The 72,089-nt window shown below is 44.5% G+C and overlaps 1 protein-coding gene across 2 annotated transcripts; it reads right to left on the reverse strand.

Annotated features, from left to right (window-relative positions):
- Positions 1-20,737: 20,737 nt before the first annotated feature.
- On the reverse strand, positions 20,738-56,614 carry LOC106638643 (sialin-like). 2 transcript variants are annotated; one of them, XM_089598440.1, is made up of 7 exons: positions 56,559-56,614; positions 23,580-23,948; positions 22,615-22,897; positions 21,526-22,111; positions 21,321-21,453; positions 20,999-21,240; positions 20,738-20,922 (listed from the first exon to the last, which is right to left on the reverse strand). In XM_089598440.1, the coding sequence occupies exons 2-7, from the start codon at positions 23,581-23,583 to the stop codon at positions 20,782-20,784; spliced, it is 1,389 nt and encodes a 462-aa protein (XP_089454566.1). In that variant the 5' UTR covers positions 23,584-23,948; positions 56,559-56,614; the 3' UTR covers positions 20,738-20,781. The 2 variants fall into 2 exon arrangements, with proteins under 2 accessions (XP_089454566.1, XP_014207399.2); XM_014351913.2 differs by lacking the exon at positions 56,559-56,614 and adding an exon at positions 28,134-28,181.
- Positions 56,615-72,089: the final 15,475 nt, after the last annotated feature.

Raw genomic sequence — 72,089 nt, forward strand, 5'->3', positions numbered from 1 at the left:
TATTTGTTCGGAAAAAAAGTTTTGTACAGGTTTGTTGGGCAGATTCGAAATGAGTAATATAGAAAAAACTTCACGTTATTGTTTTTAAACTGTAGAACACACATTTTTAGCACACCTTCAAGAAAAATTTTGGATGTACTCGTATTCCATCTGTCACGTGTGAAAAGAGGTTGTATGACTAAAACTGTTGAAGGATTTCTTGAAGGAAAAATGTTAAATTTAAAAAAATTTGAATTGTTTTACGAGTGAAAACAAATCAGAGCACCTATGAAGAAGTTTTTGTGTTATATTCATGCAAGTATTTTAAAAAAAGTCAAACCGCACACTTCGAAGTACCTTTTTCGAATAAAACGTACAGTTTTCATTTTAGGTCGAGTAAATCTGCGAAAGTGCAGGGATATATTACAGCAAGTTGGATATAAGGTTCAGCTACGAGAATTATGTCATTTTTTTCCTCGTGTCCTTTGTGTGAGAAAATGTAGGCCACACCCAAGGAAGCATATAGTATTTGTTATTGAAAATTTCCGCGAGAGTCTCGAAAATCGGCTGGTAATTTTTTCCCTCCCCCTCTCTCTCTTTCTATTTTCATGCAAATGCGGCTTTGCAAAAATACATCCTCGACGTTTTCACTACAGTAGTTGGCACACCAGGTCCTTTTTGCAAACGCGCACAAAGAATGTGCAATACGAGTTTCAAACAATGGCGTCAGGGGCTATAGGAAGGAATAAAGAATTCCTTTTCCTGTCGGTGCTCATAAGCTCGCACTTATACACCGGCAGCTTGGCACGAAAAGAAGGAATGGGTAACCTATATATACAGAGGAATGGATGGAGAAAGGGTCAAAAGAAAAGCCGAATCAATTTTGTAGATCTCGTATTCTCCATGGAGAGCTTGATTAAAAAAAAAAAAAAAAAAAAAGCTACAAATACTGCGCGAAGAAAGAACTTACAGAAAAGTAGGTCAAGATTGCATGAAAATTAGAGTGAAAAGTGTTACAGCTGCTCCTTTTTCACTTAAAACGAGAACTCGGGCATTAGCCCTTAATGTAAATTTAATGCGATTAAAGAGGATTTCCAGATTTCATACCTTGTGAATAAATAATTTACGGACTCTGTGTACCTACCTATATACTCTGTGTCCTTCTTTCCCCCTTACTTTTAGGGAAGAAAAATTGACGCGTCACCGGGTGCTTTTTTTTCCCTCGACTAGACAGGCACCAAGAAAACTCTTTGTTCCGAGTCGTTTATTTTTCTCTCTCTTTTCCACTGAAGGTCATGGCTCGACCAGTATCGATTTTTTAAATGAAACTGTTGCCATAGGCTGAGCATAGCACAAGGTAAAGTGCAAGGTAATTCAAAGAGTGGGGATTATTTTGTTTATTCATAGGGTATTATCATCATCAGATTAATTGTAAAAAGGGCCAAAATAAAAGTTCAAATACCTTTTTACGTCTCTCTTTGCTACTGATGTTTTTTTAGAAGGTTACTCTCTGAGTGGAAACAGGTATTTGCGTGACTTACTGCAAAACTTAGAGGTAACAGTATTAAACACATAGTTTTAATTTATTAAACTACAACGTAAGAGATAAAAGAAACTGTTTACTTAAGTAACAACAGTAAATTTATAACCACGTAAGTATTTCATGTGTGCACAGTTAGATATTTAAATGTAATCGATGAAAAAGAAAAATGGTCATTAAAATTTGTTATTAGGAAAGTATATGCGTGTGTGTGTGTTAGTTATAGATCTGTCACTATTCCTTTGCATGCACAGGGTATTTTATTAATGTACTTTTCAACATCTAATTTCACTTGGTAGTTTTCTTCTTTCTTGGACATAATAGGAAGTAAAACCTCGTTGCTTTTTTTTATGGAGTTGCATATAATTTGTTATTTTCACTTCGGCAACTAATATTATAAACAACATATTGATAATTTAAGTTTAATTGGGTATTTGATGCAAGTATCAAATGCGACTCTTATCGCGTTTGATGCAAAGGCCATGATTAATACCTACTTGGCGTGTTCAAGTAAAATTAAGCCATTTGTATTTAGAAGAGCTGGTGGTTTGAACAGCAATAACGTTTGAGCAACTCGAGAAATACAAGGTCACGCAATAGCTATATTTCCGTTTTTAATGCCAGTTTTTCCCGATCATCGATCAGGGCTTCATTCATCAAAATATATGAGCTGCTCGACGTTCAAATAACAATTAGACTTAAAATTTTCATTGAAACATTTAATTATCACTTTCACCCAACGCAGTCGTAGTCCTGAAAACTGAGACGTCCATCGAGACGAAAACTTTGGGTCGAAATGGACGTGCTGCCGCTGAATTTTTACTCTTTGCGACTTTCTGGTCTATGGTACGAGGAAAACGAAAGCTTCGGATTCGCGAGAAAAGTGTACCGTTTCATTGTAATAGCAGCTATTTTTTACATAACGTTTGCAATATGTGCTAAAGTTGTTATCAGGGACAGTGACATAGAGGGTCCCACCGAGTCTCTCTTTTTGGCTCTAAAGCTCATATCGTTGTGCTTGAAGATCATCAATTTCTTATGTCAGCGGTACAACGTGATTGAAATCATCAGGAAAATGAAGATTCCACACTGCAAAGCCGACAATGCCGTGGAGGCAAAGATACTGGCGAAATACGCTAAAACTTCAAAGTGGCTTTTCGTTTTTCTTATGTCGTTCTCTGTATGCACCATCTTACTCTTTTTCAACGCTGTGGGATCTAAAAAAATAATCGACCAACCCTCAGCTCATAAAACTTACCAATTTTACAACATTTCAAGCCCACCAGTTTTCTATACTACAATGTGTTTTTATTTAATAGCATCTCTCTATTCTGTTATAATCCACGTTTCTCTTGACACAATGTCTGTTGGACTATTTATGGTCATAAGTGGACAGCTGGAATTAAATGCCTACAGATTGAAGAAATTAAAACGTGGCGATGTGCGTTGCCTGAAGGGCTGCGTCGTCCATAACGTCTTGATTCGAGTAGTAACAAAAAAAGTTGAGTCCCTCGTCATCGGAGTTGTCATACTATTTTTTTTGTTTGGCATGGGAATTATTTGCACGAGCATGTTTCAAGCTTCAAAGGTAACAAAATCTGATTTTGCCAAACAAAAAAAATTGTGTTTCTTTGCAATTATTCAACTATCTGTTTTGCAGTACAACCTTTTTAGCTCTGATTTCGCTTGGATTTGGGGTTTCTTCTTAAGCAGTTTGCAGCAAGTTTTTATCTATTGTTGGTTTGGCAATCAACTGACGTTGATGGTACGTTTGTGTTATTTTTTTATACATTAATAGAAAAAACATATCATGTGTTGTTGTTGTTGTTGTTGATGTTGTATATGTTGTATGGTTGTCTTACAACAGAGCCAGGAAGTTTCTAACAGGATCTACGAAAGTGATTGGATGTCAGTGGATCCACGTGAAAGGAAATCTTTGTTAATTTTAATGATTTGCAATCAAAAAGGTCGGAGTGTTTCTTGTCATGGACTGTGTGCTCTCAAATTGGACACATTTTTATGGGTAGATGATACAACTAATAATTTTAATGCAACTATAGAGTGCATTATTTTTGCTTGTAAGTGTCTAACACGACATCGTTATAGATGAAGCTTAAATTGTGTTTTTGGTACGGCGATTGTAATGCCAAAAAAAATGATTACACTCTCGTTGCATAAAAAGTTATTTCAAAAGCTTATAATTCCTTAATCCATCATCTAACTGTGTACAACTTTATTTTTTAGATTCTAAAAATGTCGTATTCCACGGTCAGTTTACTGCATCAAGTGTATAAAAGAGCTTAGAAATCACGCAATGCTCTTTTGGTTACTGTTGCATTTAAATTTAGAGAAAAGAATTATATGTTTGTGGTAGTCGAAAATCTTGGCTAATTTGAAAATAACTTTTTATTAATGCCGAACAATGCGTCACTCAAAATCCTTTTTCTAGTGTGTACTAGTAGTCCTCACAAACAATTGTTGATTGAGTTGCTGACAATGACGTACATACAATAAGACTAGTTGTTACTAATAGTAAGTTGAATGATATGTTAAACAAAATTTTTTTTTTTACCATTATCTTAATAAGGTATATTTATACAGAAATATCAAAAACGTTGGTGTTAAACGGTAAAGAATAATGTAATTAAGAGTATAGTTGATTGTGAACAGAAAAAACTTTGATTGCGTATAATTTTTGCTGATATATTTGTAGCTTATGATTGTACCTTATTATACTTAATGTTATAATTGTTAAAGTAAATAAATTGAAATCGCTACAAAAACCTTCACATAAATAGTATAAGTAATTTATATATTTTTATTTCTATGTAAATTAATATTCTTACTCTCCAAATGAACCTACAAAGTCAGTCGGAAAGCTGCAGTCGCAATCTTCAATAAGTTCTTTTTTTTTTTTTTTTTTTTTTTTTTTTTTTTAAACCCCTCTGCCCTTTGGGAAGTGTTGAACTAATGTAAAAAAAAAAAAAAAAAAAATAATTATATAAGATAGAAACAAATGCATCGTGATTCAGTCCAGTGCGCGATACGTAATTGTTGTGCTTCGTTTTTCGACCTACACCTTCCAGAGCAGGGCTTGCTATTGTCCCAATTTTTTTTGCAACCCCCTGCATCGATCCTCATTACCTCGTGCCAATTGTTACTCTTCTCCGTCTCGTTTCGTTCCTGCCATCGAGCGTTTCCTCCGTCTTTTCCAAAACAAATCCCGCGCGCACGTGCCCCTGCATTAGCCAGCGATTCTTTTGTACTTGGCGCGCTCGGCTTCCAATTCGTTTGGGAAATGAATTGCAGATGAGAGAGAAAGTCAAGGGAAACAACGAGCTTGTATATTAGCAGACAGGCCCGGATGCACTTTCCGAATTCGAAACGAGGCTCATCCTTTCCCGGCTTACTCCGTTTTCCTCGGTACGAAAATTAATTCCCCTGCTCCCCTTTTCGGCAAAGCCAACCCCTACACCCGTCGAAATAAAGAAAATCGAGCCCCAAGGCTTGGAACTTTCGATCGCGTTTCGACGGAAGGGTCCCTCCTCCTCGTGGCTCTCCTGAAGTTTTCTCGAGCAGCAAAAGTCGCAGACGCGGACTCTAGCGCCAGATGCGGGAGATCCAAAGATAAGACAGAGAACCGGAAGGGGACCCACAACGGAAGGAAGTTTGCCTACGGCAGCAACATCCGATTCTCAAAATTTGGAGTATACCAACGTACGCATTATCGCACGCTTATGGTCTGCTTGCAAGCTGACGGCGTGGGACAGTGGATTATTGGTAGAAAGGAAGGAAGGATGCGCGATACTTGGAAGTAAAAGTTGATCGATGAGCTCTGATGGAGACTGGATAAAAATGGACCTCGGAGGGTTGTGTATATTTGAGGACCGGAAGTTTTATTGGATTGCACGTGGTACACTTTCAAAGCCCATCGAGATCACTGAGGACATTGGTACTGGATTTGTGTCTTTGGCTAACCTAATTGGTCTGGATTGCCGATATAAATGCCATTTGATTGCGAAAGAGCCGCATTTAGTGCAAAGAGAGAGAAAAGATGTGTATACGATCACCGCAAAAGTTGATATATTTACACGGATTCATCGAGAAGAGAATGCACTTTTCCATCGATCGGAGAACAACTAGAGGCGAGAACAACCGGGGCGAGGGGAAAATGAAGTTTAGATAGGGAAAACACGGCTATGGACAAGAATAAAGAGGAAGGCTCTGTAAATTGACTACCCCGGGCGGGCGAGGCCAGATAAAACTAGTCTCTTACAAGTAACAAAAGGCATATCCATCCCTCTCTCTCTCTTTCCTTTACCTTCTCCGTGTACACGTGCTCGATAGAGGAGGAGAAAAACGAAGAAAGGCAAACATAGGGAGTGGATGTTGGTTTCTCTTCGCGCCTCCTTGTACTCACCTCTTTCTTATCCGACTCTCATGGACTCTCCTCTACAGTTTCTCGGATTGTTTCTACCGCGGCTCCTCCTCGAGGAAAAGCCCCCCCCCCCTGGGTGCAGCAAAGGTACACATACACGGAGCGCGTTTTCTTCGTCTCCGCAGTTCTCGGGCGATTTACGCGAGCCAGGGAATTTCAATTGGACGTGCGCGCGCGCAAATGTCCGTCGAGGCTTTCTTGCGTCTTATGCAGAGCAGCGAATGAAAGGGCAGTTAAAACCCGCGAGCTCGTTATAAAAGTAAATTAAACGCCGCTGAAGAGTGGGTTAATGGCCACGCGAACCCCACCCCCTCTCGAGGCCTAAGTTTGCTCGTTATATTTCCGGGTGTATAAGGAGTTATTCCCCCCTTTTTAACTTTCTTCCTTTTTTTTCTTCGCTTTTTATGCTCCTCTTGAGCTTTTTGAACGGCGAGTGCAAATATTATTTTTTGATGAAACGGTGATGCGTAATCGACGCGACGCGATGCAGCCTTCGTGTGCACAACAACGGGAGGTCGATAAAAAAGGAGAGAGCGTCTAGCCGATATTTCGTTCTGAGAAAGCTCGTGCTTGCGAGGGCGAAAAAAGCTTACCGTACCGGACCGCGTAGCGAAAGGGTGAGCAAAAACGTGACAGTGCTCGAATGATTGTGTAAATCCACGGCTATCACCTCCGGCCCTGTGGTTGGTGTGGCTACTCTACAGCGATTTGTGCTCGCTTGCGGTGTGTGCGTGTATACAATTGTATCCAATAATGTGAAAATGTAACCAATAACGTAACATGTAACAATTACTTGTCATATGTAACAAATATAATGTAACAATGTGCTTTACTGTACCAAGGCTATATATGTACTCGTTTCAAGGGAAATTTGCTAAATGGATCGAAAATCACGAAACTTCGCCCAAGCGATTGGGTACCATGGATATGCGGAACTCCTGGACGAGGGTCGATGAAATACACACTGACCCGTACCGCTTGACAAAAATGACAAGTGCTTGGAGGCCCACGTCCCAAGATCGGCACTCACCGGCTCGCCCGCGTTTGCGTGTATATATACAGATACAGTCCAATTAGACCGTTCCGCTGGAGCGCGCTCCTCCTCGTCTTCCGTGTCTGGTGTACATACGCGCTTGCTGCAAAGGAGCGGCGACGTCAAGTGCAGCCGTGGCGTAAACGGCCGGAAACGAGAGGAGCAGCTCGTCGTTGTAGTCGTCCTTTTGGAGACGTTTAATCATAATCTCTTAAACAACGAGTGTGTGCGCGAGCGCGCGTGTGTTTGGATGGGCGAAAGGGTGGAGGGCTGCTTTTGATCTGCGCTCTTTGACGACGAGCGCTGGTATATACGAGGGGCTTTCCTTTTTTTTTTTTCCTCCCCTCTTCCTCTCGTATACTTTTCTCGCGCACCTATACGTCAAGCATCCATTCGTTATTTCTGCATCGAGTTAGTTCATTGTAACACTACACGTACTCACTTACGTTGACCTTATGAATTAATTATATGACTGAAGCCGAGAACCGCGGAGTAACGATTGATATTGCCCTGTGAAATAACTCTCGAGTGGATCTCCCCTATCTTGTCTCTCTCCCTCCATCATCTGCACTTGTTGACCGTATATAGTGTACGATATCACTCAGCCGCTTTTGCATCGCATAGGCTCCTCATCGCGAGCAAAGGTCGCGTGCACACACACCCGCCAAAGTTCTGAGTGTGATTTGCGAGAGCCCCCGGCATCGGTTGGGCATGGCATATCTCTCTCTGTCGACATCGCCCCATAAATCTCGGGCACACTCGCGTTTACGTACACATAGGTGCTTGTAACCAGCACTCATGTCTCATCGTGTGTACACGCGAGGAGAAGAGTCGTCGTATATAGCTGGGGCGTGCTGTGGATGTAAACCACGTCGCACGATGTATGTGCACTAGCGTTTTATTGGCTGATCATTTGCAAATATGTAATTTGTACTTCCATCGGGGAAAATCAAGCGAATATGTGTGGAAGCTAGTTTCGCTCGTTATATAAGAATTTCGATATAGGTTCACGCTGACCCGGACTCAGGAGACAGTTTTCCAGCCGAGGGGACGAAAGCTCTATCGCCACCTTCTTCTTGGCCTCATCTCTTTTTCCTCGACTAGCAATCTAGGGGCGATTCGTCACTTTTGGGCGCACACCAACTAAAAGCTAGAGTTTCGTTACTTCTATCGGCATCTGGCAGCCACAAGCGACGCGGAGACACACGTACCACGGGAGAGTGTGTTTGTACACGCCGCGAGCTTCGCTAATTGCTCATTAGCTCGGGATCAGAGGCGTCTGGCATTCGACTCTCGGGGCGTTTAGCGAACCGATTTCCTGAGGGGGAGCTTTTTTTTGCTCTTTTTTTTCTTCAACTCTCTCGTTCTTTTTAGGGTGTGAGGGAGCTTTTTTCCAACTTGGAGAACACGTGTGACTCGTCCCCCTTTGCAGTTCTTAACGAAGGCTCGTGGCGTGAAAAATTTACAACCTTCCGGAACCCGCAGTTTTTGCTACCACGTGTTGTACCACTCATGGCTGCTGAATGCCGTATGGTTCGGTTGAAAGATCGGTTTGTGGCAATTTTAGCGAACGTTCCACTCCAAATGAGAGTTGAAGTTCATAGTTGGACAAAAGTAGGTTGACTCGTTCTTTCGGCTATAGTTAGTTGAATAAGACATGCAAGTGTCTATACCTACAATTTGACGTTATCAAAAGATATGAGAATTTCTTCGAATCGATGAATCGAATTCGAATATAATGAACAGTAAATATTGTTGAAAGTCGGGGCTAGGGATTTTGTGGCAAGATTACTCCTTTATCATCGTTCGTGTAAAACTTTTGCTTTCTGAACGCGTTTCAAACAGCTCATTATTCCGTTTACAGAATTTGCATAAAAGTCCCTCCCCGAAAATCTGTGCAATTAATCGTCGTGAATGTACACAAACGTCACTCCCGTTCAAACCCCTCGGTCTCGGCGAACAAAGGAGATCACCCAAAATTACTTGATACTGCAAAAGGTCGGGTACAGGGGCAGATCAGGGCAATTTGTGTTTCCTGGGGTGCCACAGCGGAAACACCAAGCTATCCTTTCTCTAAAAAATCTTATGACTCGTGCACCCTATACCCCCATCTATCAAAACTATAACGTGATTGATGGTTAATTTATTTCGTAGTAAAAAAACAATTTGGTTGGGCCATTGTTGGTGAAACTTTTATTGGTCGTATGGTAAATTATTATCAAGAGTTGGAGCACCAAGACACACCCCGATGTGCAGGAGACAAAAAAAAACCTCACCAAAACGCGATGACATCATTAAGCACAAAGGCAGCGATAAAGAACGAAACTAAAACCCTCCCTCTTCCTAAAATATATTACACCCGCAAGCTCGAAGGGGGTGTGGAGGAAAAGTAGGAGTGGGGAGCCTTGAAAAAGTGAAGCCTGCAAACTTAGCCTCAGACCATTAATTATCTAATCCCCGTTTCTCATAACAATATATTATTTTCTCGAGGCGCCAGCCTAACCCCACACCCCGTGACAGTAGCAGCCCCTTCGTCGTGTGTCATTTCGCGCGGTAGACGCTAGGAAGGCAGAGGGTGAAACGACGACTTCCCCCTTCTCTCTCGTATCTCTCCTTCATCTAAACGCGAAGCACTTTAAGTTTGCCCGCAGAACTGTATCGCTTCGACCCCGCAGTTGGCATTTTTCAGTACCGCGTGCAATAAAAAGTAAAAAAAAAAGGCCCTACTCGAGCAGGAGATTTGGGGGAAGCGTCGATAACGACCTTGAGGGAAGGACCCGGAAAATTAATAATTCAATCAATCGGAGAAAGGGAGCTCAGCGCCACTCGGAAAAGAGTCCCGAAGACGCGCAAAGCGGACCATTTGCAATTGGCACTACATACCGTTTGTCCAAGTGAATTCGAGACTCGGGCATTAGCGCCCGTGAATTATTCATCGACCGCTACGTCGATTGCGATTCTATAAATATTGATGCATGACTGTCTCGCTACCGATTGTTTAGGAAACGCATTCGTGAGTTTACTGTGATTGTCCAACAGAGCGATTTTAGAAAGCTTCATCGTCGGATGGGTGTTGAGCGCGTTTCCATAAAAAATGGCAACTTTTCTTCACACACGTTCGGTGTGCGAGGATCAAAGGATAGTAGATGTATATATTTAACGATTCTGAGAGGGGGTGAGGAATCATTTGCGTCTTTGAAATGAGATGAAAAGAGAGTCGCACACGCATCCACCCGCCAAAAAGCTGCGAAATATCGGATTTCAAGGGAGCGACGTCCCATTTAAAGCTCCTCGGCCGCAATTCAAAGGAAAAACTCTTCTGTACGTGGAATTTTCCTCTTTGCGCACAGCTGCGCACGTGCACATCAAACGTGGATATATATACACCAGCAGCCGTGCGACTATGATCTGTCTCGAAAGAGAAGTGCACGTACAGTCGGAAAAGTAGGTCAAGCGAGAGTGGCACAGCACGAGGAGAAAGCCCCTCCGATGAGAGATGGAGAGGAAGAGTTAATGGGTAGCATCCCTTAATTAATTAGCTCCGAAAGTTCTGCCTCCCAAAAGGGTGTGCGCAAACTTTGCGCGTTTATAATAACAGTAGCGGAACGGAAGGACAGCGCGAACGGACGCGCTTCGTGGACCCTCCGCTCTGCGCTTGGGGAATCTCCTTTTCACGCCTAAGACCTGTGCGTCGTTCCAACCTACATTGTAATGCAACCTGTGAATTCTCCCCTGCAATGCACTTGTGTCTTGTGGGGATATTATTTTTTCTGCTTATTCAACGAAATTTTGAAGTATGCGATGAATCAGTGGTATCAACAATGTGATTTATCAAAGTCGCATTCGTACTTGGATCTATGATCGTTGTCTCAGGATCAGATGTTGAAATAAATCAGTGCAGTGACCAGTACAATTATTTACATCAGTGCTCGTAACTTGAGGTCTCAGTCGGTGAGAGTAGTTCAGTCGGAAGAGATGTGGGTCTCGATCGATGCTCTCGAGAATATGTATGGAATAATGGAAAAAAACATCAGTCAAATTTGATGACCGCCAAAATAATTATACAACAAACCTAACATAGTCTTTAAGATTTTTTTTTTTTGCACCAGTACAGGATGTATAATTTAATGCGTTTACCTTGTAAATGATCGATTGTGAAATGTAGAAATGGGTGTGAAATGTGCGATCGCAATGAGATAAGTTCCGATGAATGTATCATCGTGACAGTAGTCTCATTGTGAATGCTTTAAAAAAGCTCTCAAGCTTATATGTGTCGTTATTAATGTTAATTTTTAAAAAACTAATTATCTCATCTTGCAAAGAAGAACCGTCTTTTTAATCTCTATCAAAATAATGAAATGTTGCCTTTCCTCTCAAAAATTGCTTTCAACTGCGAAATAGTCTTTCAACGTTTTACCAATTATTATTATGCAAGTGTATATTTCTTTCACTTTTTCGTTATTTTCCCAACGAAATTAACGCCGACTCTTCTCCGTGACTTCCTCACACGCGTATGCTATTTTACACCGTCATCATGTAATTGACGTAACTTTTTTATCGTGGTACTATATTCCACGCGCTAAACAAACATTAATCAATTTCAGTACATTAAAAGACGAAACCCTACCGTAAAAAGCTCTTTCGCGCGGAACCGAAATCAAACATCCTTGCAGTTACAAAAAAAAGCTAATGTACACCAAACGCACACACGCACGCCTCGTTGGCTTGAAAAACGTTTGATGATACGCATCCACCCTCGCTTTGAGAAAAACGCTGGGACTCGAATAAATACTGAGAGTTAAATTGAACACAGGATAGTAAAATAATTCCTCAAGGGCGGAGTAAATAATAATGAAAAAACGGGGGAGAGCTCAAAAGGCTTATTAGCAAGGAGCTTTATTCATCCATTTGGATTTTGCCATAAGCAGCAGCGTGTATAAATATATCTCCATACTTTGCGCACCGGTGTATGCCCCACTACTCTTGAATCGGTCTTTCAACTTTTGCTCCCTCCTTTATACACATGTTAACTGCACACGTTTAACGAAGCTGCCTTTTTTTCTAAAGGAAATTAGCTCTCGTGATGTCAAAAGGGAGAAAAAAACGAGATGAGCCCACCAGCCGAGATGTTGACTAACTAAAAGATGCTCGACCTACATAAACATATCCTCCGGCTATGAAGAGTGCTCCATCTCCCATTTATTTTCTTCTCGCGGGGCTACTTGTGCGAGTGTCGAGAATGATTCGCTGGGCGTGCAATTTGCAAACTATGTACCTACGAGATTTTAAGCTACCTTCAATGATCTTCGGAATGTGGAAATGCTTGATCCAAAGTCATACTTTTACAAACTCTCGCTGGCAACATGTGCGCACAAAAAATCCCGAAATACAGTACACTCCGTACAGCTGACTCGTAAAACGTAAAACGTACACTTATTACTCGGTGCACTCGTATTCTGCAAGCACAAAATTTCTCTCCGTGTACCCCCTTAATCTGGGATGAAAAAAAAAACATTTGGCAATAATAACATTCGATATACAGGTTGGCAATTTTTTTTTTTTTTTTTCTTTTATCGAATCACCAGCAGTATATGGGACAAGCAGCTTTCCGGACGAAAGTGGAGTGATTTTTTGGAGAGTGAAACCACATTTTTCCTACCTGTTTCTCTTATCTGCTGCGGCTCACGACTCGGTGCAATTTTTCAAGCTCGCCCTCTACTCGTAATAATTAAAAGATCCTGTCTCCTCGGAAGTTATGTACAAGCTAAAACAGTCAGGATGAGACATCGTGCGAGCCCGATAACGTAGTTTTAGGATGCGTGAACCGTATTTTTCGAGCTCGAGGGTGAAAAACAAAAGAGAGATGCATATGATTGAAACAAAATACGGGATCAACAACTGTACACTGGATGGGATAGCTGGATCAGGAAACTCTTCCAGCGTAGGATGGATTTGATCGATGTAAAAGCGACTCATAGAAAAAATGCAATACTTTAATATTAAACAGAGATTTGAAGCTGTCTGAAATGGTTCGATGAAATGATTAATGGCGTAATCACACTGGTATATATATATTAATGTACTAAATGATAACGAGACTCTCTTTACGACAACTTTTTTCAAGCAGGTGGGCACCAAATAAAGTAGTTTATTACCAAGTAACATCAAACGTACCTTCAATCGCATGAAGGCACGGCCACACGACTGACAAACGTCATAAACCACGATACCACCAACGACAAAAAAGAGGAAGGAAGCGTAACTACGCACCTGCCCCCTAATCGCGCAAAATCACCATTCCTCCAAAAAGCCAAAAGAAACTCTCCTTGGGCGTAAAAGGTGCGCGCGTGTTGCGTGTACATATATGTATATATACCTCGACTACTCACCTCGAGAGCACGTACAGGGCATTTAGAATATCCCGGCGCTCGCCGAGAGAAGAAACGAATGGCCGGCGGTTATATGTGCTAGCTAACCAGCTCGCGCTCGCCTCGTTAATAAACAGGGGCAATCGCGTTAATGCCCCTGCGCTATCCTCCCCCTTTCCTGCTGCTTATGTTCTTTTCTCCGTACGTATTTTTCTTTTATTCGTCCCTCCAAGCTGCCGGGGCCTTTTATCGCCTTTGTACCACCAACACGAACTCTGGGGACTCGTGCGCTTTCGCGCTGCTTTCATTGTACACCACTGCGGTGTAAGCTATATACCTACATTGGCACAGGAGAGTCGGAACAGAAGTGTAAAATGTACATATAAAATAACAAAGCAGGGCGCAGCTCCAAATCAATTTCCGAGGGGTTCAAGTCGCTCCGAGCGCCTTGCTGTGGATTCACGCGGAGAGGGACTGCTTAACGCTCGGATAATTTGCGTAGCTCGAAGACGGTAAACAGTCCTGTTTCGAAACTAGATTTACTCACCCAGCTGGTAATAAAATTTTATCAACCGACTCTGCTGATGCAGGTACATTATATATTTTATCCACGACGCGAGTAAATTATTTTGATGGGCCCGATTAAAATCGCTTATCCGCGCAACGCCTAGGACCATGACTTTCTTTCTTTCTTTTTTTTTTTTTTTTTTTTTCATTTTCGCAAATTCCACTCATGCCGGGGGTAATGAAGGCTCGCGCTCGTAACTCTTTGGAAAAATAAGTGAAAATACCAGAGGTGCACAATATACATATAATGTACGCGCTTCCCCCCGCAGTTGCGTAAATCATCGATATGGCTAATGTTTCATCTCTCGTGGAATGACCGCATTATCGACGACGACGTTCGCCGGATCGCGCCGCTGTCGATCTATTCATGGGTCACTTGTGCGCGTTGGCCGTTGCAACGAGGAGCAAAAGGAGATTTTGCATAATTGGCTCATAAAAATGGACGCGGCTGCTCGTAAAGTAAACACGTGGAGCGCCTAGAAGCTGGACCTGCAAGGGCTCATTTATTACGCTCTGGTCGTTTTTTTCCTCTTTTACTTCCCTCTCTCCCCTCATTTCTTGAAGAATGCCCGGCTAAGGGCACCAACCAGATACCTTGGATTTTGTTTGAATGCAATTAAATTAATCGATTCGCTTATAATTTTTTTTCATTCTCGAAGCTAGTTTTTCAATTCATTCGGTGCACATTGGATTTTACGAAGACTCAATAAAAACCAAACTGAGATCGTACAGTGCGAAAAGTGAGTGCACGAAAATATGCAACGCAGGACAAGTTTTACCATGAGCAACAAAATGTATCACTTGCTCTTTTTCCCTAACTCTGCAGAGTGGGTATTTCGTTTATTTACATCATAATGGGCATTCATCGAATTCTAATGACTTTTTTTGCTCCAATTTTCTATCTTCAATTAAATTCTGTCCAACCGATTTGCCATTTACAGCGTTTTGTTTATTGAATTCGTTCCCTTTGTTTTATTTTGCTTCAAAAAACGACTTATCTTTTACAACGTAGTCATCCAACAAATGTGACTATTTCTCAAAACTTTGTAAAAAATTCACAATTAGTGTAGTACGAAAAAAAAAAAAAAAAAAAAAAAAAAAAAAAAAAAAAAAAAATGTTCAAGGAAACGATCAACTCGCCGAGAGCTGGCGCCCCCGAGTAGTCGCTCTTCCAACTACGCTGCACACCTCTTCGTACTGCCACAATATAGCAGCGCGCATTGCTATTTTAGCCACATAGTCGGCCTGTCCTTTTCGTTCCCAGAAAATAGCTTTACTCGCCAAAGCCCCCGCAAATGCTCAGACGCTAGCTATGATTTTTTCCATGCGTAAGAAATGAAGCAAGTAACAAAACGTAAGGTCATTTTCGTCTGAATTGCGGAGATAACGAGAGTCTAGATCACCACGCCGGGTGAAAAACAAAAGAGATGCACAAGTCGTACCCATATCTCCCAATTCGCGCAAGTTCGGTAGTGGAGCTGGTATGCGTACAAGTGGAGGTGGCGGCCTTATTCCGTTTCCCAAGAGTGTTATGGGCCGTAGAGCGTCAAAGGACTCGAACAGGCATTATGGCTGTGTTGTTACGCCGGAGGGTGTTTATGTATGTATGAACGCGCGAGGATGTTGCCGGGGGGCATGGGATGGACGAAAAGCGTATTACGACGAAGCTGCGCGATAAATTTTTCTTAGCGAGTCAGACCATGAAGATTGGGACTATTTTATGAGATTGAGATTTATCAGCCAGTTTGTGTCTTACCATAGTAATGGGTATCCCTCTGGTGATGAGGCAGGCTTGGATATTAGGTGGAAAAAAAAGATTCTTCTTGCGCTTATCTCGTGAAAATCAATCATTGATTCTTTTCACATGTTTTTCCTATTAACTGTAACTTGGATTGATCCTTTTATACACATTTTATAATTTATATTTATTGCATGAAATTTTAAATTATTTATTTGAGATTTAAACTAAAATGATGTGTATGTTGTTTTGTGTTTCAGGTGAGTCTTACCCTATCCCGACTGCATCTACTGGGGCAAGTCTGACCATATCTCAGATCGGTATAATTTTATAATCTCCTTGCAAACATCATACAAATGTTTTTATCAATTAACTTTTATGAAAGATAAAAACCCATACTCTGTTAACCATAAAAAATTATCCCCACTTTTGCTCAATCGTAAGAAACGGACTCAGGGGTAGTGCAAAGAAAGTTCCGCGTCTTGAGCAATTCGAGTCCCCCAAATGAAGATATGTCGTGGTCCCTTTTGAGCTCGAGAAACTTTGTTATTTGTTTTTGGGGGCAAGTACTGCAGGCAATGTTGAATTATGCAAGAGCAATATGCCGAGTTCTTGTACACTGGCGGCGGGTAAGGGAAATCAGAGGGGCGCGCGGATTAAAAAAGCCACGCGGACGAGGTGCGATCGTGGAATTACGGAAGACGAGAGAGATGTATGGCCTTTTTTTTTTCTCTACTGTGGAAGGTGCCGCTACGATGATATCGAACCGGCCGTGTTTTTTCACCCCTTCTCTTTCACGATTTATCGCAACATAATTACGCTGTACACGGCGAGTCACAGATTTTCGAGAGAAGAGAACGGCACCAGCATCACCGTCCAATTGCAGGCTTGTTTACCTTCCGTGTCAGCGCGACGCGCGCGTCACTCACTCACCCTTCCTCTCCCGGTCCCCGCGCTCGACGTGCTCATCAATTATTTCAATCGCGGAATAATGAACGATGATGCACCAACACGAGAGGGAACGGCAAAAGTACATCAGGCTTTGGTGCACGTGCCCTCGCGAGACACAATGATCGGCGCGCTATTAGAAAGGGGAAAAGGGTGGGACGATTTTCTCCCCCCCCCCCAAAACAAAAACATTGCATGCCAAGCCGGGGATTGTCACTCTTCTGTCAGTTGTATGTGTACCTCCGTGACAGTGTGTTTTTCCATACGCGATTGTGTTTACGCTCGTCGAGGTTCATCTCGTTTGAAAAAAAAAAAAAAAAAAACAATCGCACGCTTTCTCGTTAATGCATTAAACTCCTCATCGATTATCCGCGCAGTTATTGGTACACGGACGAGCAAGCGTCTCCGGCCTCGTATATCAATCACCGCTACATAGGGGGAAGGAGGAAAAAAAAAAAAAAATGTGAGTAAAATCGCGGAAAATCTCTTTCCAAACTCCCTAGCCACTTGCACTTTCTAAGCTGCAACTTTGGCTTGCGGAAATTGAGATGGATATGTGAGACCTATATGTATACAAAAGTGTACATACGTATACGACCCCGAGACCCGGTGCACGCGATACGGGGGCAAATCTCTCTCATACACCCCCGGGAGTAAGTCCTGACTCCATGTACCTCGTACCAGCTCTCTCTTTCTCCCGGTAAAGTTTATACACAAACGTACACTCACAGGGGGGGGGAGCGCGTGGCTTGTATACAGGTTTCTGATTTCCAGAGAGCCGGTCAATCAGAAAATGTTTGGCCGAGTTTCCCTCGCAGGCTGTGCCGGGAAGACGACGACGATGTGCGTGCAGGCTCCATCGGCCGGAATGGATTTCGCTCGGCGCTCGTTTCGTAATTCACGAGGCGATGCCTTGTTTGTGGACTCTGGCTAGTAGGGGGCCACACGTGAGCGGTTTACCGGACGGAAAAGTCGGCGTGTTGGACCTGCTTGCTCTTTGACGACGACGTACCTGCACGCTTTTGAACATCGAGCCTTTGGATATACGTGGCTCTTTTTTTTTCTCTGGAAGCTTTCGAGTTTTTCGGAAGTAGTAAGTGCACACACATGAAAAAAGCTGTGAACAATTCCCACGTTGTATTTTGCCCACAGAAAGCTTGCTCGCGCATTTTAGAAGCAAAGCACGGAGAGAAGAGAGACGCGATCAGGTGCGCGCATGCCCCTCCGACCGGGCACATCGAAATGGGAAGCTTCTCCTTCCTCGTAGCACCACCGATGCCCTGCATATTTCAGCCGCCTCGTTTTCTCTCTCTTCTATATATACCTCTTTCAAATGAGGCTAGAGCCGACCCACATGTCTGTCCCAGCGGTGGAAACACGCGAGTTATTTCAGGGCGCATCGAAGGAAAACGCTTTATCGTCGGGCGCGAGCATTTGTCTAATTGGACTTTGTCGAGCCAACGAGTCGATGTTTTATTACTCCCTCTCTCTATCTCTCTCTCTCTTTCTTAACGAGAAGTGCGCACCTTACACTTGCGATGAACTTACCAGATATGTCACTGTAAAGCTGTTCGTTACAAACTGTCAAGTGGAGTCGACTATGCACAGTTCGTATACAACTCTAGGTGTATCTAATTATCCGTTCATATTTGAGTGGGTACCTGTACCGTCTATGCCGATATATCAACTGGGCCAAGCATTTCCTTACCTCTTTGCTTGGCGTATATTCAAAAGAGTGCCTGTTATCAACATTTTTCGTTTCACTTGCACGCCCAGCCGATCCCTAAAAAGAGCACGCGCAGCAACTCCTACTGTAGCTTCATCCCCCGTTTTCCCTGTCTCCCGTATACTCCTTGCAAAACGCTCTCGCCACGTGCGCCACACTTTCGCCTACATCCCCCTCCCCCACCAACCCCCCAATGTCGACGATGCGCAACGTGCACGCGCTCACCCACCCCGTGTGTCTTCCCCTCTCTCTCTTATTAAAGGTGGCGATTTATCGCCAGTAATAACAGACGCGGTCTGGCCCTGGTGTACCCATATCCATACTACACTCTCTCCGTTTCCGCGTTCGTGGGGCTGCTGCGTCGCGTTTTCTCTCCCGGCCTCATCCTCCTCCTCCTCCTTTGGCATTCCCGGCGCAAGTGCAGTCCCTTCCTCTTCGTACGGCGGATTTTGAGTAAGTCCGATGGTGTAATTTTGAATTCCGCGTGCTCGTGCACTTTTTTCCATTTTTTTTGTCGGTGTCACATCTCTCCTTTTTCGCGTCATTTTACCTCTTTTGATTGCGGTACCTCTTACTTGTACCTTGCGTAAACTCCAAGCATTATCAACTTGGACGATTCTCTGTATTTGATTGCCATTGCATTAAAATGAAGAAGGAATTCCCAAAGCAAAGTACTAACGTAAGTTTTAAAAGAAAAAAAGAAGGATCCTAAATAACGCACGTGTAACTTGGAGGGGAAAAAAACACTAGGATCGTGCAATGTCAGTAATGAGAGAGTGGCTCCTCCCCGTCGAATTTTCAATGGTACAGGTATATGGACCCGTAACGACGCAGCTCTCGGTGCTCGCTAAAACACTCGGAGTGGCCTAAGGAGAGACGGGCTCGATTAATCTTTCTCTCCCGGTCAAAAAGTGGCCGAGGATGGTCACCGTCCGAGCTCGCAAGACGGTGGTATCGGCATGAACCGAGACATTTTTAGAAAACTCAGAAACGCGAAATCGCGCGTGAAACAATTACACGCTCGTACGAGCAATTGTGTGCGTCTTTCTCTCAACTCCAAAAGTCTCGGGGATTCTATTTGCGGTTACCCGCTTCGAGAGGCGATAACAGTACGACGCGGCTCGGACAGATGGCAACCAAAAATAGATGATGTTCCGAGCGAGGGGTCGGGAAACGTCGCTCGCGCTCCCTAATTGAGGATGAGCGTGAAATTCCGCGTGGTTTCGGGAAGGACGGAGGGGGGCCGCAGGTGGCTGCTAATTGGCCGGTCAGAGGGTGTACGTACCGGTGGTGGCCCTATGTTGGTGGTCCCCTCCCCCCTGGCTTCGCTCTTTGTCCTCTTTGGAGTTCCGCGAGATAGTTTTGGCGACGGAGGAAAGTGCTATTGGCACCGGGGCGACGCGCGACTCTGGAAATCGATGGACGGAAGTAAGTGACTTGCGGATGCGTTTTACAGGTTTGGAATAGTTCGGCGGACGAAATTGTGATTGTCCCTCCGTTCGGCTACACCGACATTGTCGCGATTCTTTTGCAAGGAGTGCGGGCATACCACGATGTTGTTAAGGATTCCCGTCGTAAAAAAAGACATCAATGCCCATTGTGCATTAGTACATGCATTCAAAGATGATACACGCAGAGTCGTCGGTCCATCATCCATCCGCGGCTCCGTAACACGCATTATTCACAAATGCCTCGCCCTCGAGTTATTCGTCTCATGAATTAGTAAAGGCTCCTTGTGCGTACACACTTACGTACGTATACTCATAACACAACACACCGATACAGACCCCAAGAATAATTTCTCCCGGCACGCCTGTAGGCAGTTCTGCGCATCCCTCTCTCTCTCTCTGTGCGATGCTGCAAGAAGGGCGCCTTGTAATTATTACGATGACGCTGCGCCTCGCCTCTACTTGGTTTTTCAAGCTGTTTTTAATACCCTCTCTCTTCCTGTGCTTCTACTCTGCTTTTTCTTTTTTGCATTGTTTGCTGCTCCCGTGTTGGTCTCGGAATAACAGGCGACTCTTACCGCTGCTGTTAACAACAAAATCAAGCTGCTCCACGTAGTTCAACAGAATAGGGGTTGTTGTTTTTTTTTTTTTTATTGTTTTTCAAAAAATCGAATAAATTGAAAAAAAAAGAACAAATTTTGTTTTGCATTTTCAAGCTACCAATTTATTTGTTTCGGTCATTGAAACGATGAAATCTAAAGACAAATACAGGTGTACTATTTACAATTGCTTCGTATTTTGTATTATTATTATTTTTTTTTTTTCAATTATATTATTGCTCAGACATGTCGCACAGCTGCAGAAGACTGTGCAGCGTCGCTCTCGTAAAAATTTACGCGTCTCTAATACGTCCACAAGTGTAAGCACTCGCGTGTGAAAAAACGAACGAGATCTGTGTATGGAAAAAAAAAAAAAAAAAGTAAGGAATGTTTAGATTCACGCGGTCGTCGGTGGCACGCCACCCGGGTAATTCCAGTCCTGTATCTTGGCCGAACCGAAAATCGTGAAGATGGTAAAGGCCAGCAGTTGCGCGACGATGTTTATCCAAAAGGCGATGCGCCAATTAGCGAACGTGTGCTGCGAAGAACAGTGAATTTTGATGAAAAATTCAATCACCTGGAAAAAACAACGCAGCAAACAAATCGAAACTCACCCCTCCTTCCGTCAACACGCCGACCAAGGCGGGCAGAACGAAGGCCGGTATGGTGCCGGGCGTGTTGGTGATGCCCATGAGGATGCCGGCGTAGTTGGGCGCGAGGTCGTTCTGATTGCACAGGTGGCCCACGAAAATGGCCCCGGACGTGACGATGCACAGACAGAGCATGAACACCGTGGCGTTGCGCTCGCACCCGATGTACGCAATTATCAGCAGCAGCGCGCTCGCCGGCAGGCAGCCTGTCAACCACACAAAGCGCACCCGTTTGACACACCCAAGCATTTAAGGGGGAGGAGGAGGGTCGTTTGTATATATTTACTTATGCCCACGGCGACTTTTCGGGCCACGGTCTGCGACCACCACCCCTTCTGTCGGCCGAGGTCCAAAAACTTTCCAAGCAAGGAGTTGACGAAGGCGCCCAACAAGTACGGCATACAGGTTATCGTGGCGTTCTGCAAAAACGCCCAAAGTTATACCCACCCAGCGTCTATATAGTAAAAATATCAAATGAAGCATCGACGTACCGATTTGATGTTGAACCTGAGCATCTTGTTCATGTAGAGGGGCATCTGAGTGAGCAAAAAGTACCAGGTAAAGTTGCCCAGGAAATTGGTAAATATGAGGGCCAAAAAGGGCACCGACGTGAAGATGGCCTTCCACGGCACGTCGACCTTCTTGGACCCGAGGCCGCGATGCCCGTACGAGTTGATCAACAGCTGTCTCTCCTCCTCCGTGATGTACTTCTGCGTCTCGGGATTATCGGCAAAGAACAGGGCAAACACGACGCACCAGATGAACGGCAGGGTGCCGTGTATGTAGAATATCATCTGCCAGCCCATGTAGCTCATGATCCAGCCGGAGGTCAGGATCGAGATGACCGTGCCAATCGACGTACCGGCGTAAATGATGCCCACCCACATGCTCTTCTCCTCGTACACGACCCACTTGCCCACGAGGACGTTGACGATCGGCAGGTTCGCCGCGCTCACCAGGCCCGTGGCGAAGCGCAGGACGTACAGCGCGTAGAGCGAGTCCGCGCAGACCGGCACCAGGAGCGTGAACATGGCGTTGAAGAACACGCAGATCAACAGCACCCACTTTGTGTTGAAGCTTTAAAAATGGGAAATCGGCGCCCGTGATTAATCGCCTATATGGACCAGTTTTTGAAAAATTCGTCTCGACCGGGATAAACTGCCCGCGCTACTCGCTTTCTCCGTGTTTTTTCACCCAATAGAGCAGCTGGTAATATTTTATCGCGCAGTTGTCCACGATGGTATTTGCATAGCTTCGTGCAAAAAAAAAAAAAAAAAAAAGAAAGAAACGGCAATAAAAAAGAATAAAATGTAACTTTCAAGCGTCAGCAATTACATCGGGTTAACGGTCGTAACGCAACACACGCCAAATCAGGGTCACTCGAGGTTATATTTATGGCCAAGCAAGTCGTGTACGCGCTTAGAAACGGCTGTGTGTGTGTGTGTAGCGTCACGCGCGAGCGCTCCGGTATCGGATGTATTTCGCGAGCTGCACGGGTGCACCTGTTAAAAGTCGGCGCGGCGCATATTTTTTGTGTTTCTCAGCACAATGAGCGGGTGCGTGTTGTGTTGTGTACCCACCGATCGGCAAAGTATCCGGAGGGAAACATGCCGACGAGGTAGCCGACGAAGTAGTAGCTGACGAGGAGGCCCTGCTCGACGGGGCTCCAGTCGTAGGGCCCGTCTATGTCCGGGGCTCCGTCGCTGTTGACGTACGCCGGGCACTGGTTGACCTCCGCCGTGGCGTTGCCCTTCTTTGACTTTACCATGCCGATTATGGCTGTTGCCATGTTAGTTTTCAAACCGTAGATTATCATGTTGGCGATGCACAGCATCAAAGCGAAGACGAAGCGCACGTACTTTACTGTAAACCCATGTCATGGTCATTGCCTTTTTTTTTTGTTCAATAGTTCATTGTCATCGGGAAAAGAGGCTAATATTTTTAGTCAAACTCAATCGTTAATAGCTTTAGTTTAAACATAATTTCAGGCACCAGTTTTACGTTTATCTATTAGTGATAAATATTATCAATTCATTACGAGTTATCAGATCCAGGTATCTATAAATTTTATAAATAAATTGTAATCCTGCGTTGTAGTTTTTTTTTTTTCGTCCCTTAAATGTAATTTAACAACAGACGTTTTCCAGCAGAAAAAAAAAAAACATCAAACAATGTATAAGAAAAATAGTGTCAAAGTCATTTTTGAGCATTTGAATATTTATTTGGATATACTTGGTTGTTAATTTTCAACCCTCCTCACCGATTACCGCCAAAATGCGCGCAACAGCAAGCCCTTCGACCCCATTCTCGGAACTCGTTAACCCCCACAGGTCGAGCAACTTTCCATAGCCATACCGATTGCACCCGAATCGTCAAAACGAAATCGAAAAACCCATTCCCCGAGACCCCCCAAATTATCGTCGATTAGCTCGCTCCACCGAGGCAGGAGCAAAACAAAAAAAATCAATAACCAATCAGCGATCAAATTTGATCCGGCGAATCATTGTATATGTATATAGAAGCGCGTTGTCGTTACAATACTCACTCATTTTGGCTGATGTGAAAGGAAAAAAGACGCAAAGAAAATAAACGCCGATGACCAGCTCTCGGGCGCGTGTGTGCACCGGTGTGTATCAACCACTGCTGCGGACGAGGTAAAATCTTATTCGATCATCCGGTAATAAGGACAGTAACGCTGCCGCGCGTCAGCCGTCGTCGTCGTCTTCCACGTTGATTTTGTCCTATCGGCATCGAATGGGAGGTTAGCGTGCCAGCTGCTTCTTCTGTTGCTGTTGGCGATTAAAAAATAAAAATAAAAGAGGAGTGCTCTTTACTGTTTATCTTTTTTTTTTTTTTTCCTTCGTTGCTGTTGGTTCGGTCAAGTGAGGCTCTTTTGAATGTATTTTTATACTTTCTGCAACATAAAAATTAAAAACGTTGTTGTTTGTCATTCATTTCGTACATCGTAAAATAATAATTTTTTTTTCCGAGTGTGTTTTCTACACCGTATTATAGTCATGAATTTTAACAACAGATGTATATATATATATATATATATATATGTGTAGTTGTTGGAAGTAGGTGAGCGCGTCGCGTTATCTATTACACAACTTGAGAGGCGCTCAAGTTAATTTTCTTACGTTTTGTGAAAGGTGAATGTCATTTATTTCAAAAGACCGATAATTTGCTGTTTTTTATCCTTGACCGAGGCCACCAACGTTTATTGGTACATTTGGCCTTTGTTATTCATAAATTGTATCCGTTTTATGAATTCGCGTAAAAATGTTTTAACTCTTTGTTTGAAAAATCACTGAACGCGAATTGACGTTATCTAATTTCGCTTGTAAAATATGAAAAGCTCGTTAAGTCGCTGTACGTACAAATTTTATCGTCAGTCTTATTACCTGGCAAAAATTATATGACGCGAAAGCATCGAAGCCAGTAAATTTATCATCCGCAATCGAAATAATCTTTTTACCGTGATTCCTTCACGCGTCGCGTTAAATCAACTAAAATTTTATTATTTAATAACCATCCTGATTGATTAAACAGTCTTGCTTGGTGGTAAAACTCCTGGCGTCTTTGTGTGCAAAACCGAGCCGCGAGATCGCTCCGAAATCCAAAATTTACCTTCCATCCAGTACCCGCTAAGAGTCGAGATCCATTTACCAAAGTGCCTGAAAACCAAGTATCACATTGCCGAACAAATTTGCCAACCACTTGACCCATCAAATCCAAAAATCACTTTACTTGCCGGGCATAAAAAAAAAGACAATATCCCTAGCGCTAAACGAAAACAAATTCCTCGCCCCCACCCCTCCCCCGACAAAAGCCGATGACTTTTTGAAATGTTTGCCCTCCGCTAAATTATTCCGTCAGCGACGTACGAACACACGGACGTACCTCCTCCTCCTCCGGCGCGTATTAAAATTCAAGTTATTCGACGACACCCGTCCTACTCCTCTTTTTTTTTTTTTTTTTTTTTTTTTTTTTTTTTTTTTTTTTTGTTTGCTCGAGAACTTTGGAGATAAGGACGTATACATTCCGTTCGATTGGCGGAGATGCTTTTATTCCTCGATTTATGCGGCGAACTTTGGATTATCGCTGCAAGCCGCTCACTTATCAAAAAGCCTACAACGAAATCAAGCGGTGCAACGTTCCTCATCGTGCACTCGTTGTTTTCCCCCTCGAGTTTATCGAAAAACACTGTACTCGCTCTTTTGGTACGCATGTTAACGCTACGAGAGGTAGATTAATGGTCACTACGAGGGGAATAATTGGCGATAGAGTTGCGTTTCGTAAAACCGGAGGCTCGAGCGACTACGTCACTGTTTTTTTATGGCGGGAACTGATAATTAAGTTGATCTCTTTCTCTCTTCTCTTTGGTTTTGTTAGCGTAACAACTGTGCAAAAACGATGATAACTGTCGGTCTATCGCGGCAAGTGCCTTTTCTACCGGAGACCGCTGCGTGTAGGAAGGACGGAGAGTGACTGACTTTTCGCTCGCTGTGATGATTTCACGTTGTTATCTGTTAGATAATTTTTGGGGTGACGTATCGTCGCGATGATCATGTCTCTTTCCAATGACACGGTTGTTCGATAAGATTGGCGCAATGGATTCGTCGATACATTTGAATGACTGTTGTCGCATTGGTTTAGTAATGATTGGTTATTAACTCGTGTTTTTTTTTTGTTTTTTGTTTTTTTTTCGCTAAATTATGTAAAGGAACGCGTGCCAATTACATTATGTGCAACTGAGAGTGCAGTTTTAAAAATAAATCGATGCGCAGATGATGAATTTATATTGTATGCTGCCGACCTTCGGTGGACGGGAATTAAGAAATTTTAACATATTTTTAATTAGTTAATTACGTTTTACGTGCCTACGTGTGAATGAGCATCAGGTGAGGGAAAATTTGCTGTGAAAACGTAATGTGTTTTCGCAGAGTAAGCGAAATTACGTATGGGCGCGTTAATTAAATTGAGAAAAGCACGAATAAAATTATCTCGCGTTTTCAACCATGTAATAAAGTGCGTGGAGTAGAGGTAATATGAAAAATAGGAAATCCTTTTTTTTTTTTTCGGCAGGTTTTAATAAACTTTTAACGGGATATGATAAGTATGTGGGTCCTTGCGCGCACTTTTAATTAATTAAACCGAGCAGTGAGAACGTACACGTGCATTGGTACCTTTTAACACCCGCAGCTAATGACTCGGTAATTATTTTCGTTCCGAAAAATCGTAGCATCGTATATATATATATATATATATATATATATATATATATATATATATATATATATATATATATATATATATAGGTATACCGATGAAATTGTAGATTCAATTGGTTACCGGTTATGTAATATTACCATCTAATTGATAAACGTCGCAAAAGATAACGCAGTAATGGCCATTATTTTGTTAAGTATGCAACGTTATGAACTGATCAATAATAAATATTAAACAACAAGGTCGATCTTTGGAATGGATATAGCTACGTTGAATCGAATCACCTGTAATGAAAAAAGGTCATGCACGAATTTTCATTTGGAAAAACCTGTTTAATATTCAAAGATAATACTACTTGTATACACTTATTGATGAAAATAACGAACGTTGCACCCATGGAACAATAACCCAAAGAGATTCGGTGGGATCATATACACAAGACCCTACCCCCTTATTCCCAACACACATGATACATGCAAAAAAAAACAAAAAAAAAAACCAAAGGAGACTATACACATGGCATGCCGTAAAAATGTATCGCGGCTCACCTCCGCCTCGGCGTCGTCGTATATTATATTCCGCGGGAGAGAGGCCGCGGTCACCGCAGCGCAGTTCTATACGCTGCTCTGGAGGAAGAGAGAAAGAGAGAGAACGTTTAATGCAAAGGAGCCTTCCGAGAAACGCGAGCCCTCCACCTTTGCCTGCTCGTGTTCTCTTCCCTGCTTTTATCCGACTTGGCTTTCCTTCTCGTACGGTTACACCGCGAGTTGGTAACACAAGCAGAATGAATGGGTGTTCATACATATGTACATACCTACGCTAGTGCTATTGGATTGTTAATTGTTCGGGAAAAGCTTGTGGGCCCCGCATGTAATGTGTACAATTGCAAATAACTCCCGTGTGACGTGCCCGCGCAAAAATATCGTCCTTTTATTTCTCGTGTATTGGTACAAAGATGATGGGATTACTTTCATTCGTATCGCACTCCACCTTTTTCTAATCCGCCCTATCTGCCCGCGATATCAGCCGATACATTGTGTACAATCACGGGGAGGGCCGGAATCTCGTCTATATGTATTTTTTTTCATTCTCGACATTAATATCCATCACCAGCTAGCACTACGTATACGCGTATAGCATGTATCGAGGGTTGTACCAATGGGCGCATCGTTACGCTGCACTTTCGGCTCGTAACCAATTTTGATGGTACGGTACCCCACGCCCGTTTGGTGTACACGTAGGTACGCACGTATCCGGTTTTTCATAAAAAAAATTACAGGTATACTCGTATAGGCGATAAGACAAAAGCCGTGACTCTAATTATTCATGTATATGTGTATATACGTTCGTTGCGTGTATAGTGGCTCGCCACGTGCTCGTACACCTATATACATGATATTATACGGTGCTGATCGGTCGGTTTACCCACGATGGTTTTGGGAGGGAAGGGAGTGATTATTCCGGATGGATTGAATTTCTAATCTGACTTTCCGGTGGGTTTTGAAACTTTTGTTTTTCACCATGAGATTTTCTATACGATTTATTATTCATGTACAGGTAAGCACTTTTGGATCTGTAACTGTCATTCGTTGTGTTTGCCCATTTGGTTTTTTTTTGTTTTTTTTTTTTTTTTTTTTTTTTTTTCTTTTTTACGTAAGTATTTGTGAATTTTTATTCCAATCGTAAAAGAATAATAAAATGCCTGGATTCAGTACCTACGCTCTTTTCGTCATTATTTTTTATTTACGCCAAGTAATAAAGAGTACTACGTGAATGCATTCATCACAACAGTAAGTACCAAAAACATATTGTAAATGTCACCAGGAGTGTAATAGATAAAAAAAAAAAAAAAAGTTGCGCAACTTACGCGAGGACGAGGAAACCGGAAGCTGCAACCGCTCAATTCAGGGCAATTAAAACGTGTCGCGTGTTTTTTTTCACGTAATAAGCGCGCGTACGTATAATTCACACAGTCGCTGGTCACCGGCTACACTAAAAATTAGGTGTCCCGAGCTCGTGAGACCCACGACAATTTTTTCGTGGCGGCGCGATCGTCGGCTCTCTGCAGTTGCGGACACATCCAAGCGCGCGACTGACTCGTATTTTGATTATTGGATGCCTTTACCGACGCTTGCGTTATTGATTGGGTAGGGTTCGATGTATAAAAAGTCGACGATTAATGGAGAGGAGAAAACAATACGTGGGAGCCTCCGCGCGTGTGTGATTGGCTGAGCTTGTGTGAAAAAAAAACAAAAAAAAACATTGATGATTAAGTGATTCGGATAACGAGCCAGATTATTAAGTGAAAAATTGTGTGCTTATGTTTAAACAGTCCATTTGGTAGGTTTATAAGAGCCGAATGGAGTATCTGTTTTGTTGTATTTTTAAAATTATTTTCAAACGACAACGCAACGTTATTTTTAGTTTTTTAATTAGTATACTCTATGATGATGAAAAAAAAAGCAAAATTCCAGAGTAGTGTATTCGATGGAATCATCAGAAAGAACATAAAATGTGATTCCCGATAGTAAGCAGTTGCTCCACGCATCGATGCAACCTTATTTGAAATTCTCGTTGAAAATAAGAGGGAGAGAAAGCGCGTATGAGCTGTTTGGGTGTCAAAATAGTAACGGGCCTCGGACTATTATACTGCCCTCACTTATCAGATCCAATTTGTATTCTTATCTCTACCCACCGTTTCCTTCGGCAGGCGAGTTAATTTATCTTTGAATGGTAACAACAACAATCTTATCTGCACGACTGCAGGCACCGACCGAAAATATAAATATAGAGTGGGATGAAAAAAAAAAAAAAAGAGAGAAATAAATAATAAATGGCAGCTGCTGAAGTTGCGACTATACGACGAGACGAGCTGATTGAACGTGATGGAAAGGAGCCAGGGAGCTTCGTTAGCACCAATGACGAGTGGCAAACGTCTTTTTTTTCGTCTCGCCCGCGATGACAATGCCGAGCCTCCGGAAAAGAGAGACGCGTATAGAGCGATGATTGCTCGATTCGCTACACGAATGTGGAGGCGTCATTGGCGCGCGTTGATTTTTCGGAAGAGTCGAGAGGAGAGGGGAACACGCATTCGAGTGCTAAGCGGCTTGCTTCGATTGGGCGTGAGACGAACGACTGGACAAACAAATTGGCATCACTTGCGCACAAATTAGTTATCAATGAACACGCAGACGAGATGTTCTTTTTTTTTATCATTTCTTCGTATACATTGAAAGTAATCCACGAATGCTCATTCCACCCACGACGAATTCAATTACCCGAGTGATTGCGATTTTCATGTGGCAGGTGGCTTAACCCCGCTGCCTCGTTAGAGTCGCGTGTACCGTTGCCCATCGCTGCATTAACCGCGAAAATGAACAAAAAAAAAAACAGTATAGCCGTCGAGCCGGGGGCGAAAAACAAATCGGATACTTTTCGCGGGCACTCGAGCTTTGCACAATGCGAGGATGAGCAGGTGTTGGGCTCGCAAAGAGGAAGGAAAAAAATACTTTCTCGGACCTCCTATAAACAATGGCCCGCATCTTCTTCCTGCTTCGCCCCCTTCGGTGCACTTCTTCATCTTTCTCCCCCCTTCTCTCTCGTATACTCATAACGCACGCTCCATCTCTCGCAGCCACCCACGAATCTAGTGCACACCAGGACTGGGAGCCTTGTTTATCTATACATACCCCTCCCGAGCTTTCGCTCTTTCTCTTTCATTGTGTCGATGTTAATCCACGCGCACTCGGAGTTTTGGCTCTCTCTTTTTCCGGAGATAAGAGGAAAACTGGGCCACGCGGATGGATGTACATTGTTCGCCGTTGGCCCTATTCCGCGGCTGATGAGTACATGGCAACTGTGGCGTGACTCCTTCGATCTTCGGTAGGGGAGAAAAATAAGAAAAGGTGCATACATTGCCTCACGGAGTATAGGGCCATTGTTTGGACGAGTTTGTTGCGAGCAAAGTTATATTTTGGTCCCCCTTGACGCAGGTATATTATCCTCGAGCGAAACGTAATCAAAAAAATAATTACGCAATCGGGCGTACGAAAACACGAATCCTCGGCATAGATATAATATCAGCTAAGCCCTTTGGCGACCGAAATTTCGCCGCTGTCACGCAGCCAATTAACCGAGCGGAGCTCTCCATACACATTGACGTACACGCGGGCTCTCGTGGCAATCAACAAGCTACTACGTGGTGCAAAAATCGACTTTACCGCGACGCATATTTATATATACTATGCACAAGGGAACACGCATGATAGTGACGAGTCGTCGTCGAAGGGTTGTATATGTGCCGTGAATGCACCTTCGTTAGGTCTCCCTCGTCTTTCGGCCCAGTCACGATGAGGAGCCGTTGCCAAAGCCACACAACGCCGGACTTGGGATTCAGGATTAATGAAGCCCCGAATAATAGTAGGTGACGGGGTGCACCTACCTGTACCTCACACACATATGTATACACATATACGCATACCTCGTATTATACATTATGAATAGGAGGGCGCGATACATTTCGCGAGCCCGTCCACGTTATCGCCGTGTCACGCTTTCGGGGAACTTTGAGGCGAAATTTTTTTCAATGCATATATGTATATACATATTCAATTTCAAGAAGAAAAAGCCCTCCACACCCCGTACTCTTTCGGGGACGTGCCGTTACGAAATTAATGAGATGCGCTCGGGGAGAAGTTTCTCGATTCCGCGCGCCCCTTCAACTTCCGTCCCGCTTGTAATACACTATACACAGGCAGAGAGAGTATAGGTATTTGTGTGTACGTGCGAGGGCACATCCTCCAATTTTAATTATCAATCCTCATAATCTGGAGCCTCGACACGGCGACATACATATAATGTACACACAGAAAGAGAGAGAGAGAGAGAATAGGTATAAGCACACGTAACACACTGCACCAGAGAGCCACCACCTACACGTTCCATTTCCAGCTTTGTCGAGCACTGCACGCGGAGATCGTCTCCTCCTCCCTCGCGCGCGTGTGCAGTCGTCATTGCGTACAGCGGTACACAGCAGCGACGAGGAGGACGATAACGAGGACATCTTGTAGCCGAGGACTAACAAGACGCGAGTGTCGCGCAGCTTCTCTCTTGCCCGCATGTATACCTTGTATATATACGTACAGTATAGTGGAGCAAGTACAGCGGCAACCGAGCGCTATCGCGATGTGCAAGGGTGTACAACGACAACGACGCGTTGCATCATAAATGCAAGTAGTCTGTACACCCACGGCTGCTATCCTAGTACTATATGTATATATACGTGCTGTACAGCACTCCTGCTTTCATATAACAAATGTGCTTAGTTAGCGTCGCGTGGTGGGCCCTCCCTTACTAACGTTGGGCTTTTGCTGTTACTTCTATGTGTATACGTATATGTATATGTGTATTACGCTAAGGAAGGGAGGGAGGAGAGGATAGATAGTCGGGGGGCACGGCACGACGAGGATGAGGAGTCGCGATTATTATAATGAGGCGCGAATTCTGTCGAGATGAGGCTTCAACTCGCTTCGTGCGCGTCTATTTGTTGTAGCTTTTTGCTCTTATTTTTTTTTTTTTTTTTTTTTTTTTCATCTTCCAGCTACTGGTTCATCAAAACTGACGCTTATACAGCCGAGGGATGCGTGTCTCCGATGGGGCCGAAGATACAAGAGGTTTCGCGTTTAAAACGTCGCTCGAGCGATAATAGCAGAGTGACGGAGATACACACACCCCTTCGGAGAAAGTCCTCGAGTACCAGTTCATTGGCAATGAAAGCGAACAACAAAATAAACGGGTAAAATTCTGCCCTTCGTTTGTAAAAAATGATAAATCTCGGGGTCCTCCGGAGGTATGAATATGAATCTCTCGAGGAGGTGCACGTCCTCGCGTCTTCGTGGCCGAGGAAGCGACGAATAAACGAGGGACATGAGAGAGAGAGAGAGAGAGTGGGTCCGATTCCCGTCGTCAATACACGCGACACTCAGCTGATGGTCCTCGCGTGTATACACGTACACACGTGTGCAGTACATGACGACGAAAGACGAGAGTGATTTCCGATAGTGGAAAGGAGAGTATACGTGACACATGTATATATAAATATGCGCATTACAACCGAGAGGGGCACCTCGAGGGCGTCGTCGTGCATTGTTACACTGACAAGTCCGATTCGACCGTTCTTTATAGCTTTTTTTTTTTTTTTTTTCATTTTCGCTTCCACTGTAACTATATAGGTGTATGTGTTTGTCGTTACAAAGCGCATCGGGTTTATGTGCGTTGTGTACAAAAAAATACGTGGCTTGGAGATTATTTTCTTGGATTTGGTTTCGAAGGAAGTATTATAGCGTTTCCATTTGGTCCACTTTGACTATCCAGACGGTTGTAGTCGGGTTTACTGCAATCAACGGTATACTTGAAATATGGACGTAGCGTGACAAGTGTAACGAGGACACGAAAAATCACGTTCCAACTTGAAAATCCATTAGGGCGTATACTATTTTTCGATCCCATGTATTAATACACCCAAGTCCAAGAACACGGTAACGCGTACAGCCGGTCACATAACATATGTACGAAAGAAGGGCGCGTCGCGTATCGTCTCCCTGACGAGTGATATGATCCGCTTAATACACGCCGCGGGCTGCAGGAGCATCAGCCGGACTAAGCCGAGCATTAAACTCCTCTACGTCCCTCGTTTGCTCGTGAAGCCCGTCGATGCCCCTCCCCCCGCGTCCACCTCATGATATTTTAATACGCTAATGCCCGTGCCATTCATATGCGTGTCTCTTCTCTCTTTCTTTCCCCGACGGATTTGGCTTTTTTACTTTTTCCCGGAGATCGGTAGACGAGACGTTATAATACAGGTGCGCGGGGATTAATCGGTATGGGTGTCGTACACGCGACGACAATTTTTTTTTTTTTTCTCTCTCTCCATCGTTACACAAGAGGCTATAACGAGACGCACTGGATTAGGAGACAAACCGAGCGTCGTTAAGCTGATTTATTTACACGAGGATGTACATTTTTGTTTTTCTCTCTCCACGAGTGCCATTAATACAAAGTTTAGCTCGATGACAACGAAGAGACGGTGATTGCGCGTCGCATAGGAAATGATCGCACGGGCGTAGATAATTCGCTTCGAAAATCAAACGGTCGCGTCCAATCGACCAAAAAAAAGCGTGGGCATGGTGCTCACGAGCGAGGGTGTAGCGAAGAAAAAGAAAAAAACGTGGACAAGTGACACCCGTAATGCGATAAAGGGTTTCTCCTCTCGGGCACGGCACACGCACGGGACGGGTGTACCGAGTATATATTTATAACAAAGCCAGGTAAGTTACACCACCGGAGAGCAGCCCTCGCCCACGCCCCATCGAGCTTATACTTATGATGCCTTGCGCGCGTATATCGTATGTACCGGTGCATATCATACGCTGATTGCACAATGGGATTAAGGAGACTCGCTTTCTTATCCCCTGCACATACATACGCGCGTGTCGTCGAAATGTTTGCGCCAAGGGAAATCTGATAAGCCGGCCTTTTGCGACTGAAAGTATACGTGTGTGTGTGTGTATAATACCTTGTAGATTATTGTCTGGCATTAACTCTTCGTATCTGCACCCTATGTACTCCCCCTGTCTCGTGATTGTACTCCGGCGGTGGCTTTGAAAACGAGCGTCCGTCCCTGCGGACTGTACATCCAAGGGAGTGTTAAGGTTTCAAGTTTAGAGCGTGTTTTATGGTTTCGTATGGTGGTAAATTTATCGAATCGACGTTTCATCAACTATACATTCAGGGAGCCCTGTTATTTTTTATGATTGACACAAGAGGATATAGAGCCCTGTAATCTTCCTGTGTTGATTTTTTTTTCTTTTTCATTGTTGGTTCAACATATCAAGTGATCTATACTTGCTTGTTTATCACATTTCTTTGGTGTTGTTTTTAAGCAAGTATTATACATCAATTGTAACTTACAGTTGCGTCTACAGAAATGCTTTATTGTGTTTCAAACGTTGTCCCATCATCTTTTTTTTTATCAGATTGTAAAAGTTTAATCCGTTGATTATTCTAAAATAAAACACGTATAAGCCACGCGTTTGCGTCATGTCCGTAATTACGCCTAAAAGGTTGTAAAGCAAGCGTGAATTGTGCGCTTTGACGATACACCTTTGACTTTTCAGAAACTGGTATGTTAGACCGAGACACACTCGTTGCACCTATACGGCTTTCACCTGTCGGAGGAAGAAATTAAGTTGCCGCTCACCGGTAATTTATTTTCGTACCCATATTCAAACGCGCAAGATAAAATAAGCGTCTATTTACATAATGCGGTGCATAATATATACATATATACGCATGAGTACGTGTTTGTTGTAAATAGCACGCAGCCAAGAAGTAATGGTATGCAAATATTATTTTAATCGCACGCATTATCGCTTTGCATTACTCGGGCAATTTACACGGTTGTAGAGAGTTAACATTCTTCTCCCGTGTGTACAAATACCCCAGGAGCCGATAAACATTTGTCACCTCGGGTGTATCGGAAAATTTTCTTCATTCACTTGTTACGAGGAAAGTGAATGCCCAAATGAAACCAAGTAAAGGAAAGAAAAAGGACCCTGCAAACTTGAAGGAACGAATGGGGGCAGGCTATGGTGGATTCCACCGGAGATGCAGAAACGAGGACTGCACCTTCCCGTGGCGCGATGTATACACACATACGCAAGCGAGGGATTAGCGAGATAAAAGTTTGTCGTATATTAAAGGACATTTTACCCCTTCGTCCTAGCCGTTTGTGCGATGAATGTGCACCGATATAAGCGTGTGCCTCAGTTGGCGAGTTCGTGACTGCGACGATACTTTTATTAAGACGATCGTAAATACTCGAGAGGACTTCCCATAGGATGTGAGACTGTACATTTCTCAGGTATCTGCTCGCGAGAGATCACTATATTCTTACAATTAGGTATGGTGCAAGTTCCATCTTGAGTATGGATTATATTTTTTACTCTATAGTTTTTGTGAATTGGATCACACTTTTTTGGAGCTGCAACGAGCGACAACTTTTAAGGACTAAGTTGCGTATTTCGCGCTTTCTGCGGGTCCGTGCAAGGATTTATACACCTTCACGATTCCTCGGCCTGTTTGGTCAACAGTATAAATAAGTTTTATTCTCAGTCTCAAAGGAGAACTCGAGGAGTGGTTGTATCAATGCATAAAAATGTTCTTAAAACAAAAGCAAGTGCATGTATACACATACCTGAGAGCGGAATGAAAAAATGATGTAGCGAGCTCAGCCGAGAGATGGCCAGATAAGGCAAAGGGGATTCTTGAAATGTTTGCCAATGGGTCGCGGGGAACAGGAAAAAATCGCCCCGAAGAACGGGAGATAAGATTTATTTATTTTCGTTAATTTTAATTTATGCATCCGTAGTAGTCGCGGTCGACGTGAAAGCACTGTACTCTTGCGTCGATCTTATCTGTAATTTCGAACGAATACGAGTGCAATAAAATAAAAAAATAAAAAAAATGAAAAAATGAAATTTCTTTTTCTCGATCGTGTATCATCAATTTATTGCTTTGGCGAACACAATGGCATCGACACATTGTCCGCTGTCGTGTATCGGTAGTGCCTGTAGGTCCACGAAGAACAAAACTGAAGCAAAAAAAAAAAAAAAAAAAAAAAAGATAGAAAGAGGAGGGAAAATTGTCTCGTACCACAGCGTCGTAAGTACCATCTAAGATACACACATCATCTGTATTACACGTGCAGCAGGTAACAGACCAAAAACGTCGGCACGAGATGTTTTGATTACGGGCTGGGCGATCCGATTTCCCCCCGCTGTGAAACACGATCCCCTCCTGTGCTTTCACGACATAGGTTGTACATATATAGGTACAAGTACTCTCGATGCGAAACGAAGCTTGTAGGTACACCCCGTACGCCCGACCACTTTGTTTTCCGACATTCCGATATGGCCAGTCTTTCTCTCTGTCGCCTCTTCCACGTGTATGGTTTACGTCCCAGAGGAGTACGCGATACCGATCTTTCCCTCTTTAGTTTTTACACGTAAAACAAATTTGTGAGTGGGAAAATTGCAACGTGAGGAAACTACATTCGGATGATTTTTTTTTTTTCTTCGTCGTTTTAAGGACCAAATCGCTCGTTTTAAGGCAATCGATCACGAAATAATGGCCCAAAGTGAGAAAAATGGCGTTGCACAGGCAAAACCCGCAATCACCCCCTATCTCCAGCCACTAGCTGGCATTTCATTTTAGCGTCATCGTAAACCAGAAAAAGCCCCATCATCCGCCACCTCGAACGGCCGGCGCACGCGTCTAATAATGGGCCAGCCAGCGATTTTCCCCGCTAAACTCGAGGCCGGCAGACGTGTAATTTTTCGCCGCTACAACAACTCATCCTAATGAAATTACGCGGGGGTTGAATTATGATACCTCGGCAACTCGAAGGTGGGGGTAGGGGACGATATCGGCCAGCGTAGCGCTTAATTAAAACTGTTTCCGTATTAAATAGTACATAAATTTCGAGAAAGCAAATTGTGTGTGTGTATGGGCATCACTTACAACTTGGCAAGTATATATGATACGTATACTAGCCGATTATTCATCAAAGATGCAGCCATGGGGTGCGCCGATTAACCTCCGCGTCACGACACCGAAGGGGAATTAAGCCACCCTGATAAGCTGTACTGCAAAAGAGTGGGGAGAGAAGGTGATTATTGTATCTTTTTTTTTTTCTGTTACGTATATATTAGGCCTTGGGTTTTCGAAAAGTTTGGCCTGCCAGGATCAACACCAATAACACCAGCCACGGGACTCCGAGTTAATAAAACCGAGGAAACCCTTATTTATTAGCTTCCGACGGATGGGGTTCGTGGGCTGTTTTTCCTAGGGGTGATAGACTTTTAATCATGATTTTTGCCAAAAATTACAGTTTCTTATGCATTTCCCTACCTCTAGAGCAACTATATATCGTTAAATAGGCACAGAAGAGACTGTATATATAGGGGAACACACGAGCACGTACATCAGGCCAAGTCGTGGCTTTCCAGGCCATCGCGCTCATCTCGACACATTTCGCTGATCTGTATATATACATACCAAAGCTCATCGGTCACACGCATCAGCGTCTCGAGTCCCACGTCACCAAAGCGTCATCGCGATACTTCCCGAGCGAGTCACTTCCCCGTCAACCCATTCCGCGCCAGACACCTAATATCCCATTGTCTCTCGTTGTATCGTACATATATATATACAGCGCATTCACGAGCAAATGTTCAATGCCAGCCATCACTGGCACACACAATCTCGGGCCTTTGTTTCCCTCCGCGGAAAAAAGACACACACGATCACTCCTTTCGATGTTCTCCAAAAGTACGGACGCGACCCCGTTTGTCGAGGCACCTCTTACCCATACATACATCCAGGGCCCAATATGGATGGGCACGTCAAAATCGCAGCCCCGATCTTCGTTTCCACGCGCTGGATAAATCATCATCTTTTCCGAGAGGAATATGTACACACACACACACGCGCGAGTATCCAAAGAGCAGCTGCAGGCACTAGCCTTGAAAACACTCGCGCCTCACTACACGTATATACGGCGCAAGTTTCCCTCCTTTTCGTAGCACACACGCGTACAGAGGCGCTGCTCGCGCCGTATCTCCGTCGTGGATCTTATCCTCGTGTCCCTACACTTATCGTCCTGGGCTTCGTTTTCTCTGGCGGCGCGCGTGGCTCCCTCCCCCTTTTATCTCTCTATTTTCCACGGCGAGCTCGATCGGGGGACTATCTCGCGGGGCATTGCGCGAGATATGCCGCTCCTGCACTATAGCGCGCGCCCGGTTTTTCACGGACGCGCTTAATGACCACCGCTCCCGGGGAGGAAGGGGAGAGCCCTTGCCAGTACTTGCGAAATACCCGGGATTCCTCGGGTATGGCCGGGTAATTGTGATGTATCCCGTTGACGCGCTCTTATGGTCCCCGCACGCGTATACGATTTCCTTTGTAAAAACGATGATCTCTTGTATTGATGTACTTTTCACCCTCACCTGCCTCCCTGTCTGCTCCGTCGAATCTCGGGATAAAGGTCAATTTGGCCGCTCTCATGTAACACGAGACATGTAGTTGTTTACGTGCACGGAGCACCAGCTTCGTAAAGTCCCAGCTCCTCCGACCACACGCTACATATATCCAACGTGGTACACATTGTTTGGAAAGTAGTTTGCACTGTCCTCCTGTCCGGGCGCGTGTAAGCGCTCAGGTTTATGTACCCTCCACGTGTATGTACGAGTAGGCCTTTTTGGCATATTCCCTTCCCCCTGGCTGCCCAATTCTGTCTGTTACTACTGCCTGTACTTGTGCACACGCCACTACACTATACATATACGTGTTTATCGAGGTACTCGCGTAACACTCGAGAGGATTTTATTCCCCCTAAATTGAGTTTGCTCGAGACGTCGCGTTACGAGAAGGATCGAAGATTTATAAATCCATTGCTTTTTGGCGAATCGCCGGGTCGGAAAATTTTCGGAAAATTGATAGCTCCCCGGGCTATTGAAAATCAATTTTCTGGTGTATATATGTGGTCGCGCGTATGTATCCGCGAAAAATCGATCAACCGGCAAAAGAGCTGCGCCTACACGCGCTCGCAGATGGTCAGACCAATACCCCGTGTGTATATACCATACCGGGCCTCCGGCTACCCGTGCACACGTATGTATAGGGGCTAGCTAGGTCGTGCTCATCCTTCACGGCTCTTGGGCTGTGTGTGTACGTGCATCCCCCTCGGGGCCGCTTCGTCTTGCCTCTCGCTTCGTTCGGCTCCTTATATATCCCGAGTGTGCGCGAGAGAGCGGCGCAACAAAGGAATCGTTATTAACCATCGAGCTCTCGGGAGAAAAGCTGGTTGCTGTACCTGTACGTTGTATACACGGGTATGGTAGGAGGAGAAATGCAAACTCACGCGTTTTAAGACTGCTGCTGCTGCTTCATCCCCTTATTTTATTTTTTTTTTTTTTTCATTTTTGCTAAAGGAGCGAACATGGTGTTGTTTGTACGTATACAAACTCGGGGAGGAGGAGGTTGCGCGATGCGGACTCGCGCGTTTTAATTAAGCGAGCTTGAAAAATCATGTTCACCCGAGGCCGTGTATGTGTGTGTGTGTTTGTGGGCAATCGTCTCGAGCGGACAGAATTGATGGGTGAATAAAGGTGCTGGAAAAGCAGCGCGCGCGAGCACCACTGACGTTACTCCTTTTGGTCGTGCTGTGGGGTTTGATCGACCTTTGGCTCGAGTGGGCATTAATTTCAGGTGTTTTTTCTTTTTTTTACTCCTTTCATGTTTTAATCCACCTCACCGTGGTTTGGATATTATTCCGACTATTGCGTTTGAGATCACATTTTGAAATCTCGATTTCGTTTGTAAAAATAACAATTTAATGCTAATGAGATATCTTCCCACTTGGTATTCCTTGACAGCACCCAGAGAGATGATATCGATGAGAAGGTGCATAATGTCGATTGCACGGGTGCATAAAAAAGAAGAAAAAAAATAGATGTATACATGTACCCCAGTCATGTCCATCCTAGTCGTATACACCCGCAGAGGAAAAGGAAGGAGCCTATGTCTGCCACCCATCATCCGCATGGCCATCTCAAACAAACCCGCGGCTAATATAACGTAAAACCCAGCCACATCCTCGTTATCTCGAGGATATATTAGGTGTTTACGGGGCAAAGAGGTGGAATGAAGCTAGGCCGAACCGAGTGTGTAACTAGCACTAAAACAGTAGTTTAGAGTAGCGGAACGGGGGAAATCGAGAGAGAGATAGAGGTGGTGGAGGAACGAAGAGCACAAAAGAAGAAGGAATTTTGGCCGAGGAATGAAGGGCGGGGCATAAAAAAAGGTAGGGGGGGGGCTCGTGTGTGAGATAGCCCAATTTAAAGGAGAGCTCACGGGCAAGGGGCTATTAGGGCCCGCTAATGTTCTTAAACCGAAGGGGCCAGCTGCTCTCCACACTGCAGTGTTTTGTGCTACTTCACTGTACCGTACGTGTGTGTGTATAGTGATTTTTTCGCCGCTCCGGTCCTTTTTTGCATTTTTGTTTGGAGGGGGAAAAAATGTGGGAAGCACAAGCAGCAACCTTTTACGAGGCTTTCACGCATTTTTGGGGCTGATTTAGAGCAGGCCAATTATGTATTTCTCTCTCTTTCTTTTTGCTCTGCGTTTCGAAACGCGGATAATGTACGCGCTCCTGCTTTTTTGCCGCTGTTCTTGCTGCCGGGGTCGGAGGTGTTGCCTCGTTGGCGCCCTGATTTTGATTAAGTTCGCACTTTTGGGGCAATAATAGCACGGGGATAGCTTTTTTTTTTTCTTTATTTTTTTTATTCGACAGATCGTTAAGGAACCGAAGGAGGGTATTATCGGCGGGTAATTTCGTAAGCGGCTCCTGCCGGTGCGAGGCAGAGGATGTGAAAAATCATAATGGGACGTAATTCGACCTTTGCTCTATTTTGATTTCGGTACGGCTGATTTGGTCGGGACGGATATTATAGGCTCCACAGCTCGACAATTGGGCAAAGTTGATCGATAAATCCGGATTAAAGGCGAGAGAAAATAAACCAAATTGAGAGGACGGGTGCTAATGGGTGCAGCATTGAATTTGATTTTGACCTGAAAAATTAGCTCCAACCGATTTATTTTCGATTTAAAAAAGAGCCGCAGAGGGTATGAGACAGAGGGTGATAAATTAGCAGCAGAGAACGTGCATTGTACAGGTATTGTGCAGCTCATTGGAGCATCACGAGTAAGTATAACAGAAAATAAATGAAAAACTTTATCATCTGCCCGAGTCCCCTTTTACTTGGGCCAAACATTTTGGATATTTATATTGCTTACATTCAGATCGTGGCTTTTTATTTTTGTGTTTGACTTGCGTATGTGCTGAGTTAAAAATAGTTGGTTCTTTTTCACCTGTTGTTCCGTTATTATTGTACACAGTAGGCCCCATATAAATTGTAGTTTGAACGCACTTATCTATAATACTTCGCAATCGACGCATTTTTGAAAAAATGCATATCCCTATGTACAGCATCATGGACGATTTTTACCATAAAAACGCCCGAATTTATCTTTGTACGCGGGCCAGCGGAGAACCATATTGGAAATTTCGGGCGTGTTAATTGACATTTGTTGGAAAACGCTAACCCACACTTAACGACGTAAATCACGAGTAACGAACGAGCACCAGTTTCACCCCTCAAAAGGGAGGAAAAAAGAAGAGAGGGGGAGGAGGTGAAAAAACGAGTGTAGAAGACGTGTATAAGCACAGGCGGGGATTTAGTGCCCTCATTAAATTCGGACCAAGAGAGGGAGAATAGAGGTACGGTACTTGGAGCCGAGGAGAGAAGAAAGCCAGCCATTAGCCGTTCGCATACATTATACGCGCTGCACCTCTAAAGAATGAAAAAAGAAAAATGAAAGAGCTGCACCCGGCCTCTGTACACCGTGTATACGCCCTCGAGATTCCGTCTTCCCGATAATCCGCACGCAGATTTTGACCCAGTGTCCGCGAAAACAACGCGCAGGTACACCTCGCCGTGCATTATTTCCAGCGCACCTGAGCCCCCCCCCCTCTTTTTTTTACTCTTTGCTTCGTTTCCGCCTGCACCTGCCGAACACGCCCTCCTCTCCGCTTCAGTCTTACCGATCTCCTGTGCACCCACTGTGCTCTTCCGCTGCGGACTCGTTACTCTGAGGATTTGTGGGCCTCGATCGATCCGCGTACAAGCCCGTGTGCCCTCTTGTTTTCTCACTCTTGACTTTACGGAGGGAGATTGGGGGAGGGGGTGGCACGATTACGGCCTCGGAGTGCAGACTTCCGGACCGCGGTGTCTCAAAAACGGAAAATTGAATTATAAAAGTCTATTCGATGCGGGTGTATTATTAACTGATCAATCGACGTGCAATTTTTCCCCAAGTCGATCTGGTCATCAAAAAACAGTCGATGACGCACCAAATATTACATAACTAAACGATAAAAAAAACGAGGGGAGGCCCGCGCGTGTAAGAACGAGAGAGGCCAACTGTATATAATACACACCGTCATCATAGCATAGCACCGCGGCGTACGGTGCACCGAATTGGATTAAAGCCGCATCAAAAGCTCGGGGAATGGATATTATAATTACATTGGCCTTCTAACGCGGTTGCCTGCGCTGCGTGGCTCATAATAACAGGCTGCTCCGTTGGTGTAATGCGGGCCATCCCCTGCACTACCGATAGCTTTGTGTGTGTATGTGCGTAGAGTGGGAAACAAGGGTGGCGCTTGATGATTAATCAGACGTACGATATGGTGGAGGGTGTGACATTTTTAAGGCTGGTCGTGTTGTCTCTTTTTTTTTTTAGGCGCGATTGCTCCTCCAGAATGTCTTTTACTTTCACTGGAGCAAAAACTGCGAGCGGACGTGAGTAGCCAACTATTTTTGGAATAAAAGAACCTCGTAGTTTTTTAACCAAACGAGAAAAGTTAAAGGAAAAAACTGCGCAGTTTCCAAGACTGCAAAACTCTAAAATTAGAGGAAAATCAATATTTTTACGTATACTATTGTTGCATTAAAATATTCCTATACCTAAGTGCGTTTTCTATCCTCGTGTCGCGACAAAATTAATTTCCGACCTGAATTGATGCAATCGGTTCGATTTCCAATGGAGGACGCATGGCTACCGTTTTGTTTTATGGCCTGTGTTATTATTATTAAGTGGACCTTGATTTCATTGGTAATCCACCTATACGTTGGCGTAGCATTTCTAGGCCGGTGTTTTGTTGGCCAATCCAGAACCAGTTAATCATTTACTATATAGCGCAACTAGAGCGTTAATAAACATAAGCTTCGTATATGTACACCTAAAGTGTATGGCTTCCCCGTTATGGAGGATGATTTTGATCAGCTTTGTTTTTCGAATCCTCCAAGCGCTATTTTTACTTTCGCATAAGTATCACATGGAAACATTTTTGAGCCCCCCATCGGTGACGCAATGGCTTTTAGCATTCTCCTTTTAAACGCAAGGCGATAAATTTCGCTTAAATTGTTGCATTACTTATCGCGCACGCGCGTGACAAATAAATACTCGGTATATCATATTATATTTTTCACGTTTTTTAATGCTCCCGATATCTCGTGAAACAAAAAAAGGAAAAAGAAATTCGGCGTGTGCTCTTAAGATAACTCTGAAAACTTGTATCCCACACCAGGCACTTTTCGCGCGCTGCTATCGGCGCGTTTAAATAATTCATTCGACACCAATTCCATGGCGTATTATATCTACAACATGTGTAACGTAACTCTATTCAGGACTCTTGCCACGTTGAAAAAGAAATAGCCAACCCACGAAACGAAATATATATATATACATGTAAGGTTACGCGAGTCTACATCAAACGCGGTTAGCGCGGGGAGATTCACGCGTTATTACTCCCCCGATCTATCGCGCGCCCATGCATCTGCTTAGGTGTATAATATACGCGCGTCCCCTGCGACTTTCAGGCGTCGTTAACGTCGCTTCGCCGTCTGAGAGAGGGTATCTTGCTTTCGACGCGCTCTTATTAACGTTAACGAGCGTCGCTCTCTCACTGCGAAAATGTCGCCGTCTCGCGAGGAGAGAGAGAGAGAGAGCGATGGTGGCGGGCGGCTTTTGGATTTGGACGCCGGCATGTGATTGAAATCCGCGATGTTGGGGTAGCGAGGGGGGGAACGCTTGGATCTCGTAGTCAGCTGTCGGCGCTTTTTTTTCGGTAAAGCTTTCCTGCACGGCTGCAGTTTCACTCGCGAGTTCGAGTTTGAGATTGGGGCCTCGACGGGAAATTTAGCGAGTGGGACGGTGGAAAACTCTCGCTGCTTTCGAAGTTTGGGGCGAGAAGAAAAATTTCAGAAACTCAACGTTAATTGACATGGAGTATGAGCTGGGACTAATGAAGGAACACGTGTCGATTACACAATATATTTTGAATGAGACATAGGTAGCTGTTGGTTCAGATAGAAAAGATTATACGTTTCAACTGATTTGTTTCTTCTTATTTGCCAGGAGCACTTTTCGAGTCATTGAAAACGGCTGTAAGAATATCGAAATTATTTTTTAATGATCAGAAGAGTCCCAAAGCCTTTGATAAATCCTTCAAAGTTGATATCCAAGACTTTTGTAGGCTTTGAAGTCTTGCATGGTCATTCGAAGACTGCAAAAAGCCACGAAAAAATTTCGGAGTTTTCATGGTGACTTTTGAGTGTGCAGCCCCTCGTTTATTTCCTATGTCATCGTTCAAAGTTAGAGACCTCGCAAGGTCTTTGGTACCGATTTTCTAGGCAGATGTGTCACACCAGTTGATCATAAAAATACGACGAGTCTTGCTAAACGAAAAAAAGGAGATAATGATTCAGGGGATCTCCCCTGATTTTCCGTTTAGCTGAAGATGGCCACTTGGACTTTTGATGCTAATAATTAAAACGGCCCATCCGAGAAAGGTCCCTTAGACAATGGACACAAGCACACCGCTACCTACAATCACATCCACGGTCTGTTCAAAAGACGCGTCTTTTCTTCCACGTGGGCGCGTAAAACTGTCTCTTGAAGCATCCAAGAGCGAAGACAGAAGCGTGACACCGAGAGCCGAGGAGAAAGGCGAAGGAAGAAGCAGCTTCTTCTCGTCCGTTGCGTTACATTCCACGCCGGGGCATGACAAACGAGCCGGCTGTATCTATATACTTGCGGGCAACGGAGCGGTAGTCGCGCCGCGGAGAATCTCCTCCGTCACGCCACGCGCGCCCCAGACTGCATTTACATAGCCTCCGCGCCTTCAAATGTGGGTATAGGTATAAGACTCTTGCATGCATCTCATATGTATATATATATATACGCACGCTTAGGTAACACGTGCAAGGAGATGCGACGTGCATACATGTATAACACAATACGTGTATAGGGCGACGTTTGCTCACACGCGAGCTGAAATGCGCACGCAAATACGCTACTATATAATGTACCCATGCGAGGGCTCGTTTGTGCAGTCTCTCTGTTCCGTGTGTGCGCAGCCGTTTGCTTATTCCCAGCCGTGTCTTTTCTCCTTCGCCGCACGTATGCACGAATCTAAGCGCTCGTGGGTACGATTGTACATTCGCCTAGTACATTACGGACCGAGGCCGTGCGTTCAACCGGTTAAAATGAACCTTTTTTCCTTCCTCATCTCCTTTACATCCCTCCGTTGAAACGAAACAAAAATACATTCGCGTCCGAAGAAAGTGTGTACCTGTACAGATGCATGCGATGGATGGCTGAAGTAGAGGCAAGTTGGATTTCAAAGGGAAGGATTTCGCGTGCATTTTACGGTACCGTCTCCGAGTTGGCCGCGAAAGCTCCACACGTGGGGCTTCTCGAGACAAAGGCGGAAGGGTTGCCGGAGCTGCACCTCCCTGTCTTCCTTTCCGCGGCTCGTTTCGTCTCCAAAAATGTTTTTCCAGTCCGAATGACAGTGAATCGTCATCAAACACGGACTCCTTGTCTTATACGTTATAGCCACGAGACTCAACAATTTCCTTCCCTCGTTTTTCCTTAAAAAAAAAAAGAACCCTCCCTGTGGTTTGAATTAAATTTACCTCTTGTAGGGTAGAAAGGATCCCGCCACTTCTCAAACGCACACGAGTATGTACTCACAGGTCCTGCCTCTCCAAGGGCGAACCAACCCTTAGCCTCCTCTCGTCTCTCTCGCGTCGACGATCATCGCCGCTAACTGCGGGACCGGAGGAAACAGACGGCGCGAAAGTTATACCGCATTCGCGACGCGTGCGTGTGGAGCCAAAGGACGCGGAGCAGGTTGTTTTTTTCCCCTCGCCAAGGGTTTGCACTCGCTGGAGCGGATATTCCGTCGGGGCTGCTTTTTACTTCCCTTTTGGGGCCATGTGATTTCGTTGTGTATGTTTAATCTCCCATCCTTGGAAAAAACTCGAGAAAATCAAAAAAGTCTCGCTTGGACTCTGGCGTAAATTAAGAAAAATGTATAACCAAAGAGATGATCGATGGAAAAAAAAAAAAAAAAAAGAGTTATTCGCCACGAGGGTTATCATTAAAAATGTTTTTCATCAACCCCCCAGACTTCAAAGGTGCACGTAATCGCACCCGTCGTTATTTTAACGAGGTCGTGCGCGTCAAAAGAGCAAAAGAGCCGTAAACAGCGCTTAATTTTTCTCGCCACTTGTACTACGAGCCTAGGAAAAAGAAAAAGACACCCCCTTCGCGAAGACGTCCTTGCATCTGCAGCCGCGTGCGTGCTCCCCGTTAATGGTCCTCGGGTTTGCGCAAATTTACGGTTTTTAAATACTCGCGAACGACCCAAGGAGTGGCTCCGCAAACTTTTGGCCCGCTGTGTCGCCTTATCTGCCCGTTTATGGTCGAGCGACGAAAACTGGGCTAACGTCTCCCCCTCCCCCCGCGGGCAACTCCGTATCTCTCGGTGTTTGTGTTTTCGGAGGAAGCTGATTTTAAATTTCCTCCTTTCAAACGGGCCCGGGCGATAAAATTTTCAGATTCCGCGATGGAAAAACTCGGCTGTACCGGCAGCGAGGAGGACACAAAAGTTTTTCGGCACCGAGGCCTTTTTTTTACGATGTTTATTCAATAACACGCATCGTTCATGGCTCTTTTATTCGCCCCGCAAATATTACTTGGAGACGCGGAAAGTTCGCAGCATCGGGAGGTACTTCCGCGCGGCGTTTTCAAACTTTTTCGAGGGTCGAAGAACCCCCCTTCCCTTAGAGCGGGGATATTACACGGGACAAATATAAAATTATCATTCGAGGCGTCCCTTTCTCTCGGAGCGCGAGATTAATTCGCTTAAGCTCGGCCGATGCCGTTTCTGCTGCTGCTCTTCCGTTTGCGTGGCTGCCGCGGTCCAAGAGGGGCCAAGTTGGCAACTTTATGCTCCGCTTGTTTGGACCGGGGTCGCCTCCTCTCTCTGTCATTACATCCCCCGGAAGTCCGTACATCCGCAGCTGTGCCATTTCTTACACTTTGTAAGGGCGACGCGCACACGAGTGCCGAAGCTCACATCTTTCTCTCATAGATTTTATCAGTATACTCTCTATCGTACGTCGTATCGAAAAAGTTTATCGAATTAATATCGATGGGCAAGTGAATAATTTTTCATATTGAATTAAAAAAAAAAAAAAAATAAAATAAAATAAACAGTTCTATACATACGAATGAGCAAAGAGCAAAACAATCTTTATCAATGGGGAGCATCGGGTGTGCACGATACACAACGACTGTCGAGTCGTGCCAAGCAGGCGTCCACTCCTGAAATTCCAAGCCCATCAGTCTGACACAGAAAACTCTGGTCAAAGCAACGGACGGAGAGGAAAATTCTCCCTTTCCCCAAGCCATCAAACGCAGCCAAGCGCGTATCGCACGAGTTGTCGCGCGCGTATACACACACTCTCGAGATCGTCACTGATAGAGACTCCGCTCCGGCATATCCGATTGCAACCTCCTTCTCTGCCGCGTTCTATACTCGCGTCTCCACCTCTTCAACGGAACACTTGCCAACTGGCCGATTTCCCTATAACCGATCCTCCCTCCCCCTCCTTCCGTCTATTACCTCGTTCGCGAGATTTTCATCTCTCAGTGGGTATATACGTGTATATGTGTATATAGGTACATTTGCTGTTCCGTTCGGGCATGTGTGTGTGTGTGTGTGTGTACTGCGACCCGCGGGCGCTGATCCGATCGAGCGTTTTATCCCCGTCTGGAATTACAGTGGGAATTTAAGTGGAAGGTCGAGCGCGTGCAGTACGTTTGTCCGTCTGTATGCGCGCGCGAAAGAGAGTCAAGTGTGCCGATTTTCACGCGCGAGCCCCGAGCTCGTTACCTGCGGCCGTTTCAGAAAATAAGCGAGAGACCACGTGTAGTATAATATACATGTACATTGTGTGGGAGCGTGCAATTTCGCGCTTCCATCGACCGCGGTATTTTGCATGATCGCTGGAACAAAACATCGCGATATAATTTGGGGTGGAAAAAAAAAGAAAAGTTTTTGACGAACGGCACCGCGGAACGATTAAGCTGACGGGGAGGAAATGTCATTAGCGATATCGTCGTCGTCATAATCGCGGTCATCTCTCGGTGCCAGGAAAGCTTCCGTGCGTGTAATAAACTCCCCCAAGCTCCCGGGGGCATCATATACTCGATAATGAGCAACATCAGAGCCGCGTAATTGAAAATCGGCAAAAGAACGAAAGCGAACCCCCCACCGCAACTATAGCTGTTCTCCGGAGGTGCAGCGATGAGCAACGATGCCCGAGCGCCAAAGTTGCGTCAAGCTGTGGCTCTGACAAATTGTACGCCGTGTAGCCTGCGCTACGAGTGTATTATACCTATACTCGCGTCCGCGGGGTCTTTATTTTTAGTCTTGGTTCGTAGATGGTCAGAAATGGCTTTTCCCCCTTGTCTCGTATCGCGGCCGTAATAACGCGAAAAGGGCCATTAGTGCGTATCGCAGGATCGAGCGTCGTCGCTGATGAGGAAGCACTCTTCTCCGTTGGTTTTTACCCGAGACAACTTGATCGACTCAATTATTGCATCCACTAGCAACTCTACGGGTGGATTGAACGCGCCAAATTACAATGTGTACAAAAAAAAGGGGATGCATTTACATTTAAAAAACAGTCATAAATACTCTTACGTTAAACAAAACAACGGAGAACCAATCATAGCGATCCAGATCTGTGAAATTCAATTTTTTTCTCTCTGCCAGCGCGTCATTTTCATATAATACAGTCGCAGGTAGTATCTCCTTCAAATTTCGATTAGCTGGCTATATATCTCCGGACCGCATCTTAATTGCTCTCGGCAGTAACATAATACGTCCCACACGGCCGATTGCCCCATATCCGATCAATTTCGTTTTCTCCCCATCATCACCTTCTTTCCGCCTTTGTGCACTGCGTGTGTAATAATAACATCATATATAGATATATAGTGCGCTCCAACAGCTGTACCACACTCCCAGACTTTTTTTTATTTTTCTTCTCACTACGCTGTCTCAAAACGGAGCACAGAAGGAAGTCCCCCTTCCTCAGCAGTTCGACCCACCACTGCCCACTTGTGCTGCAGCCATGCACGCCGAAGAGGTAGCCTTCGAGCCGAAGGACCCGCTGCAGATAGGTCCCCGAACGCGGCAGCTCGTTATTTCCATCCGGCTCCTCGTGGAGGAGGACTCGGGCGCGACCATTGTGGGATTCAATAACGAGCCGAGAGAGCCCCCCCTCCTTTTTTTCCAGCTGGAAATCGCTCCACGTAGGTGCACCGCTCCAGGAATATTACGCGTGGCGCAGATTTATCGAACTGAGCTCTCGAAGCCACATCCTCGGAGAGGCTCTTCGCACCGAGTGCTGGTGTATACGCGTGGCTCTCAAGCTGTTTATGTATCTCATGCACAAAAGGGGGGAGATAAAAAATTTCACTACCACATTGCCGCTGCTACTTCGGAAATCGTTTCCGCGTTTGCTGTATATCTATCATTGCTGGTTTGTTGGGGTTTGGGGCGACGCCCCACGGTGTTGTATATACGTACGCGGGAGTAAGTTTGTCGTGCGATCTTTGTGTTTGTTTGGATTCTCTGTGGGTATGGTTTATGGTGGTAACTGATGATGATCTATTTTTACTATTTTATTTAAAAAAAAACCAATGAACAATTTCATCGGTGCTATTTTAAGAATGCAAACTCGACCCAATCATCTTTGTCAGAAGTAACTTTTTCGACTCATGACGCGATAATGACAAAATCAACCACACCTACATTGTATTTTCAAAAGAAAGAGATGAGATGATACTGATAATGGCCGAAAGAAGGCAAGGATAATGGGGCCAGTGATTGTGAACCCTAACTCTGTGACACGTGCCATGCCGTTGAATGGGTTCTTTGGTTTAGCATTATTGTCAAATTAAATTTTAAGCTTAGTGGATTGACATAGTCCCAATCACATAGTGTCAGTTTCACATGTGATCATGAGTATATACGGGTTCCATGCTACAAATAAAAGTTTATCACGGGAAAATTACGTGCGAAGGACAGTATCCGGTAACCTATGAAATGACTTCAAACAAATACTATTGATAAATGACATCAATTTTACTCTATAAAAATGTTTTTTACTTTGTTATTAAAAATCAGAAGAAATTTTTGTGAATTGTAGTCGAAATTTCATCGATTCATCGTTTTCATGAGCAATAATTAATGACCACCCACAAAAACAAATCTCTGCAATAAATACCATGAAAAGTGTGACAGAGTATACGGAGAAAAAAAATATTTATCAAGTTTTCTAGCGCAGTTTCTTTACGGATCTTTACGAGCCAAAGTTAAACACCCCCAAAAGCCGCTTTCCCGCTCGTCCACTCGGGTGTGGAGCTCTGATACTCTGTTAAAAACATCTTAGGGCTACTGTTTCTCTCAAATTGGATTTCACGATCGCCAAGATTGGAAAGAAGCTTTTTTTTCTTTAATCCTCTCGATTCGTTGATTAGATCCCTCAACTGCAAGGCTCATCTCGTTACAACATAGTTTCACACAAGAGACCACAAATCGCAAGAATACCATCCCCATTTCGACAAATTGATATCGCATTACACCACAACAAGGAGCACTCGTCCACCCGGCTGCGGCGTTAATGAAGCCCAGGGCACCTCCCAATGTGGGATGAATATTACAATCAGTCCTATCCGCTGCTCGATCCATCGGTCCAGTGCTGCGTACGCGTAACTCATTTACAGGCCTGCGTGGGGCTCCCCTCGCGAGTGTATGTACTTAGTCCCGTGGCGCGTTGTATCGGGGAAAGCTCGACTGATTCCCCGCGGAGGTAGAGGTATGTATACCTGTAGGCGTAGCTCGCGACTCTGGTTTACACGTAACTCGCATTAGTTCACATACGCGCAGCGTGTGTATGTATGGATTCGGCAACAGAAGCGGCTTTCGGAGGGGGGGGGGGGCGTCAGGTCGATTTGTAATCCGAAATAAAGCGGCGCGCCGGAGCTGTCAAAACACACGCGTGGCGGCGATCAGTTAAAAACGAAAAAAAAAAAAAAGAAAGCTAGAGGGCGGCTCTGGTAATTTGTTTACGCGGTGATTTACAGCGCGAACAGCGCCCCTCCTCTCCTTTTTTTTTTTTATTCTTCAACTACTGCAGCACCGCTCGCAGGATCATTCACGTGATTGATGAAGTAATTTTGTCGCTATTTTTTTCGTGGGGATTCTCGTTGTTGTTATTTTAATTTTCTTTCACCCTTTCTTTTTTCGAGGTGGCGCGAGATTAACGTTATTTGTTCGCGCTGATTATTTGCCTTCTGGTTCGTATCGACTCGGCGATGATAAATCGGCCGTGTTATCGACTCGCCCGAGTTCCACGTAATGTGCAAAAGCTCGAAATTTCCTCCCTACTTTTCTCTCTGCTTTCGGCAGTTGTGTCGTGAGAGCGTGTTTAGCTCGAGTAAACAATCGCCTACGGTTTTTTGTTTCGCAGTCACGCATCAATAAATAACGAGTGTCCGATCGGTAATCAATAAAAAAAAATGAGATATACAAACGATGTTGCAACGCTATTTTTTTTTCCATGCACATTTAAGTAACGAGATACACACGTATTAAGCTAGCCAATGCTCATGAAGACAGTACCAATGATGAGTCAAGCGTCTGCACATCTTGATCCCTTTTCCAGCGTTTGCGACAACTTTTCTGCACTTGAGTTAATTGCGCGGTTGAACGAGCCGTAAAGGAGAAAAAAACGAGGCCAAAAGAATCCAGCGCAACCAGGACTTTTCAGCTGCGCGATCGGAGTTTCTTCCTCTTACCTGCAGAGCGCTTTTACAAGCACATACGCATAATACACACGCGCCCGCGCAAGAACCGGATTCCCGAATGCAAACTGCACACCGGCAACTAGCCTCCCCTTCCTTACCTGGAAGGAATCGGCCATTAAATTATTCGCAACGGGCGAGCGCAAAAATTAGCCTCGGCGAAGGACACGCCAATTCGATCGGTATTGGCAGAAACGTGATCGTTATATGAGTCATACAGCGGGACGAGAGTTGTATACGGACAAAAGTATCTGCAAGAGGGGCAGGGGAGGTTGGAGGTGCTAGATTAGATTTACGGACGATTAGATTCGGTTAATTGGACTCCGAGGTACATCTGGACACGACGGAGATGGAGAGATTTGTGATCGGGCGCGCAGGTATACAGAATCATATATACGTACCTACTTATGAGTTTTGCTCTTTTGTTCACCATTGCATTGTACACGTTGGTCGGGAGGGCAAATTCTCGAAGGCCTTATCCGTATATTGGCTGATAGCAGGTACATTTGAATAAATTAACGCTCGAGACACGAGGCGTGACCGATTGCAACACGATCGAGAAATGCCGCTGTAATTTTTTTTTTTTTTTTTTCTTTCTTCAAACGGAATTCCCCTCGATTACGCAATAGAGTTTAGGTGCCTTTCAAATCATCGCAAAGAAAAGCTTGCCCTGCCCGGGAACATCCCATGATCCCCGTTCCCGAGCGACGAGCAAAAAAACCTCCTGGATTCTGGAAAAGCAGGAGAGGTCGACTTGCTCGGCAAAAAAGAGGAAGAACTCGTTTCAATGGGCCTCGCGATATGCCCCTAAGTAATTGAACCCGGTTGGGAGGGAGGGTAGCTCCTTTTATACGCTTGGGATGTCGGGTGCGTACGCGCTCATTTGTATCCTTGACGGAGCACGCGCGTCCGAAGTTCAAGTTCGCTCGAGCGAAAAGAGAAGAAAGGGAGGCGGTGGCGATGGTTACGGGTGTGCCTTTTTTTTTCCAACGCGAGGGAGTAGGCTTTTTTTCGTGCTCGTCGACCATTTTGACGGACGGTGCTGGTGGGGACCATTGTTTGACTTGTAAATCAGGGGAATGCTAATTATCGCGCGTACACTCGAGCTTTTTGTACATGTATGTATAATACCTCCGTTGGTGTTTGAGAGGTATACCTGCACTCGGACTCGAAATGACTTCTCGGTATTTCTTTACGGCACCTGATCGGTACTTACTACTGATGCATGCACGCCAACAACAAAAAAAGGGGTGTTCCTATACTTTGGACTATTTTACTTCTCTTCGTCCGAAAACATTTACCATAAAAAGGGAAGATTGCATCTCCCTTTCCCCCCGACACGTATGATCTTCAATCTCATGAAACGCAATGACGAGGCCGTTGTTGCACGTATATACCCACGCTCGGCCGAGACCAGTTATCAATAATATCCAACGACCGGCCAATAAATGCGCATCAACTTCAACATCAGCGGCGAAGCACCTATATCGTGCGGCTCCCCCCGAAAAAATGCATCAAATATCTCAAAAACCGCGGCACTGGGCTTGGAAAAAAAAAAAAAAAAAAAAAAAAAAAAACACCTCAGCCTCCGTGTCTGTCTTTATGCTCGCGCGGGGCGTACGAAAGTAAATGCACGAGAACCCCGCGAAGCTATGCAGCGAGCGAGAGATCGACTAGCGTCACCCGAGGGCTCGCTCTCTTACCCAAGCACCGGTCATTCACGGCGAGGGAGGCCAGCAGAGGAGGAGGGAAAAAATTAAAAAAAAAAAAAAAAAAGGCCGATGTATGCAACGCGCATCCCGCCGCAAGCGGTTCGCACGCTCGGCACGAGAGAGTGCCTGTCAGAGAGAGAGAGAGGAGGGCACGTATATGTGCCTACACACTCTGGCCGTGCAGCTGTCCGTCGCATCAGTGGAGTAAGAGCAGATCTTTTGGTGGAGGAAGAAGAGGTGAAGGCGCGTAATGGCTGCCGAGTAAACGATACCTACGTGTGCGAGGGTGTGCGAATACGTAATAAGCGAGCCCTCGGATGCGAGGAGTGCATGCTATGTACGGGTGTTTGCCGGGGCGATAAATCGAACGGTTTTTGCGAGGAGAGTTCAAGTTCTGGAATCGCTGCGGGTGTACTTACTGCTTGCACTTATACGTACGCGCGCGCGTGTGTCGTTATTTTTTTTGAGATGTACGCAAGGTGGGCACCACGAGGTGAATAAGCAACTGAAATCAGATACGAAGGTTTGGGTGGCGATCGAGGGGCTGTTCTCTCTGACAAAGTCTCGTAAAAGTGTGGCGATTGATTTCAAGGCTCGTACAGATTTTTACTTAAGTATTTTTTTATTAGAACAACGCCCAAACTCTACAGATACCGTATTATTATTCTGTAGGAAGTCTTTGTCCTCAGCTTGGTCTGACTAATTCTGTTTTCTTTATGCGGTACACTCTTTGTGTTCACTCTGGAAGAAGATACGAAAAAAAAAAGATTCGAGGCACGAGAAACCATGGAATCCGATGAAAATGATGGCTCTATCATTTTTTCGTTGCAATCTAACTTGGGGCGAAACTAAACTATGCAGAAGTGCTTGGGGCAAGCTTTGATGAGCTTTTTCGAGCTTGCAACGATGGTCCATCAGCTCGAATGTTACGGGCAGTTGAAGAGTGTAGGTCGAAAACGTGATGACTCGATCAACCATAAAACGAAGCATGGGATTTTTTTTTCCTTTTAAAACTTACGAGTAAATTTCAATCTTTCATGGCATTAAACATGATTAACCTTTCAAGCACCTTTAAAATTTCTTTTTGAGTTTAATATTCTTAATGTATTCCGACGAACCAAGTGACAACTGAAAGAAGACTAGCTCAAATTGTCCATCGAGAGACAGAGACACAATAAGGATAAATACGCGGATCGTCCCTGTGGACTCACTGGCCATGACATTTTGAGTTTCAACGCCGTGTTGGCCAAAACTTTTTTGTTGAAAATTCGCTCCATCTCATGATTTTCCAAAGACATCGACAAAGACGCATCGGTGTTGTTGCGATACATTCTTTACGCTGAGAAACTCGAAGTACATGTGAAAAAAAAAAAAGCGCGTTCGTTAATGCCCGTGTACATGGCAGACATTAAAAATAATAAAGCGTTCAATTAATTAAACAGAACAGTCATTACGAAGTCTCTACAGCTCCCTTATCTCACGTTTCCCATCGCCCCAAAAACACTTTGTCTTCGACCAAATCACCATGCACCCGAAGCAAGTATATAATATACATACATCGTAAGATTTAACGACACATTATGCGCTACCGTTTGGCTGATTATTCAAACTCGGCGTATATGATCGGAGCCAAGCGGAAAGTATATTTATATACCGTTGAAACGTTTAATAACTTCATTACGAAGCGCAAGGGAGGGAGAGACGCGTACACACACACGGCCATTCGAAATTACAACCCTTTGCCTCGGCAAACCTGTCTTGTAATTCAATAATCTCACGAGGTGTGTTTATATATGTATACGTAACATCACAAGAGCGTGGCACGAAAAAAAAAAACCCTACCCCGTGAATCACACAATGTTAACAGCTCAATAGTATAAATGTAACGCAAAGTGCGCGAGCGTGTGTCGATCCCAGCACTCATGGGTGTATAGGTATGCTCTGCTAATCCATATTCAACGTTTTAATAAAGAGGGCATCGACTACCGGGGAAAAAGGAAAAATAAATTGTGCTTCCCCGCACCGTGCAGTGGTATAAAATCGTGACAAGGGAGGATGGGGGGGGGGAGCTCTCGTGGTGTATCCTATCATTAAAGGAGACAACTCGGCAATAAACCCGCGCGCAGTGCTCCCGGGCCATCATCTTTAATTGTTCCGGCATCGGGCGGGGTGTATCGTGTGCCAAGGCGTCGCCACGGTGGTCTTGATGTTTATTAATACAAACGCAACGAACGAATGTCCGTTCATTAATTAACTTGGATAAATCGCCAATTACTACCACCTTTAACCACCCCTCCTATCCATATACTTCCCAGCCTTAACTCGAGCGATTAACCCCTTCTCTTTAATTAAGCGCGCCGCTTTTACTCGACGCGCACACGCACGCGCGTTTACGCAGCTCGTGCACATAAGGTATGTGGCGTTTGTATATAGTTTTCTCTCTAGTTCGGAACTATCGTGCGTACATTGTGTATAGGTATACGTGGTGAAAGAGAAGGGGACCAACGGCCTTTCTTCCCTGGCATGTATACATGTATTTTACATCTGCGCATAAGGACAATGGCGGATATACATGTGCCATATGCAAACGAGACGGTGAAATGGTACACACCAACGACGAAATAACGTTGCTTATGAAAAAATAGTGGTATGAGCGAAAAAAAACTCACGTAGCTGGCCTGGCTATGCATGGACTGGCTGGAGTTGTCGGATCGCAGGATAATATCAGCACGTCCTTTTGGCTCTTGGATTAACCCGCGACTACCGCGCTCGCGCCATCTACATCTCTATCGGACTCTTGACACACACGGTATATTATACGGTATTATACATATATATGAGGAAATCCACATAAAATATCCCGTCTTCATTTTGATGAAACGAATTTTTTTTGGACACACCGTCGAGATGAGGCTCATTTTACTCGTAGTGTCATGTAATATGAGAAAAAAATTTTGAACAAAGGTTTCAGTGAGGGTCCCTTTTTCTGCAATTCATACAGATATGGTAAAACACGTAGAAAGGGTGTCACCACCTGTAAAGGTCTTGTTAAAAACTTTTTCCTTATAGTACATGTAATTACGAGTAAAATGAGCCCCATCTCGAAGGTGTGCCCCAAAAAATATTGTTGTTATTAAAATGAGGGACAAAATATGTATATTTTTAGGGGATTTCCTCATGTATGTATAAGTATTTAGTCTGCGCACGCACCTCTTTTCAAAATATACACGCCCATGTGCATATACGTATGAAAAGGTGTGTACGTAGAGATAAGAGCGAGGATGAGTCCTTATTACCGAGGACCAAGGAACAGTGGGAGCAGGAAACAAAAGAGAAAAACCGGGTGGGAGCCTTCCGTGTCCCCTGTCTCGGTGTTTCCCGCCCGTATCATATACGTATATTATTGTACCAGGAAAAGAGGCATAAGTACATTTCGTACACATCATCGAGAAACTTTCGCGTGGCTGATCCAAGGAGACGCGCTCGCTTTCCTCTCTCCCACATCCTATACACGTTAGGCATGTAGAGAAGCGCGTCTGCGATACTATGGATTGGTTGCCTATACGTATACGCCGTATGGCTCTCTCATCTTTAGCTGGATGCTGGAGAGCCGGTTTGCTTCACACGGATGCACACTCCCTCCGAATGCTCTGCAGCTTAATTCTTGTAGGTTTTATTTCACCTCCGCTGCGTGCTTGTTTTTTTCTCTGGCTCGTGCTCTCGCTTTTGCTCGCTTGTTATACATAGGCTCCGAGCGACTGTTTCGTGCCATTATGTGCTCGGCTGGCCTGTGTATTTGTGTGTGTATGTATGCACCGGTAAGCACGAAGATAAGGAGATGAGGAGGAGGAGGAACACCGGTCGAAGAATATGGGGCTGGTTGAAGTCGTCGGGGATAACTCGGAGGTGGTACTCCGAAGCGGGATAAGTACTTGTGTTCTAGAGCTGATTTAAAGAGTTTCTCCGGTGTGTATGTATGAAAGGATATTGTTCCAGTTGGGCAGTGTACTAACACGTGAGTGTAGCTTTGGGCTTTTTTGCGATTGCGTGGTTTAATGGCTTTTGAGAAATTGCGAGGATCATCACAAATTGTTGTCGAATGCATTTTGGGATGGACTAAACGTCCTTGCATCGATTTTCCGGTAAAGGCAATGGTGTAACAATTTATTCTTGTACATACCTGTGTGGTAAATTGGCGATTCATATCTGCTTTATTAGCAAATCACGTGAATCCTGGATGTTTGAATAATATTACGATACATTCAAACTTACAGTTGTTGGGTAACAAAAATACTCTATTAACGAATTGATAACATATGTCTGAAAAAGATTAGCAAGCTCCATTTATTTAGTTTTGAAAATGGTTGTGTAGCGGAACGATGTCTTTTGTAATTAACCATGAAACAGCTCGTCTAAAATTTTCCTTACATATAGGCTGGTAGTGTATACATTGCCTACTATTCGTATGACAAAAATGGAAAAAAATCTCTAACTTACGGAAGGTTTATATCAACAGTTACCATTAGTATTACGATTGGTGTCCTTATCGTATGTACAAAGGTCTCTAACCGAATGGGTCCACACTCAACTCTCTCAACTATACGATTTCGCTAGTAACATACAGTGAAAAGAAGAATAAACAAACATATACACTGAGAGGAAAAAATAATTAAAATTATTGTGAAATTCTCGTAAAAATTACCATTTTGCATAGGAAGTCGGATGTAAGTTGGCAAAAAAAAAAAAAAAAAAAAAAATTATTTTTAATAGTAAAAGTTATTGTTTTAACAGTTAAAATTATGACATGAACAGTAAGAATTAGCATGCTGGAACAGTAAACCTTAAAAGGACCGATTTATAAATTTTAATTTCCCGCATAAATTTTTGTACTGTTCCAACCATAATTCCAACTATGTAAACTATAATTTTGACTGTTAAAACAATAACTTTTACTATTAAAAATGATAATTTTTACCTTTTATGACAACTTTTATCCAATTCAATTGCTTGAATTTCTCTGTATTATTTTTATAATTTTTTTCTCTCGGTGTACATTTTCGCACACGAGTGCACTCACAAAACTTGGCTTTACAGATATGTAGTTAAGCAAAGCGGCTGACACATGCGTACAAAAGTATTCCTTTCCATATTTTATATGAACACTATATGTACACATCGTACAGCAACGCCTGAAATCCATTTTTACCAAACATCCTATTCTCCACCGCGAAAAGGTATCCTTTCGCACGTACTTTTCTGTACAGATGTGGCAAAAGTTTTTGAAACTCAAAGCACAGAGAGAGAGAGGGAGAGCATTTTAGGTGCGCTGAATTCGGGCGACTCGTGAGTTTGGAGTGCAGATCCACAGCCGCGATAAGGTGTACTTTACACCTTTAGATGTACATATCGTATATACGGTCGTGTAAGAACTTGGATAACTCGGATACCTGTCCGTGCCGAAGGTGTGACATAACGTTGCAAAGTATGAGGAAGCGCTCGAGCGCTGTTACGTAAAGTGCACACGTTTTTTCCCTGTCTCTCCGCACAAAAATGGGAAAGACAAAAAAAAATCCCAAAGAATTTTTTCCTCGCTCTAGGATACTTTTGGAAAACATATCATTCGTGCAACTAACGCTTCTGTTCTCGAAATCGCTAAACACGGGTGTGCGTAATCAATAGCGCGAGTAGTCGGGAGGCAAACCACATCCACGTATAGCATAGCGCGAAATGCATTGTTTCGTTGCCGACTAACGAGATGCTTAATTGCTGGCCGTTTTCACGTAGGCGCGCGACAAAGACTCTCGTACACACGAAGGGGAGGAAACGTGTGTCAACTGCTCCGCTGCTGCTACTTGCTGTTTGATTGTTTGATAAGGCAGAGACGTACACGGGGGAACGAGGAAAATTCTCGTCGACTAATATACACGAGGGACTGAATTTGCACTCTCGCCGTGCTGTTGTTGAAGTACGACGCATCGTGTGAGTTTTAGGGATTGATTTTTGATAAAAAGTATCGATCGGTAAGTGTTGAACGGAAAATATTCAATGAAAGTTGGTCCTTTCTCGTTGAATATATATATTAAAGCCAAAATAAAGTACAGGTATACCCAAAAACCGGAGGCGTCAGCAGGAGCACGGACTCGTAAACCCTGCGAAATCCTCGGGGCTAATCCCCGACAAGCGCGACTAATAAGCCCGTGCGTATGCACAATATACGCGAGCTCGTCCCCCTCTTTGCGACTTCTCGAGCCAATGTACACGCTCTCCTCCTTTTACCTGCATTCAACTCATTTAACTTCACCCTCGCGAAGGACGACCCAAGCTACCCTCGAAAACGAAATTACAGGCGTCATTGCCCGGACTTTGGGCTCCCACCTCGAATCCTTTCCCCGTTTACGTTCAGCAGGGATGGCTCCGAGAGGCGAGGAACTTTTCCACGAGGGGCTGGTGCGGAAAACAGCCGTGCCCATTCAGTTGGACGCGGCAATGCGACTTGAGCCACCGCAGGAAGGGGTGCGTCGTCCCACTTGAGACGCCAGTGCCCAGGAATTCTGAATCGTCCCTTCTTCGACGACGACTCCCCTTTCAATTAAAAATATAATCGCGACTTGCTTCGCCGGGTGTACTCAGGGGGGAGAGGGGCGCTGTTTGGGAGCTATTGCTTTGTATAGAGAGTCCGAGGATTGGCTTATTCAAGAGGGCACTTTTTGTTTCTTGCACTTTTTTTTAAATTTAATATTTTAAAAGAATTGACAAAAGTTTACATAGTCATTGCTTCGAATACATGGTGACATTTGCTTGTGTAAAGAGAATAATGGGTAACAGAAACGGTGATGATGACTCCACTTACGAGTTGGGCAGGAAAAAAAAGGTGCAGTTCATTGAATAATGTGTTTCTTATCTCGAGCGAAAATCCGAGAAAATTCATAGTTGCCACTACACAGATAATGGGGCGACAGTCGCGTGAAAGAGAACATTAGCACTGTGCAGTGTATGTATGTATGTTCGCGAGAGAAGAGAGTCGCGGCAAATTGCGCGAATTATGCGATTACTCCAAGTGGCGACAGAGCAATACTCCGCCGCGGCGAAGCACTGAGAAATGGCCCGTTACGATTACCCGGACGGAAAACTTTTTCGACGCCAATTTTTATTTCTCGCGCTTTTTAACAACTTTTCGAAGCTCCTTGCTGGCCGAGGGTCTCTTTTTTGTGGTGCTTTCGCCTAGGTGTTAACTCAACTACTTTTTCCGTTTTACCATACGTCAAAATAATCCTGAGATTGTATACTTGATACCGTGCTTTTTTTTCTATGGAGTAATTAAATAATCAAATTGAATCATTACGGTTTCCGATCCCGAACATTTTTTCAAAGTCGCTTCTTGATCATTTTCGAGACTTTCGATGCGTTGGAATCTTTTTTCAGACGAGACAAGGCTTCAATACAAGGCACATCCAATACAATATCCCATGTAATTTAGAAACAAATGGTAGCGTCGTTCAGTCCTAATTGAATCCAATTTGCGTCATCATTTCTCAACTTTTCAATTCGCTCGAGAGTAAACGCACGGATGGAAAGAAGAAGAAAAAAAGAAAGAAAAAAAAAAAAAAAAGTAGTCCAAATAAAAGAAAATAATAGTAGGAGCGCCGAGAGGCATGCAAACACAGATCAAAGAAAAGCGGACGGCTGGCGGAGAAAGATTTTCGCGGCTGCGGCGAGGCTCTTCTCGCCAAGACCGAGAATCGCCGCTGGATATGAACTGCGGGGGAGGCGGAAGAGGCGAAGGAAGGAAGGAAAAGGGTTGGGATATATAAATGCCGATGGCGCGTGTGCCTGGCGCGTACACATGACTATATGTATACGTATAGAAATAGCCGGCAGCTTGCCAGATGCCTCACTCTCGACTCCACTTGTGCGCGCCCTTTTTTCCCTTCCCCTTCACCCCTCCTCTCGTCTCTCTTATTCTTCCGGAAAGATTTTTATTATTATTAATTTTTTACCTTTTCCCCCTTCACGGGGTACTCGAATCTTTGCTCGTAAATTTGTTTTCCTACATTTCAATGAAAGTAGTGTTGTATCGAGTGCGAGAGTTTGATGGTACGATGAAATTTTTTCCACCGTACGCCCGAGATTGATTTTCATGTACGTATTGTCACTCGCGAATGTTACGCAACACTTTGCAAACTTGCACAATCAATTACGTAAATGCAGCGAGAAGAAACTATAAATTTTTTTTTTTTTTTCTTTTTGTATCGTCCTCCCCCTTCGTACGTCTGTACGTATACTGTCGGGGAATCGACTTTCCTTCCTCTTCACGCTCTCGCGAGGTGTCTTTCTCCCGCTCTCGATGGAAATGTAAAGCAGTGACAAGTCCTCCGAATAAAGTGCCTGAATAAAATACAAATAAATCCCTGGCAGAAGAATTTTGTCAGAGTGCCAGTATGTTCGTGCAGAGGAACGAGCAAAACGAGGTGGGGGAGTAAAAAAAAAATAAAAAAAAATAAAACGCGAGAACCGGGGGAACGTGGAGGAAAGTGCGGCGTTGCTGGTTGAGAAACTTTTTCTCCAGAGGGATGCAGCGGTAAAGTCCGAAATGCAAGCAAAACTTCTTTGTCTCGTTGCTTATGCGCGAATCTCGCGTCAGTGTCTTTCTTTTCCCCCTCGGCTTTTCGGAAACACTCGACTCCTTCCCTTACCTCCGTTATACGCTCGCTGCTCCTCTTCTAAGTATTTTGTTGGATGCAACAATGCTTACACTGAATGTTTCAAGCATAGACACAAACCTTCAATTGAATTATTTAATTTTTTGTTCCCAGAAAAAATAATTAGTGTTCCCGTGGAAGCGAGGACACCAGCGTGGGGTGAATTCACACTAAACATGTACTTCTATATAAACCTGTTGAAACTGCACTGAGAGAAAAAAATAATAAAAATTAGTGTGCTAAAATGGTAATTTGGTACTGTTCGGTCGTGTAGAGACTTTTTACCATTGGAACAATAATTTTTGATGTCAGTACAGTACTACAGTGTGATTTTTACTGTTTGTACGATATAAATTACTGTCCACAATGGGTAAAAATTAGGTTGGCCAAAGTAAAAAGCCCCCCCTAGACGGCAACACGACACCAGATTAACATTCCAGCACAGTAATTTTTATTTTATTTTTTTCTCTTAGTGTGTACATCTCAGCAGTGTTAAGAATGAAAAAAAAAAAAAAAAAAAAAATTAAAAAATCATAAATCCCTCCCTCTTTCTCCTAAACTATTTTTTTTACGTCTCATACTCACGAAATATTTCATATGTTTGTTTCAGGTGAGTGTTTCCGACTGATTGGCCTACTAGTATAATCATCCAAAGGACAAAAAAAAATATCGTAAGCTACTCCACACTTGTCTTTTTTATAATTTTCAATGTATGTTATAATCACTCACTGCAGTGCACTAAATTGTGCATATGATCCTTGACCAGACGAAATACCTCATGCTTTCATCATAATCGTTCGCGTTATCTCACGCCTTAGCCTCTATATATATCTTACAAATCGAGAGCAGTTCGGTACATCGATCGCGAGCTTTGTACAGGTACACCTCAGGGAACACATTCTTTTTGCAAAGAACAAGAGTAGAACACGCACACCCTTACGTAATATGGACAAGCGTTTAGAGCCGTGTAACGCTGATATACGATCCTTCTCTCTTTCTCTCTTGACGCCCGGACATCGTGTAAGTGTAATTAACACGGCGATGTCTACGTACATATACTTACACTCTCTGCTCCGTTCTCTCGCGCTTAACGAGAAAGAGAGACGCGGGCGGCTGACGCTAACGAGGGGCAAATTATCCCCGTGTCCTCTGCACACATACAAACACGTGTAAATTAAGGAGCGCTCGACGAGATAACCACGAGAGTTGGAAAATTTGACGATGGACGCCTCGGTTTTTGTGAACTTGTGGCTGAAAGTACCTCCTGTAAACACATGGTCGAGGATCGACTAATTGGGAAGTCTGGCGCGGTAGATTTTGCACCCACTGCGTGTTTGCCGTGGGTCCATTTTACCATTCGTTGACTTTGGGACGGTTTTATCGAGTAAAGGTAACTCTTTTTCCCCGAAAAAATTCTTTATGAAAGCGCAAAAGTACAACAATACACTGTAAAATTCAAGTACACGTTTAAAACTTTTAATTGAAATCTCTGTTTTCATAAAATGCATTATAGTAGTATTGATTAACATTTTAAGGAAAGCTACTCCACCTATTCTATTAAACTAAACCATTTTTTTTCTTTAACGATTGGTCTACAAGGGACGTAGAGAGTAAAAAATTTTTGTCACAGATTTTACACACTTCGTATGCATGTTAAATCTGTGACAGCCAAGTTTATTCACTCCACAGCTTTTCTACGTTGTTTTTTTCACATTCATGAAAATGTGTCCTATTCAACGGAACTGGTAAATTACTTGGTGCATCCTAGCTTTGGTCGTTCTTCAAATTATTATGCACGTCACCACAACGTGTTTTATGAAAAACAAAAACTGTAACTAGACACTTTAAACGTGTAATTTAACACGCTTGGATTTCCAGCGTAACGATGATTTTTGGTTGCAAAATGAAAAAAAAAAAGAGAAAAAAAGCTCACACTACCCCCGGCAAATGTTAAATCCATTATCTCATTACGGAGCACCCTTAAACAAGCCAGCAGCTTCCGCATGACGAAATCACGTACGATGTACCACGACGCGACGGGTGGCGGCGTTAAAGCTTTTCCCCCACACCCCGTCGTTTTCGCTGGCTCCGCGCACCTTTTCCCCTCTTTAACGGGACATCAGCGCGAGGGGGATGATGAGACACTCGAGAGTACACGTTCGCGGTCGAGAATGCAAATTTGCCGTCGCTATACGTATACTGCCGGCTGGCCAAATTGCGATCCTTCCGCGCCCGAGTTAACACCCGACACACGCTGTCCAGCTCCGGCGCTTCGCCCCCGAAATTAGCAACCGCTGAAATTCGCGAATTTATAAAAGGGCCGCTTCTCCTTTTTGTGACGACGCGGGCCTGTCCGGCTGGGGGGTAATTTTATTACGCGCAGTGCCATTAAGACTGTACGTAGAAAATTGCACCGAGCGCGACCCGAATCCATTTTTGGTCTGATAATTTGGAATTGTTGGATTGAGGCGTTTTGTCGAACGGTGGAAAATACTTTTTCCGCCTTCTGACCTCAAAATAGCACCTTCAACGCTTGATTTTGGGTTCTCAGGCGGAAAAATAGTGTATACGAAACTCGTTCGAAAAGGCTTCTTTACGAATCTCGTCACGGCACGAAGGCAAGGCTCGTGCCGTAAACCTCTCGGTTCGTAAATCGAAGCATTTGCAAACTCGTGCATAATATACTATTGCGGATGATTTATCAATTTTTAACGTTATCCTTACGTAGAGTGAATGGACCGTCTAGTAGAACGACGGGATCGATGATCCCTTGAGTCCGAGACCTGCTCTCTCTTCAAGGATGTAAATTGTAAGATGAAACAAATATTAGTGTAGAGTTGAACTTGTCAGCTCTGATTTAATATTTCCAATACTGATGATAAATTTGAGTATCATTGGTCACTACTCGCGTGACAACACGTGTCTCTTCCAAACCATATCAGAATACGAAGCGACTCACAACACAAACCCTCGCATCTCATTCGTCCTTCCATACTCCTCACCTCATCCTTCCTCGAGAAGACCCCCGGGGTCCCGCATATCTCGATCCTCTTCCATGGCGGTGTGGCGAAAAAAGCAATGCAACAACTTCCTCGGCTCCTATATATATATGCTCCGCACTGTCGGCCGATAAAAGCACGCGAGCGACGTTCCCGATTCACTTCCACCCCACTAAAGTATCCAATATCCCTACTCGGCTTCTTAAATATCTCACTGTATCACTTCTAAAGGAAGAAAAAAAAATCGTGCCCAGCTGTGGCTGGTCCAGCCTACCTGGACCGCGGCTCGTGAGGAATCTAAAACGCTTCCTAGTCCCTGGCTCCTTTAGTCGCCTCCTGAGTGACGCAAGCGCCCGGAAACCGGGACGAAAAGCTCTGCGCGCGCTTTTCCCCCTCTGGACTCCGCGCACGTGGCTGCTGCAATGTTGCATCAGCTTCAAATTGACCTCACCGCGGGCGTCAGTGGGTCGAGAGCGAGCCTCTTCTCCGTTGCGTGCTTCGCTGCCGCCTGTCTTGTGACGCACTTAGAGCTCCTCTCTCGCGTGTCCGTGCTTGCTGAAAAAGAGCCGACTAGTATACATATAGCGCGTGTGTTTTTGTCATTTGGTGCAATTGGGTTATTGGGGGGGATTGTGTCTCTTTTAGAGTAATGAGTTGAGGCTTGCGTAAGATGACGATGGTCAAGGGCTGCACGGGCAAGTAAGTAAATGGAGGACTATAAGAAAAAAAAAAAAAAAAAAAAAAAAAAAAACTTGTTTACCAGTATTGTGTGGACCAAAGAAATCTTTTCGCGCTCATGACACGGGAAACGAATGAATGGAAAAGAACAGTGGAGAAGGAGGTGGGAGGAAACGTAACGATCAGGTTGCATCAGATCCGCGGAGGCGACGAGAAAAAAAAAAAGCGAGGCACACGTGAATATTCGAACCGAAGGCAAAAGGTGGGGGAGGGTTGAAAAAAAAAAAAAAAAAGAGAGGGCATTTGTTTCTGCGCCCACGCGAGCGCGCCCTCGTATTGACACCTCGAATGAAAAAGCTGCTGCTCTCGTCCGTGCAGGCTCTCCCCCGGCCCTTTTTCTTTTATCGATGCCTTCCTCCTCAACAAGTATTTGCACGGATATTCCGTTTCGCCTGCCATTGTTCGAGCCGGCCCTGCGAGCGAGCGATATGTCAACGCGATCGCCGATATTTTTTATTCCGGGGCCGAGGGATCCGGCGATTCGTTAGTCGCAAAGATACGAGAGTAGCCTCTCTGTGTTCGTCATTTGTTTGTTATTAAGTTGGCCCGAGGATGGATGGATGGGCTTTGTCTCGCTCCAGTTGTATTGTTTCGGAGATTTTTTTTTTTTCTTCCTCTCCATTCGATCGGCTTTCAGTGGGTGTACGCCTGTCGATTAATATCGTTGGGTACGGCTCGTGACCTCATAAATGCAATTTAAAAACACGTCATCCGTATTGTGGAGTATATACACCCATTTTCGAGTCGCCTATTTTATCGATTGACGCTGATTCTCGCTCCGAACGCGTGGCGATGCTCGCACGTACGCAATCGGTATGCCATCAGCGGCGCGCATATATATATATACACACCAGCATATTAGGGTGCATTAAAATTTCGAGTCACATATTCTTGGGTACAAAACGCGCGTGGCTGGTTCGTTAGGCAGCTTATTCCGCTTGGCCCGAGGGGCTGTGTGTGTACTCGTTAGCGTTGGTCCTGCACCCTCGCTCTCTGCGGACACTGGGGAATCGGGCCAGTTGGATGATGATCCTATTTGGGGTCGGTCATATTTTTTTTCATTTTCCCCACTTTTTTCCACCGACTAATCGCATGGAAAGTGAAAAAATGTCTATTTTTTTTGTTTTCATCCATAATTGCGTCGCTGTAACGAATCGTGTATTGTTCAACGGTAAACAATAGCTGGTGTCACGAAAAACTTTCAAACTGTACAAACCAGCGCGTCACCTCTGGCTCCGACTAGAAATAAACAACGAGTGCTCGTTATATTTTTTAATCGCACCTGCGCTTTCAAGAACCGCGGGGACATGCGAGAAATCACAAACTATGTTTTCACGCTCAAATTACTAAGGTACGTTGTAAAATACTTGCAAAGAAAAGGAGTCGAAAAACGTGCAATGCGCGAAAATGAGGAAGTAGGTGCTTTTTAACTCGGTGGTCGAAACGCGACCACGGGTTGTATTTGCGCACTTGCTCTTTCTCCTTTGTATACGGGAGACGCGATGGAGAGCTGACGACGTCTACTGAAAATACCTCGAGAAGCGTCCATTAGTCATTCACGAGTGCAGCTCAACCTCGATTTTCTCTTTCTTTTCGCGTGTCCTCATCTTTTGTCCCTCCCGCCGTCCCATCCCCCGCACCCCTTACTACTCGTTAGGTATACTTTTCTCTTTTTCACGTTACTTTTTCAATCTAAGGGTGAATGACCCAATTACTGCCGACTCATCAATAATACGAAGTAAGAAAAATAGACGGGAAAATTCGTGTGCTCGGAAATTGTAACACGTTCGGACATTAAAAACGTTTAATCCAGAATCATACATGACATATCGTAACGCTCATAATTGTTTAACTAAGTGACTTTTCAACGAATCTAACCTACGTAACTTCATAGTCACTTGCAGTAATTGGGTTTGAGCTTCAACATGAAACAATTATACAATAAAAAAAAATAAATAAAAGCAACCCAACAGAAAATCGTTGGTCGTTTTAATCGGATAAGAATTTATCTGTAGATAAAGATAAAATGAAGCTACTTTAATTAACATCGAGAAATAAGAAATTTAGCACAATGAAAAATTTCAGTGCACAGTAACTGGGTCGTTCACCCTAACAGTAATTCACAAAGAGTCGCCTGAAAAGAATGAAATAAATAAACAAAGTTCTCTCGTATCTCACAAGAGAGTGAAAATACGAGGGCACCTCGCAGTCTGCACAGGTTCCAATAATCATAAAGTGCAAAATCTCGCCTTCTGTACCGCTCGTCAAACACGAGAATGCGCGCTCGAAGCTGCTGCACCGCCACACTCCATCCTTGCAGAGCTTGCAGCTTGTTAAGGAAGACAACGCACTTGCGAAGACAATTAAATATGAGAAACGCACTTGCGAGTCTTTGTGTGCGTGCGTGTGCACCCACGCGCCCGATATTCGACGCCGTGGTTATAAATTACAGAAAACCGGGCCGGTTGTTGCAAGCGCAGCAGGCGTTATACACACGTGTACATGGGTATAAGGTATACATAGGTGCGTATGCGTTTTCGGGTCCGGGGGTGGACTTTGCAGCAAAAAGAACGCCCCAAGACACAAGTACACATACCTGCTTGATGGATGATGCACGCGCCGGGTTTGCTTTCTCTCTCGCGTGACTCGCTTGCGCTGGTGTTAAGCCAGCGGGTCGAGAGCCATGAAATCCGAGCTCCGCAGGATATTCCGCCCCTACTCCTTTCGAGACCCGCTTGTATAATATGTATACGCGCACCGTGGGCAGGTGGTGTACCTGCGTGTACTCGCCTCTCCTCTAATTAATACCCTGAGAAGGAATATACATATAGGCACGTGGGAGGAGAAGGTGATGGAGAGACGACGCCCGGAAACTCGTAAATTCGCCATTCGTTCTAATGCATCTTCGAGGGAAGAGACGAAGGTGTTGGTGGCCGTGTACGTACAGCTTTTTTTTTCATCGATTCAATAGTTGGATGACAATAGCTACACATACTCTCGAAAGTCCTTTGTATCGACATCCTCCTTCTCCTACTGTACATGTACAGCACATTATACCTAAAGCTAGGCTGTTTGCCTGGCCACCCGTCACCATCATCTTTGAACCCCTTTGCCCGCAGTGCGTATACACAGCAACACCGACGAGAAACAGAGTCCAGAGAACCACTGGGGACCAGAAGAGTAAAGTCAGAACGGAGGAGTAAGTATAAGTAAGGCTGCAGCTAGAAAACTTGTGGTAAATAGTAGTCTCGTCACGTCGCCGATGAATGGTCCGGACTGGAGAGAGGAGAGAGGGGGGGGAGTTACCCCGGGCTCATGCTGCGAGACAATCGCTGGGGAAATCTGGGCAGTCCGTAAGGAAGGAAGGTCGCTGATCCACCTCCTCCTACGCTGCCTCTTCGGTCGGGGATACACCGGGACAGAGGAGTAGGTTAAAGCAGCGCAAAGCACGGACCTTGTCAGCGTCAGCGGAGCTTTCACCGCTCTCTTTTCACATTGTCAGCAGAATTATCGATCATCTCTCTCTCTTACTCGAGACTGCTCCGCCGTTGCGAGAAAATTGAATTTACTCCCGGTAATCTCTCCCGATCTGTACTAAAGTTATTAGACCGAGTGTCTCTCTTCTTCTTCTTCTTCTTCTTATCTCCCTATAGTGTGATTCCCACATTCAACCTTGTCAGCTTGTCTTATTCCAATGCAATCAATACACACCAATATATCCTCCCTTTTTCATTTATGAATGACAAATTACCATTAGATCATACAAAATTCATCAAAAACATGGAATTATAAACAGACCTTCTAGACAATACCGTTGCATCCGTGTGTACATCTGTGCACCGTCAAAGTGCAACCCTCTCTCCCTTCCTCTAAGCACAAAAAAAAAAAAAAAGGAATCGAGTGCCCTAGCAGTTTCGTATTTGCGGATAAACAGAGGAAACAGAAGCTCACGGAGTAGTAGCGTAAAAACAACCTCTAAGCGTAGCTAAAAGAGTAAACAGTCTCTTTACCGCTGCAAGGTACAGGGGGGACCGAGAAAACGAAAGCGCAGACCTGCACCAAACGTCAACAACTGCAGCGACGAAAAGCTCAAGGTGACGTGCAGAGAGGAGATGGACCAGAGCTCCATAGGGACCATCTTTCCTTCTCTCCCGCCGTTGTGTCCTCCGTGCCTACCACACAACACATAGATAATATATATCTACATGGAGTGAGTTTGGAAATTCGTTGTTTATTCCGGAAGATCTTTGGCGTGATTGCAAACGCGAGGAAGCAGACCAGCCGAATTTTATTGGCCCCCGCTGTACTGTATCCGCACCAACGTCAACTATATGTGTTTGTTAATATTTTTGTTGTTTGGCACGAGTGCGTATAGGTTTATACTTAGCTGTTTGAAAAGTTGGGGAAAAAAATTTCAAATTCACCCCTTCATAGGTATATACGCACGCGGTGTATTTTTAATGCCCGCAGCTGAAGGAGCTACAACAAACAGAGTCCGGATTCCCGTTGCCGCGTTATTGCAAAAGTTCCTTTTTACTATCTCTCTCCTCGTACACGCGTGTGCGAGAGAGTAGCCCAACTCTTGTATCCACCCCCGCGACCTATCGTCCGTATTAAAGCTCGCGTGGTAACGCAAGGGAGCGCGGCTCTTACGTCTTACTTTTCGCCGTTTGAACTTTCCCCGGTGCACCTTATCATTTCTCACTCATTGAATCTTACGACCGAGTATTATATATGTATATGTATTACACGTCGGGTCTATTGCTACGAGGGATCCATTTACATGATGTCCTTCCCTTGCGGGCTCTCATCGACGGAGGAGGTATCTGCCCGGGGGACAATAACCATCGCTCGTAACCAACCCCCGTGTATGCCCCTTTGTTTCTCCACTTTTGTATTTATTTCACATCCCTTGGAATTTATAGGCGCCCAAGGCCTGTACGTTACGAGGAGCGATTAGTCCCGCGCCCTCCTCCCTTTTTATTACCGATGCACCCCCGCTCGTCTGGACGACATTAGAGAGTCGGTCGTGCGGTCGGGGGGTCGCGGAAAGCTCTCTTCTGCGGCTTGTGTTTAATTCAAGGCCTCGGCCATGACTCGCCACGTGTATTGGTAGCTTGAAGAGCACACTATCGGTTGCTGGGGCTGCATCGTTCGTTCTCGATGTGTTTTATGTTTTATTTTGCTCGCATTCAATTTTTCGCGGACAACATTTTTGCGAGGTCGTTGGTACTACAAGTAGGTACCTATAGTGTAAATTTTCGAAGGGATTTCACATGGCTTGTTGAATCATACGGGCAAGTGTATACCCTCGCAGGTACTTTTAATTAGTCAAGCTCGCGAGCCAAGGCAACGGGGAGCTTAATCACCAAAAACGCAATATATACGCCAAGCGAATGTAAATGCTCGACGCACGAGCAGTGGCGCTTCAAATAAATAAGTTTCTCTCCTCCCTCTCTTTGGCGGACGGGAACGGCAGTATAGCAGGTGTATCCAACAGGGATGGAAAATTTGCGCAAAAAGAAGCCAAGGGGGGGGTGGAAGAGCGCCAAGGCGTTAGTCGGAATACTAATTCGAGATCGCAGATTTACAGGTCCTTAATTTCGCGCCGAGCGAGCGCGGCTGGCTTTATAAATCCGACTCTTTTGCGCGAAAACGAGTGAACGAGAGAGAGAGAGAGTGGGGAGGGAGAAAAAATCGAGGCGGCAGTGCCGAAGCGGAGAAACGCCCGTACGACGCTCGGAATACTAATTCGCGCGCAGCG

Source organism: Copidosoma floridanum, unplaced genomic scaffold (genome assembly GCF_036245765.1).
Source record: "Copidosoma floridanum isolate Cflo_tuat_1 unplaced genomic scaffold, Cflo_Japanese_pri ptg000006l, whole genome shotgun sequence".
NCBI lineage: Eukaryota > Metazoa > Arthropoda > Insecta > Hymenoptera > Encyrtidae > Copidosoma > Copidosoma floridanum.

Excerpts from the sequence above, each read along its gene's own strand:
- LOC106638643 (XM_089598440.1), bottom strand. Across the intron at positions 22,112-22,614 it reads TCCGGATACTTTGCCGATCG|CTTCAACACAAAGTGGGTGC; the intron begins GTGGGTACACAA and ends CCATTTTTAAAG. Across the intron at positions 20,923-20,998 it reads GCGTGTTGACGGAAGGAGGG|CACACGTTCGCTAATTGGCG; the intron begins GTGAGTTTCGAT and ends TGTTCTTCGCAG.